The following is a 61,181-nucleotide window of genomic DNA, read 5'->3' on the forward strand; positions in this document are numbered from 1 at the left end:
TCCATGTAAACATTCAAGGAGCCAAAGCACCATGTAATCTAAACCCAGTTAGGGTTTGTAGCCCTGATATCCCAGTCTTTTGAGTTGTCAGACATGCAGATAGCCTCAAGAGTATTACATTATAACAAATGCAATTACAAGTGCTGGCCTTTCTCTTTGAAGTAATCTCTCTGTGTGTCTGTGAATGATGATTAGCTATTGTATTAGATTGCATGGGATTCTGTTTAATATAGGCCTAATTTCTCTGAATAGTTCTTCAGTGATCGTTCATCAATTCTAATTAAGCAATATCACATGAGCTAAGTGCAGTTGTATTGAATCAGCAATAGGGGGTCACATTTTTGTCTGCTAAAATCAGTCTCTGCTTTCTGAATTTCCGAACTGTCAAAAGCTAGAACTAGTTAAACATATACACACCTTTTGCATAACGCACTGCGCAAGTACATGACATGAGCAAACATTATCCAAAGTTAACATTTGAGTAGAATATACTCCTAACCCTAAACCTAACCCTGGTACAACAGGAATGGGAATGTGACGTCAAAGGTACTGCGGGGCCTATTTTTGGTGCATGAACATTCGCTGCATGGTGCATGCATGGCATAAAAATTCAGAACAAACACGCCGAATTCCGCAAGATCATGGCTTTACTGGTTGTTTAGATCAGTGTTACTATCAGAAATAATTAATAATTATTTCTTTAGTTATTAATTAATATTTAAATTAATTAATTGAATCTAACTCATTAAAACCTCATATGGGGCTCCAGTAAATGTAGTGCGCTACGTTTAGGAGCGGGTTTGGTTATTAGCAATAATTAATAATTATCAAAGATAATTATTAATTATTAAAATCAATAGAACATTGATGAGAATCAATGTTAGCTTTTTTAATCCTTTAAAACAATTATCAAAGATAATCGTTAATTGTTAACATCGATGAAACATTAATTAAAATTAACACTAGCTTATTGATCATTCAAATTCAACAATCATCAAAGATAATTATCAATTATCAAAAATCAATAGAATATTAATAAGGATTAACATTGACGGGGCACCACCCTGGAATCAGGGACTAATAACCAGATAGTATAACAGTCTCAATATTAGATTGTTTACTTAGGAAAATTGACATCCGAAGAATATCGATTTTCGGGAAAAAAAAAACAATGAATGAAGGCTTGAATCTGAGCACTGACATCCCGTCAGCATGACACAGGCATATGCAAAACAAACCAAAACACTTCTCTTTGTAATATAAACAAAGTTTATTTATGCAGTAATATCAATGAATAATTAATACAATGCAGTCAATAAACTTCCGACTTACAACTACAAACTAAACAGTGATATGATTAGATATGGAAATAAAAATAATCCTATAACACATGAGGGTGTGTGTGTGTGTGTGAGAGCGAGTGTGTGTGTGTGTGTGTAAGGAGGGACGCGCACAAAATGCGAGACTTCCGGCCAAAGAATATGGCCGCGAATGTGGGTGGAGAGAAACCAGTCAATGGCGTCTACCAGTTACTGCGTGTATCCACTTGTACGATAGCTTAGGGACAAAGCTGAGCTTTAGCACGAAGCTATCTATGAGCCAAAAATGTGTGCCAGAATGTTTGTGAGGGGTCGCGTGTGTGTGGTTAGTACGAGAAAGAGAGAGAGAGAGAGAGAATTAAGTGACGAAAGCCGATTTCACGATCGTGGGAGAGAAAGCAGCTGTTAGTTTATCACTCGGAGACGCGGTGGACGGCGCGTAAACAGTCCCGCGTTCTTTGATTCTTTAATGGATAAACTCAGTTTGCCGGTCTCACCCGCGATGGCGAAAATGCACAACAGTCCAATTTGGTTGGACCACAATACAGCAAATCAGATTCGTGATAATGAATACCCTGAGTATTAATAATGAGCGGACATGGCGGTCCGTAAACTGTACAAGGAAAAACCTTGAAACACAAGAATAACACACTATAATATTCTATCTCTGCCCAGACGTAAACCTCTTACTTGAATCGGATGAGGACAGAATGTGTGTTCATCCGTCCTTTAACTCAGACTCGGTTCTTCGAGGCTCGGGTGATAATGGGAGGCCGTTTCCTCGCTCTGTCGGCGGGCGTATGGCTGGTGGAGAAATCAGAAATGTCGACTTGATTGAAGATGGAAGAGAAATCTTTAATATGTTCTGCAGGCAAACGGATGAAGATGCGGATTGCTCGGCGGTCTCCTTCGGATCCGTTAGAGTGTTCGGTTGAACACATAGTAATCTCAACTTGTCCAGCGAGATGGAGATTGTATGGCCACAGTTTCAAGTCGGACGTTACTTCCTTGTGCCACGAGGTTGCACCTGAGAGCAGCGATGAGCTACGTCTATACACGGCAAACAAAGTTGCTGGAAGCAAATCCCGGAAGCATTTCAGAGGTATTTCTACTCCTGATGATGTCATGGTTGAGGTGCGTTCTGTCGTGTGCCTCATCCAATAGGAGTTGAGAGTTCGATCCTTTTGTGAGAAAGGCTTCATGGGATTTGTAGTCTGTTTTGGACTCCCTTTGTTTGATTTTGGCACGGTTTTTATCAGTAAGATTTACGACCTGGTATGTGGGGGGCCTGAGTTAGGTTTTACGACTGTGTTAGGCCTGCCTTTGTCTTCTATCTGAATACATGAGGCCCAACAATGGATTCGGCTGCAGGTCATCGCAGCTGTTTTAATAAGCAGTACAACAACTCGATTTTGAGTGTGACATTGCTTTTATACAACAGTTCTTTAAACTAGAATTTAAAGGATAGAAACTAACTGCTGTATAATGACATACAATAACAATGACTTACAGTAAATTCCATAAATTTCAGCCTTCACTATTAATAGTGTGATTTTCATTTCCATGACATATTTTCAGTCAACCTTTAGAAATTAAACTTAAGTGTGCATTGTTTGTGTGGGTGGTTGCTGATCCAAACCAGCCAAACCAGGAAATGTAAGTGAGGCCACACCGGCGGCACTAAACTGTCACATTCCATCTTACACATTCCTGTATTCAGAAAATGTTACAGCCACAAGACGTATACACTCTTATTTAGTAATGTGACAGAGTTTATTGAGAAGCCTGTTCCCTCAATAACAAATAACAGCTGAACTTCACTAAACAATAAAACACAAATCTGAAAAATTTGGCCATAAATGTAGTTATGCCGGGAGTGGGGAAAAGTAAGTAAAACTGTGTTTTATAAGCCTGCAAATAACCTTTCTAATCTATTAATCTATTTCTTTGTAATAATATTATGGGGAATAATAATAATAATATGGGGAAGGCAGTTGGCAATAAAAGGAATATTTGCTTGAAAGAGCTCTTCTTGCTATCAGCTTAGTGCTGCCATAGAAAAAATGGAGATGATCATTCCTCGGCTCTTTTTTGGAACACTTAAGAACTACAGGATGAGTCACAATGTGCTCACTGTGTAGCAAGCTCTGAGGCTCCTAAAGGAAATTACAGTTTCATAAAAAACCAGGGAAACATCTGACATAGTCTGGGAAAGTCTGACTTGCAGTCATATGGGTTTCTGTCTGCTCCCGATGGAGAGTTTCAATAGAACCCTTATTGGAATAAAGGTCGGATCACCCCCCACATCAATATATGCAGGTGTTAGTGGATGATTTTAAAAGGTTAGACCAGGGTTTTTTTTAAAACTTTATATACATAGGGACCCCCATCCAGACTTACATTTTATTTTTTATTCCATTTTATAAAAACTTTAATTAATAACATCAGCAAACATAACAACTCATTCATATACCACATTTAGAAAAAAATATTTAATAAAGAGAATATTTCTAAAGAAAAAACAACAAATTTTAAATATCTATCCAAACACATATTTTTGTATTTTTATATATCAGTTCTTCACAGATCCCAGGGAGTCTGCAAATCTCTAGTTGAAAATCCTGGGGTTAGACAACTAAGTTTGATATTTGGGCTATTACTAAACTGAATTAAATGTAGTTAACTGCTGCTACTGTCTGAATTTGTCTTTCACAATCAGATTATAATTTAATATAAGCGCAGGATGTCAGATTTATCACAGTATCCTTATCTTATGAAAATATATTTATGTATCAGATTAAAAAAATTATAATATATATATATATGATTCAAATTACAGTGAAATTATATATATATATATGTGTGTGTGTGTGTGTGTGTATGTGTGTGTAACAGTAATTTTGACTGTTGTGACTGTGACTATATAACAATCCCATGAAATGTGTTTAATTTTTTTAGTCAGTATGTTGAATTATTATTGTCTAACAAAAACATTCTCTTGTATATTCAAGAATTCAGTAAAAACAGGTTTGTATTAGGCTAGAGAAAATAAAAAATGTTGCCTGTTAGATCGATAAAATCAAACATAAAACATTTTTATACACCATCTTAAATTGCTTATATTTGCTGATGTCTTTAGGTGTTGATCACATTCTGAAAGCGGTCACAAAGGGCAATGAAAGCAAACGGAAGGAGGTCAAACTCAACAGTGTATCAGTAACTGCCCACAACATTTTTGTGAGAGAAGCCCTACTTCCGATCTTACTCCAAACAATGACTTATTTCCTACTCTAAAAGGGAAAATCTGCTTTGGATCCTGTGGGAATAAATGCCTAGTCTGTGAACACACAAATTTCACAATAAATGGAGGAAAAAATATTTAATTCTCAGCTACCATTCACTCATGACTCATAATAATCATTTTAATCATACTTTAGAACACTTAATCTACAATGACAGTATCTCATGCAATACTTCTATTTAACCACACAAGTTTTATAGATAAATGAACACTAAAAGGAAAAATATCCCAAACATAATTCATTGTGCTATTATCCTATCTGTGCTGTTATCATAACAACATCAATCCGCTATCAGAGTCATGAATCCTTTAGTCAAACATCTTTTACAGTGCTGACATACTTCATTTTCAGTATTCTGTGTGTGTGTGTACACTGTGAGTCAAAGTCTCTCACACATTCAGCAGAGCTATGCAGTCAGCGAGGTTATCGGCAGGGCCCTGTCTGGGAAGTCCCTCTACAATGTTTTTTCAGACTCGCCGGGTGAGTCGGGGTGCAAACTTCACACCTTTGCCTGTTTTTAATGGACCACGCGTGCAAGAAAGAGCCACGGGTGTCAGGGCTCTCACGGTACAAAAAAAAACAAAAAAAAAAACGGTGTAAGAGGTGGAATAAATGAGTATTTGAAGGGCCAGATCAAACAGGTATAAGGAGTTTTGGTGGAATTATTTATTAACTTATTAACAACAGAAGTGGAGATGAGGATGTTAAAAATGTTGTAGTAAAAATAGTATTAACACCGAATTTTGTGACAGAGAGATTTAAATTGTCGAGAGCGAAATGCTTCCTTGTTCCCTGGAAATATGTACGTGCTGAATAATCGACTTTTAAAATGTTGTATAAACACCCAAAAGTTTCATCTTTTTTTAAATATATTATTATGATACGTTATAAAATAAGTACTTTCATGTGTAGTTTATTGATTATAAAAGCATACACTGGTAAAACACATTTTAACAACAATGATTGACAGCGTCATCGTCTCTGCGTCTACCTGTTGCCAGCATCGTTACACCATATTAGAACATGAAACTTTATCATCAGATATATTTTTAGTAAAGTAATTTTAAACAACTTAAAGGGATAGTTCACCCAAAAATGAAAATTCTCTCATCATTTACTCACCCTCATGCCATCCCAGATTTGTATGACTTTCTTTCCTCTGCAGAACACAAACTAAGATTTTTAGAAGAATATCTCAGCTCTGTTGGTCCTCACAATGCAGGTGAATGGTGACTAAAACTTTGAAGGTCAAAAAAGTAAATAAAGGCAGCATAAAAGTAATCAATATGACTCCAGTGGTTAAATCCATATCTTCAAGAGCGATATAATAGGTGTGGTTGAGAAACAGATCAATATTTAAGTCCTTTTTTACTATAAACTCTCCTCTCTGCCCAATAGGTGGCAATATACACAAAGAATGCGAATTGCCAAAAGCAAAAGAAGAATGTGAAAGTAAAAGTGGAGATTTATAAGATATGGATTAAACTGCTGGAGTCGCATGGATTACTTTTATGCTGCCTTTATGTGCTTTTTGGACCTTCAAAGTTCTGGTCACCATTTACTTGCATTGTATGGACCTACAGAGCTGAAATATTCTTCTAAAAATCTTTGTTTGTGTTCAGAAGAAGAAAATAAGTCATACACATCTGGGATGGCATGAGGGTAAATGAGAGTAAATGATGAGAGAATTTTCATTTCACAGTCAGGCCTTGCAAATCTGCAGGTATTATAATATTGGATTGTAACAGTGCTGCTATCTCAGAATGTAAAACTATGCTTTATGCATATAAACTGTGCAATAGTGGAGACTGGGGCTGGTTGTCACACAGGGAAGTTGTCACAATGGCTATATCTCCATAACTACAAGCTTTAGTTCAATTTTGCAAATGTGTTTTATATGTTTCAAACACCTAAATTAAACATTTAAATTAAATGAAAATAGTTTTTGTTAAATCTGCCCGCTAAATAAAATTTTCATTATCATCATATTTTTGTTATACTGTAGCTCTTGGGTAAATAGAGGATCATAATCAAACCACACTGGCATAAATTAAGCCAAGAGTCAACTACAGTATATTATGAAGGCAGATTTTTACTGAAAGGTTTAAATGTGCTTAGGACAAAGGTATTTTTCATAGAAGTCAGGTCGGAGCATGCTGTCACATTTTTATTGGGGCAGGTTTCTCACACATTTTAAATGTCATAAATGTATACTTATATTTATCGATTACAATATTTGTTGGCCAAAACAATGTTTTTATTTATTTATTTATTTTATTTTTTTATGTTATCTTTTCCATTTTTGTTGTTTCTTGAATCACTTTGTGCCTCATAATTGTTTTACTTTTATGTTTTGCTGAAAAGCCTATAATAGGCTTTTTAGTTAAGACGTAGATTTAAAGTGAGGCGTATATTTTGTTTTGGTGGTTGTGATGGTGGGGACACGTACCCCGGTACCCCCAATGTTCACATGAAACCAACACCACTGGCTTAATGGCACGTTCCAATGTGACATCTTACTCAACATTGTGTGAAAAAATGCACCACTATTGGGGCAAGTTGTCACAAAAGGTCAACATGCTTTCAATTAGGAGTTTTATTTTTTCCTGAGCAATAGCGGTGAAAAGGTTCAATATCTTTTTTGTAGCCAAAAAAGGTATACTTCAAGGTACGTGGCTATGCAGAAATTGACTTTCAAACCTAAACCTACCCTGAGAAATATAAACTTGCCCCAGTTTCCCTTATGTATTGTACCATGATATAATTTTCAAAGCAGTGTTTGGATTTATTTTTCTAAGTTTGGTGCCTGTTTGAGGACATTAGGTGAGCTTGTTTGAATTTGTTAATCACAAGGAAGGAGCACTATCATGATTTAAACAAAGTAAAAAATTTGGAACTGGGTGAACTAGTTTTAAAAGTACATTTATAAAGCTTAATTTTAATTATGTTCTTGGCATACACTTCATACATCAAAGCAGCTTAAAAGAAAACTAAATAACAAGCCAAAAAAAATTTTTTAAACCACAGACTGTGACCTATCAATAAAAAAATCATTCTGTAAGATAAAACTGCAAATGTATTTTTAGTTTCAGTTTTTTGGATACAAAGTCACAGAACTGTTTATGTAGACAGAGCCCAGGTGAATAGGTGAATAAGCGAGCTCTGATGTTTCTGTATGGTGACTGGCCGTGTAACCACTGGACAAGAGACTGTGGCTATGTTAGTGTCTCCTCTCTGATGAGTATCTGTGCCTGCAGCTGCCTTTCCAGGCTGTAAACTCATTAAAGGCCCTCACATCAGTGCAGACGTGCATGCTGCAGGCATGTGCAGTGGCATGCGACAAACCCCCTTCGCAGCCTTGCCTAACAACAGACAGCTATGGGGCACAAACACACAGATGTTAAAATAACCTAGGACAATACGACATAGTCATGAAATGTATCTTCCCCTCTAAGCAAATGCTAACGTACGTCCAGCTCCTATCAGATGTACTGCTCAAGTGTGTCTGTACGTGTGCGTAAATGCACAGCACAGGTGTTCGTGCCACGTGGCTGAGGTCACGGAGTGTAACGCGAGAGTGCTCAGCTGTCCACGCGGATCAGTCACAGCAGAACCATCTGGGACAAAATCAAAATGATACTCTAATGGGTTGAGCTTTGGAGCACTACCACTCTTGTCCCAAAATCATCTTGTTTGTTTTTAGTAGCTCATTAAATCATTTGTAATTAGGTGAAGTATTTTTAATATGTACACAATAAAAAAACAAAAATGAAAAAAAAGCATAAACACTGTAATTTTGATTGTCTTTATGGGATAGTAATTCTGTCATCATTTACCTACCCTAATGTCTTCAAAACCTGTATGACTTTCTTCCATTGTACACACACACACAAAAAGGTATTTAGAGACGAATGCTCAAGCTGCTCTTTTCTATGCAGTGAAAGCAAATGGTGACCAAGGCTGTCAAGCAAGATTTTCAGTGAATAATGACTAACTTTCAGTCTGTTTTTCAAACAAAGCCATCTTATGGCTTCAGATGTCCTTTAATATAGTGCATGAGTCATAAATACTACTTTTATGGTGCTTTATTCTTTTTGGAGCTTAACCGCATCTACTTTTATTGTATGGACAATCATCTCCTTATGAGTTCCACAAAAAAAAAATAAATAAATAAGTCATGCAGGTTTAAAGGGGAGTAATGAGCGTGAGTAACTGAATTTTTATTTTTGGGTGAACTATCCCTTTCAAACCCTTCATCATATTAATAATGTGAATAAAACTTTACAATGAGGTTCTATGTGTTAGCATTATCATATACAATGAACAATATATTTTTACAGCATTAACTATGCATGTTCATTGTTTCTTTATGTTAGTTTATATTGCACTGACTAATGTGAACATATAAAATTCTTAATTTTAAAACTTTATTAGTACATGTTTAAATTAACATTAACAAAGATTAATAGGTGCTGAAAAAGTAAAGTGATAGTTCACCCAAAAATGAAACTTATCTCATCATTTAGACACCCTCATGCCATCCCAGATGTGTATGACTTTCTTTCTTCTGCAGAACACAATCAACATTTTTTATAAGAATATATCAGCTCTGTAGGTCCATACAATGCAAGTGAATGGTGACCAAAACTTTGACGCTCCAAAAAGCACATAAATGCAGCATAAAACTAATCCATAAGACTCCAGTGGTTAAATCCATGTGTTCTAAAAGCGATCCAATTGGTTTTGGGCGAGAACAGACCAACAATAAATCTTGACATCTGCAATCTCTTTGGCGATCATTATTTCAAGCTCGATTACACTTCCTATAGTGCCATCTAGCACTCTGCGCATGCGTCACGCTCTAGGAAGTGTAATTGAGCTAAAATCATGATGGTGCCTAGAGACTGCATTGTCAAGGTATATGGTGAAAAAGGGGCCTGGGTAGCTCAGTGAGTACTGACACTGACTACCACCCCTGGAGTCGCAAGTTCGAATCCAGGGTGTGCTGAGTGACTCCAGCCAGGACTCCTAAGCAACCAAATTGGCCCGGTTGCTAGGGAGGGATGAATCACGTGGTCCTCCACGTGGTCGCGATTAGTGGTCCTCACTCTCAATGGGGCGCGTGGTAAGTTGTGTGTGGATCGCGGAGAGTAGCATGAGCCTGCACATGCGGAGTCTCTGTGTTGTCATGCACAACGAGCCATGTGATAAAATGGGCAGATTGACTGTTTCAGAAGCAGAGGCAACTTAGACTTGTCCTCTGCCACCCAGATTGAGGTGAGTAACTGAGCCACCATGAGGACCTACTAAGTAGTGGGAATTGGGCATTCCACATTGGAAGAATTTTTTTTTTTAAATATATATGGTGAAAAAGGAGTTATATTTTGATCTGCTTTCACCCTAAACAAATTGAATCGCATCAGAAGACATGGATTAAACCACTGGAGTCTTATGGATTACCTTTATGCTGCCTTTATGTGCTTTTTGGAGCTTCAAAGTTTTATTCACCATTCACTTGCCTTGTATGGACCTGCAGAGCTGAGATATGGTTCTAAAAATCTTTGTTTTATTTTATGTTTTTTTTTCTTTTATGGATTGACATCAAAGCATATAAAATAAGAAACTTAAAATTCCACCTGAAAACATCTTTATTTCATTTACAGTAGTGTGTTTTGTTATTATACAGCAGTGTATTGCTCCATTTGACGTTAGTGCAAAAATCATTTTGACATTTGTTCTTAAATATAGTAAAACATAACCAGCACAATATAAATAAATGACACATACAACAACAGTACAATCCAAATAATAAAAAAAGAAAGAAAAGAAAGCCACAGTTACATTGACAATTGCACAGAGTTTCAATATATCTGGTTATATACATGGTTCCATTCTGTAGAGTGGATTGTGTGTTATTTACTGTACATACTGTCAACCACTACAGAAAATGTTCTGCAGTCCTCAGACACACAAATACACTCTCTGATTTTCCTGGACATAAACATTACACTGACCTGGAACGAGTGTCTTTAAATCAACAAAGTCCTTCAAAAAAAGGAAAATAAATTATTACTTCTCAGAAGTTTCGAAATTATATAACACTACGCTACATTTCTAAATCTAAGTTAAATGGCAGAAAGGAGGATTGACTTAACGAGCCTTGTCTTGTTTCAGGGTGAGCTGTGCTCTCAATAGCTAAACTCCAAACCGTTCACAAAATCCATTGTTCAGTAATCTGCCCCTCTGAGGTAAGATGCATTAGTAGTTGCTATTACCAATATCACAACACAGTAAACTATCTAGATCCAATTCAACTTTGTAAACCGACAACCCTGATAAGAAAGCAATGCTCATGAAATGCAATATATGGTATAATTTATGAAAAAATAATCCCATACTTCAATGTGATCAACCTGCTTGAGTAATGAATAAGATAAAATCCAGAAACAAACTAAAGACTTAGGCCAAAAAATAGGTAATACTGATAAATGTGACTTAAAACACTGAGAGCTTATAAAAGTTGAGTTACTCACATTGATACAAGGGCTTGATTTTGAAGTCTTAGTATTACTGATTACCCATTAGTTAATCAGAATTAGTTCTGAGCACTGATAACCCTTTTAAAACAATGAGAAATGACAAAGTGCAGCTTTTATGTCACAGCTAGTTTTAGGTATGGCTATTGTCTTTAGTCAAAAGACATTTCTCCTGGTTAGTGTCATATTAGTAGAGCTTGTACTCATATCGGCCTCAAAGGCTTTTAATTCATGACTATATAAAGACAAATGAACTCAACAGATATAACACTGAATACCTGATCCACTCCCTAAAATTACATTTCATACAAATATAACACCAGTGCTTCTCTGGTATGCAAAAATCATGTCCATTAAAACTATATAGTATCTCCCATCTTAAAGACTGAGGTGGTCCTTCAAACATCTCTGAAATAATGTCATATGCTTATATTACATTTGATAAATAAATAGGAAAATACATAAAACATATATTATGATTTGACGTAGTGTAGAGTCCAGCCACCCTTTTGTGAGATTTTCTGCTTCTGTATGTCCATGCGCGTCTGTGGTGAGACAGGGCAGCATTGCTCATTATTGCCACCTAGTGTGGCATAGCAGCACTACAACATTATTGTCTGCAAAAACAAAATTTCTGTAAACATGCTTGGCAAGAGCTACATTCCTACAGATGTTCATTATTTTTTAAATTTAATTTATTTATTATTTTAATATCTTAATATCTCCAAAAAGAATCATAAATCATATACATTTAAATACACATCATACACAAAGTGACCGCAAAATGGCAGAGCAGCATGAGTTTTCAGTTTCAAGCACTGGGGTTTACAAGGTGAGAGCTGTGGATGCCTGGAGTGTGTGAGTGTGTGTTTTCGTTTCAGCCTTTATTTACCCTCGTGATCTGTGGAACGCTGTAGTAATCCTCCAGGCAGAGGGAAGGCGCTGTGGCCTATGTGGCACTCGTTCACACTGAGCAGTTGCGCCTCTTGGCCACGCAGGGCGGGCCGCTGGAGCTAAGGCGGGTCTTTACCCTTTGTCAAAGACTGGTGGAGGAGACGGAAAGAGTGGGGGAGGACGGAGGAGGAAAGTTGAGGAGCTCCAGAACAGCAACTCCTACACTGCTACGGCGTGTGAACATACACGACGCCGCCACCCATTTGTTGCTCCGAGGGTTGTACTTTTCTATGGAGTTGAGACTAGAGCTGCCATCATTGCCTCCAACTGCATAGAGCCAGCCGTCCATGGCGACCAGGTCATGAGTGCTCCTGGAAATCAACAGAATAAGGGCCTGTTTACACCTGGTATCCATTCAGATTCTCTTTGGGTGATCTGATCACAATTAGTCAGGTGAGACACTTTGCCATTAGGGATCCACCAATGTATCAGCCGCCGATATTTATAGGCCAATTATTGACAAAATTAAAACCCATCGGCATTTCGGTTATAAGCATGAAAAAGCCAGCATAAAAACAAAAACAAAAAGAAACTATGGTTTATTTATAATTATCAACACACTTTGTAAAAACTCTGAATTCAAAAGCACAATCCAGAAAAAATGTTGAAGGATTGGTACTCCTAAAAACATTCTTTCTTGTTCTTACATTAATGAGGACAACCCGCCATTACAGATGTGACAGTTGTGAAAGCTGCACTCACCTACAGTACATGATAAGGGGATACAATCTAAAATGCTTTGACTCACTTTGACTTCTGAGACATTGGTATGATATCCATTAAGGCTCCACAACTGATTGAGATAAGATTAAAATCGCAATATGGTCTTGCACGATTATTAAACCTTAAAAGGCTGCACTTTAAAATATAGTATGCATTTCAGTGCTTCAGTCAGCACTGTGTACGCAAGCGGCGCCCTCTAGCGATCTGGACGGCAATATCCATAATTCAGTTCACCACGATAAAAGGGTTAGGTAAAAGGGCTTTTTGTTCCTTCGGTTAAAATGTTTTATTTTTTTATGATGTGGTTGACATTTCCATGGAATTGCCCAACATATGCATAATATGATTTTTTAATATTCTATCATACACAGTACATACAGTACATGTAAAATGTGAGTTCTGTTGTTTTAAACTGCAAAAGCAAAGGTGCAAAAATGTTCTAGAAATTACAAAATCATCATGCCATGATATTTATCTATTTTTTAAATCTTTTAACCTCTATTTATATTTAATTGTGGATGGCTCTCTATACAATTTTGGCCTGTCATGTATTCAATAGATCCAATCCATGTTCAATGGGAATTATTTATTCTTAAAACATCAAAAAAGCTTTTGTACCTCTTTGTACATTTTTAAAGCATAATTCCTGAGCAAAACAGTGATCTGATGACAAACTAAGGTAAGTAGCAAAATACTGGTATCGGCATATAGTGTTTTGTTAAAATCACTATTGCCCAAAAAACGTTATATCCCCAATTGCCATTTACCCCCAAAAGAGATAACAATGTGGCTCTATGGCTCAGTCAAAACATTGCTTTGTTTGTTTGAGCATCCTGAGCAGCCAGACCAAACTGGCTCAACCAATGGCGTGAGTTTAGGTGGGACTATCTAGTTATCTAATCAATGGAAGACAATTTTCATTGTCACTAGTGGTGCAAAAACACTGCAAAATTTATCGACTCATCGTTTTGGCAAGTGATACCTGATGAAAGTCTTTGACCGTTATTAAATAATAATTTAGAAGCTATAGGTCAGTACTTTTTCTATTTTTTCCATTGTATTGACTGTGTCCTATACATGTCTGCGACCAACAGGTGTGCGTGAGGTGTTTATTCCAAGCATATTGACTCAAAATTTCTCAACAGCCTTTGAAGGCCACTATCATACCTGCGGATGTTCATTGGGGCCACTCCCTCCCAGGTGTTGGTTTTTGGATTATATCTTTCCACTGAATTTAGGCAGCTGGTTCCATCATTGCCCCCAGCAACATAAAGCATGCCCTCCAGTACTGCCACCCCTGCACTGCTTCTCCTGCTAAGCATGTTGGCAATGGCAGTCCAGGTATTACTCTGAAAACAAGGGAGATGAAGAAATATTGTATTTAGTCATTTATTAATCCATGGAGATAAAACTAAAAACACAAACATGCCATGGGTTGCTTTCAACATGTGTCACCTACCTGCGGTTCATACTTTTCTACTGTGGCTAAGTGCGAGGAGCTGTCGTACCCACCAACCGCATACAGACTGCCATCTGATAGAACAAACACATGAGTGAAAAAAATAAGAAATTATATTTGCTCTTTAAAAAGCCTAATTTTCTGACTATTTTTTTATTTTTTTTTGCATTCTGACATCATTTTATTGAAAATTAAGCACATGGTAAAATCAAAATACTAAAAAAAATGGTAGTATTTACTGTACTAGAAAAAAAAGAGAGTATAACATATAGGCTCATTTATTTATCTTACCAACGTTTCAGTAATTAGCCTTTTTCAAGTTGGTAAGATAAATAAATTAGCCTATATTCTGAGTTGTGCTGTTATACCCTCTTTTTTTCTCAAATACTTTTTCCCTAACTTGCACCTCTGAATCTAAGGTGTGCATTTACTTAATTGTCACTTCCAAAGTATTAACTGTACTGCCTATAATTTAATTACAGAATTATTTTTTATTTTTTTTAACTGATTGCATTAAAGTGTGGTCTGGATGCATTACAGTAATAAGTATTTGGAGGGGAAATGTGCTTAATTGTCAGTTCCTTATTTAAAATGTATAATATATTTATTTCTCTTTTTCTGGGAATAAAACATAACTGGGCATGTTTTCGAGATATTCACCCTGCAAGTGCTTGAAGTTGGTTGCTTGTGCTCAGGACAACTCCTTGCAATTATTACATATTAACCTTTTATAATGAATAAGACAATTTACTGTATATTTTTGAGGCATAACTAACCTAAATTAGCCACTCTGACATATCTCCTCCTGGTGCTCATGGCAGCGATGGAGGTCCAGGTACTGGTCAGAGGGTCATACCTCTCCGCACTGGAGAAAGAAAAATAAAGACAAAAATCATAGAGACAGAGATCAGCTTATATGACAACTAGATAATGTACACTTACAAAAACTAAACAACATCCCTGTAAAAGACATTTTTAGTGATTTATTGCTTTGTTGGTTTACAGTTTATTGCTTTGTTGGTTTACAGCTGTGCTGGATCACTGACAGGTGGCAGACTAAGACACTCCTGCTTTCAAATCACAAAAAAACCTGATTATTATCAATCAGCTAGTCGTCACTTGCTTCCTAAAACAACTTACAGTATGATGTGGATTCTGGTGATAGTTCCAGATAATGATGTCTATTCACTCTGCTTTGGAAAAATATGTATTGTGAAAAGTGATTTACAAATAAACTGAAATGAATGGAATCTAATCTATTCCACTGGATAATTTCACATACATTGCCAGGGATTTACTTTAGAGTGATTTTCGGTTAACATTTAATGCTGTATTATTATTTGTAAGTAAAATTACTTTCAGTGGGATTATGGTTATTTCTGCTTGATGATTTCACATTGTTGGTACACTGGCCTGTTTTAAGGTAATGAAAGAGGCTTCACGAATTATTCATCAAAAAATACAGACATATCAATAGACTGCTGTCTGTTTAAAAAGATAGAAAGGCTTTTTTATGGCTGGGTAATCGTTTCATATGTACAGACTCTGTTACCATTCACTTTCATTATATGGAAAGTTCACAGTATTTGGTGTAACATCTCATTTTGTGTTCCATGAAGAAGAAAGCTACTAGTGGTGCACCGATCAGGAAATTTGAGGCCGATACCAATCTCCGATTTTTTAACACTAAGATTGGCCGATACAGATTTCTTCTTAAAGTGCCCTTTGCCACACTTTTGCAAGTTATATGCTGCAGATATATGTTTATGCCCCACACAGTAAAATGATGGTAACACTTTACAAAAAGGTTCCAGTTGTTAACATTATTTAACAACATTACTGTAGTTAACATGAACTAATGAACATATACTAATACATTTTTTAATGCACATTAATGCACTATGAACTCACAATGAACAATTGTATTTTTATTAACTAACATTATGATTAATAAATGCTGTAAAAATATATTGTTCATTGTTTGTTCATGATACCTAATGCTTTAACTAATGTTAAAGCAATTAAACCTTTTTATTAAGTGCTACCAAAATTACATTAATTGTGAATTGCTAACATTTATTTGTATTGAAAACTGTTATTAATAGTTATTTTGTTAATATCAAAAGGTCATTGTGACATACTGGCAACCAAAAACCATGAGAGCATCACACACAGCAGAGATACTTTCAAAAATAAGAAAAATATATTAATTACAAGCTCTAAAACAGCTCCATTGAGAAATCATTCATATCTATGATTGTTTACTGTCTTTGGCTTCTTGCTGTAACACAAATCACTAATTATTAAGCAGTGCGTGAAGATGCGGTGCCGTTATTGAAGGTTAAACAGTTACATCTGTTATTAGTATTATTGTGACCAACATTAATCTGATTTAAATTGGGATCCTCACTGAATTGCATTGAGATGAGTGACTGATGATGAGATATTGAGATCACCTGGAGAGCGTGCATGTTTGATTGACACCGCGAGTGAGCATATTGAAGGGAGTGAAGCTAAAAGCGCTCATGATTGCTCAAACAGTCTCTATCGCTCAACATAACGTCTGATTGTCACGACTTGCGTTACATCACGTGTACTCGTATTTGCATGCATGCGTACATATGTGTATTTGCATGTTTATTTGTTATTTAATTTTTTTTTATACCCGTTAGCAGCCTCTTTATCCTCTTCCTGCGCACTGTGCAATGAGTCAGAATAACTACCGTAATGACTCTAGAAAATGGGCAACTCTTAATATTAAAAAAAATGGCATATTCATGTGAATTACATATTCATGTGAATTACATAATGTCTGAAAGTATATATATTTGTTAATGTTTAGAATTGCCAACAACCTCCAAGGGCCACTCTGTCATGCTTCAAGGCACTGACGTGCACAGAATGGGGGCAGCAGGGGCGCAAGCCCGATCTGCTACAGCACATCATGGGCGGATTCCAATAGCAAGTGATCCTCCCTATGCCCTATACTCACTCTGAACTGCAGAGCCCTTGAAGTGGGTACTCTAAAGGAAACATGGCATTACTATTTGAATGTACCCTTCGCTAACAGTCTTGTGGAAGGGCCCTCTGAGAAAAGATTCATTTTCTCACTTTTGTTCTGAATGAGCTTTCAAGTGGCATCCCCTCCTGCAGGAGTGCCCTTCAAGGAAGCAAAAAATGCAGTTTTGAATTCGCCTGGAACATCGAAATGCTGTTACCTCAGACGAGTAACAGGTCAGATAAAAAGTCCACTCCATGTATTGTGTTGTAAGTTCATCAAAAAAATAATACTTGATTGCTACCACATTTCCGACATCGCGTACCTCTAGTGTCGACAGATTTATTAATTATAATGGGAGCGGTCGCATCACTTTCAGTGATATAAATTACATTTGTCTTTTATAGAATATTGACATAAACTGAAGGAGCTGTCAGGTTCAGCCAAAGCCAGTTTGGTTTTGTTGAAAATAATAAGCCATTAGACTAATCACTTTCAGAAAAATACCATTAGGCTACCGCAGTACCGCCGCTCCCTATACGCGTATTACACAGTCTGCGTAGGGCATCAACTCCCTAGGGTGGCACCATCATACACTAGGGGGGCCACCAGAAACTACACTGGCTGCCATTACTCGCATGTTATATGTTACTCAAGGACCCTGTAGCATTCGCGGAACACAGTCGTTCGCCTCGCGCTTGCACATTCTCATCATGCACCACATTACCAGGGTATGCCATGGTACTGAATGATTGATCATGTTCATATTTCATGATACTGTCATGGTACTCCAAGGTACTTTAAAAAATACCATGGTTTTACTATGACATGTCATAAGCATGGGGTTATCACAGACCATGTCTGAAAAGAAAGAAATAAACAAGTGTATTACCATGGTGCTTTTTGTGAGAAATATAACAGAAAAGGTTATTATTTGTGATAAAGGAAAAATGGGGAAAAAAAATGATGTACAGTATATACTGTATATACAAGAAAATGGTTAAATACTCAAAAAGCAAAGAAATTAGTTAAGTATTTATAATTACTACTCATTCAAAAAGAAAAAAAATCAGTGCCCTTTTTTATTCTTCCGCCCCTGTCCCTGCTAAGGTTTGTGCACACCACTGCTTCAAGGCTGAGCAAGCACTCATTCATCAGAGGAACAGTGTATGTGTGCTTCCCTGCGTGTTGCAAAAAAGACTGGCCCTGATTCTAGGCACGATCAGCCGATCACGGATTTAAGACGAATATTGGCCGATTTCGATCGGTGCACCCCTAAAAGCTATATGTGTTTGAAATGACATGAGGGTGAGTAAACCACAACAGAATTTTAATTTTTGGGTAAAATATCCCTTTAAGAATCATTCACCTGTTGAGACAGGAAGCACCATCATATCCTCCTGCAGCATATAGCAGCCCATGCAGTACCGCCACACCTAAACAGCTCCTCCTCGTTCCCATGGAGACCTCAGGCTGCCACGCATTGGTTACTGGATCATACGACTCTACAGTGGCCAAATCAGAGGTGCCATCATACCTGATTTGTGAAAAGGAGTGTGAAACTAATGATCTTCCAGCACAAGTAATGACAAGTCATGTTTGAACAGTCATTATTCACAGAAATTAAATTATTTATCAACACCTGACACATTTCCTAACTAGTCTTGGTAACTCTTGAATATCTCAGCAGTGGAGTACCTGTGGGATACAGGCTTGTGATCGATGACGAGTTCATAACTACAGTATATCCCAACAGACTGCAGTATGAAGCCTGAAAATGACTTACTAATAAACAGGCCTACATGGAATCTGTACCCACAGAACTCCAGAGAAAGCACAGAAGATTTTAGCAGAATTTGAACACCTGTTATTCAAAGAGTTTTACACATTCCCACCTCTACGGTGTTTGTTTACCAATAAACTACCAATAAAAATGTAGCACTCTGAGCTCTGTTTAATTGTACTCTTAGCATGTTCAAACCAATTCCACAGATTTCTGATGATTTCCCTAAAAATTAGCAGAGAAAATGCAAACGTTAATAGGCTAGTTGGAAAATGGGTTTGGAAAACGAACTGAGAAACCCAGACTCATTCCTCAAAACTCTGCACTCTTCCACCTTAATTTGGCACTATATTACAAAAAAAGCAATTGTATTTTCTGATACAGCTTTGACCAATGGCGCTTTACAGGTTGCATACCCGCCCACAGCGTAGAGCTTATTTCCAATAGCAGACACACCGACTCGTGCCCGCCGTGTTGACATGGAAGCCACCATGTGCCAGCGGTCTGTCCTGGTGTCATAGGCCTCGCAGTCTCCATGAATAGCAAAAAGACTGCCTCCACCTGAGAAATGCACAGAAACACAGTTTAAAGCAGGGATGGCAACTGGCGGCCCGCACTGTCGTTGAATACGGCCCATCGGACAAGACTGAGGATCAATTGTTAACTGGAAAGGGATTATGTAAAGATTGCATTCAGGCTATAATGTTATTAGAACTATCCACCAGAGAGGTCGCTTGTTCTTAGCAGACCTGCTAAGTCTAGCTAAGTGCGTACTAACATTTATGTACCCAGGGTAAACCCATGCCTTTTGTGTGCCTGGACACAAAATCTGTCATTAAAGATTTCAATTTGATTCGCCATTACAACACTGATCAACTGATCAAAGAGACGTAGAGTATGAGAGATACGTACACCAGTGCTGCCAGAGCTGCTCTCCTCACAGATGTAATGGTAAAATATATCAGCATCAAAACTTTTTACAAAATCTGTGACAGCACACGGATCACCAAAGACATCTTACTCTGTTTCGCTTGTACTTGAGTAAAACGAAAAAGTCGTTATCAGAGGGAGAAACTTTAAAGTTTTGCTATTTCACTATTGAGATTCCTGTCTGATTACTGAAAAGTCTTGCGAATAGTGAGAATGTTTCTCTGACACACAGGACTGTTCGCTCCTTGCTTGTTGCGGGGCTGGTGTGGTGCTGAAATGTTTTGTATTAATGCACTGAAATGTTATGTTCTTGTATCCAATATTGGTATTGATGATAATATCTGGATTTTGGCGATAATATTTAGATTAATACGCATAAGCTGTTTTATGAGGTGGGGTTGAAAATGTTGAAAATACGATTCTTGTCTGTTTTCATTTGTGTGTTGCAAATGTACAGACAATGCAAATGAGATTAATGTTCTTGAAAATTTCAGTTTGAAATCTGTTACTTGTCAATTGAACATGAATTGGTACATTTGAACTGCATGCTTTAGTAAATATGCAAGTTATACAAAAATAATTATGTTTTTATAAATATTTTAAATAAAAAACATAATATAGTTAACAAAATCTTTAAAAGCACATTGCATTAGTCGTGCATAGATTACCCACAATGAGGAAATTGAGTAAGGGAGTGAATATTGTGAGTGCATATTTGTAATCCGGCCCCTTGGTAGAAAGGAGAAAAAATGCTGGCCCTCGCCACCTTCAAAGTCGCCCATCCCTGGTTTAAAGCAACTGGCATGAACAAACTGTTCCGATGACCAAAGTTCCCTTTAATATTTGTTCTTGCTGAGGAAAACCTAATTATATAAACCTGATATATACTGAATTTAAATTTAAAATATACATTAAATACATTAAATAATTTACAGTTGAAGTCAGAAGTTTACATACACCTTAACCATACACAGTTTTTCACAATTCCTGACATTTAATCATAGAAAACATTCCCTGTCTTAGGTCAGTTAGGATCACTACTTTATTTTAAAAATGTGAAATGTCAGAATAGTAGAGAGAATTATTTATTTCAGCTTTTATTCTTTCATCACATTCCCAGTGGGTAATAAGTTTACATACACTTTGTTAGTATTTGGTAGCATTGCCTTTAAATTGTTTAACTTGGGTCAAAATTTAGGGTAGCCTTCCACAAGCTTCTCACAATAACTTGCTGGAATTTTGGCCCATTCCTCCAGACAGAACTGGTGTAATTGAGTCAGGTTTGTAGGCCTCCTTGCTCGCACATGCTTTTTCAGTTCTGCCCACAAATTTTCTGTCGGACTGAGGTCAGGGCTTTGTGATCGCCACTCCAAAACCTTGACTTTGTTGTCCTTAAGCCATTTTGCTTGGGGTCATTGTCCATTTGGAAGACCAATTTGCGACCGAGCTTTAAGGCTGATGTCTTGAGATGTTTCTTCAATATATCCACATCATTTTCCTTCCTCATGATGCCATCTATTTTGTGAAGTGCACCAGTCCCTCTTGCAGCAAAGCACCTCTACAACATGATGCAGCCATCCCCATGCTTCAGGATTGCAAGCCTTTTTCCTCGAAACATAATGATGGTCATTATGGCCAAACAGTTACATTTTTGTTTCATTAGACCAGAGGACATTTCTCCAAAAAGTAAGATCTTTGTCTCCATGTGCACTTGCAAACTGTAGTCTGGCTTTTTTATGCTGGTTTTGGAGAAGTGGCTTCTTCCTTGCTGAGCAGACTTCCAGGTTATAAAGGACTCGTTTTACTTTAGTTAAGATACTTGTCTACCTGTTTCCTCCAACATCTTCACAAGGTCCTTTGCTGTTGTTCTGGGATTGATTTGCACTTTTCGCACCAAACTACATTCATCTCTAATAGACAGAATGCGTCTCCCTCCTGTGCAGTATGATTGGTCCCATGGTGTTTTTAAACTCAGCAAAAAAAGAAACGTCCTCTCACTTTCAACTGCTTTTATTTTCAGCCAACTTAACATGTGTAAATACTTGTATGAACATAAAAAGATTCAACAACTAAGACACAAACTGAACAAGCTTCACAGACATGTGACTAACAGAAATGGAATAATGTGCCACTGAACAAAGTAATAGTCAGTATCTGGTGTGGCCACCAGCTGCATTAAGTACTGCAGTGCATCTCCTCCTCATGGACTGCACCAGATTTGGCAGTTCTTGCTGTGAGACGTTACTCCTCTCTTCCACCAAGGCACTTGCAAGTTCCTGGACATTTCTGGGGGGAATGGCCCTAGCCCTCACCCTCCTATCGAACAGGTCCCAGACGTGCACAATGGGACTGAAATCCGGGCTCTTCACTGGCCATGGCAGAACACTGGCATTCCTGTCTTGAAGGAAATCACGTACAGAATGAGCAGTATGGCTGGTGGCATTGTCATGCTGGATGGTCATGTCAGGATGAGCCTGCAGGAAGGGTACCACATGAGGGAGGAGGATATCTTCCCTTTAATGCACTGCGTTGAGATTGCCTGCAATGACAACAAGCTCAATCCGATGATGCTGTGACACACCGCCCCAGACCATGACGGACCCTACACCTCCAAATCGATCCCGCTCCAGAGTACAGGCCTCGGTGTAATGCTCATTCCTTCGACGATAAATGTGAGTCCGACCATCACCCCTGGTGAGACAAAACAATGACTCGTCAGTGAAGAGCACTTTTTGCCAGTCCTGTCTGGTCCAGTGAAGGTGGGTTTGTGCCCATAGGCGACCTTTTTGCCGGTGATGTCTGGTAAGGACCTGCCTTACAACAGGCCTACAAGCCCTCAGTCCAGCCTCTCTCAGCCTATTGCAGACAGTCTGAGCACTGATGGAGGGATTGTGCGTTCCTGGTGTAATACGGGCAGTTGTTGTTGCCATCCTGTACCTGTTCCGCAGGTGTGAAATTCAGATGTACCGATCCTGTGCAGGTGTTGTTACACGTGGTCTGCCACTGCGAAGACAATACGCTGTAGGCGTATCACAGTACGGACATTGCAATTTATTTCCTTGACCACATCTGCAGTCCTCATGCCTCCATGCAGCATGCCTAAGGCATGTTCACGCAGATGAGCAGGGACCCTGGGCATCTTTCTTTTGGTGTTTTTCCAGAGTCAGTAGAAAGGTCTCTTTAGTGTCCTAAGTTTTTATAACTGTGACCTTAATTGCCTACCGTCTGTAAGCTGTTAGTGTCTTAACGACTGTTCCACAGGTGCATGTTCATTAATTGTTTATGGTTCATTGAACAAGCATGGAAAACATTGTTTAAACCCTTTACAATAAAGATCTGTAAAGTTATTTGGATTTTTACTTGCGTACTATTGTTTGTACAGATGAACGTGGTACCTTCAGGCGTTTGGAAATTGCTCCCAAGGATGAACCAGACTTGTGGAGCTCCACAATTTGTTTTTCTGAGGTCTTGGGTGATTTCTTTTGATTTTCCCATGATATCAAGCAAAAAGGCACTGAATTTGAAGGTAGGCCTTAAAATACATCCACAGGTACACCTCCAATTCAGTACACCTCCTATCAGAAGTTAATTGGCTAATCGTCTAAAGGCTTGACATAATTTTCTGGAATTTTCCAAGCTGCTTAAAGGCAAACTTCTGACCCACTGGAATTGTGATATAGTCATTTAAAAGTGAAACAATCTGTCTGAAAACAATTGTTGGAAAAATGACTTGTGTCATGCACAAACTAGATGTCCTAAACAACTTGCCAAAACTATAGTTTGCTAATATTAAATATGTGGAGTGGTTACAAAATTAGTTTTAATGACTTCAATCTAAGTGTATGTAAACTTCTGACTTCAACTGTATTTATAATATAATTTACTTCAATAATATATATATATATATATATATATATATATATATATATATATATATATATATATATATATATGATTAAATTACATTACATTGATTTGTATTATACAACATTAGTTGTCTGCCATGTGTTCTAAAAAAACAATTCTTGTTTCGTCAAGATAATGAAAAAACAAGATGCAAGACCTCTGTGGGCTTTCCTATGTGTCGCAATTAATTTGAAATACACTGTTTTTGGATGTTCTTAACTTCCAAAAAATCTGAGCTGCGTATTTCCACACAAGATTTCTCACAGCTTTAGTTCAGCTCAGGGGTGGTTCTAGGGTCAGTGGATTATCGTGGCTTAGCCCAGATCTCTGTGGATACATATGAGGCCATTTCTAGCTGTATGCGGTATAAGCGGCCACTTAGGGCCCACGAGCCACCAGGGGGCTCTACAAACTAAAGTCGGATTTTAATTTTTTATTAAAATATTTTGTTGATAGTTATTTATTGTTATTTATAGTAATTTATTGTTAATTTGTATAGTTATTTATTGGTAATTTTTTGTTAATTTATTGTAATTTTTTTTGCATTTTGTGTAATTAATATATTCCAGTTTTAAGTTAATATATTCAAATTTGTTGAAGACTCTATTGTGGTGTCATTCTTCAGTGGGCCTGGATCCGGGAGACGGGGGGCCTCCAAGTAAAAAATTATATTGGGGCCCCCATCTGCTCAGAAACAGCCCTGCTTGAGGCAGTCATTTGATGAAATAGCGAACAGAATAAACGGTAACACTTTACAATACGTTTCCATTTGTTAACATTAGTTAACATGAACTAACAATGAACAATGCTTTTACTGAATTTATTAATCTTAGTTCATGTTAATTTCAAAATATAGTAATACATTTTTAAAATCACAAGCTGTATATGTTAAAGAGGTCATGACATGACAAATAAAATTTTCCTTGATCTTTTGATATATATGGTCATTGTACTAGAAAAACATACTGTAAGTTTCAGAACTGAAAACTTCCTCAACAGAAAAGAGCATTTATTTAAACCAAGCTGAAAAAATGGCTCGTTTGGAATTTGTGTAACTTGTGACGTCACAAGAATACAGTCCTGTGTGTAAACAAACTGGGAAAATGTGAGATGTGAAGACCAGCGTCTCTGCTTTGGCCTGTTGAAGCACCCAACATCACCGTGCATTGTATTACGTGAACCGCTTGTGAAACAGTCACAATATGATTCAAGCTTTGCAAAGGAACTATTATTGAAAGATGGGGCAGTTAAAATTGGACTATTGGACAAAAAACTGTAAGTAAACAATTTCATTTATGAATATTTCATATGTCATGACTGTTTGATAGTTTATGCTGTGCTTGAGTGAACAGTTTGCTACATTCAGATGAAATGTGTTGGGTATGTTATATGTTAACTCTGAAATGTAGTTTTAATGTTGTGTGGAGTTTGTTCATTTTCTTTTAATTGAGTTTCAAATATGGCTGTATTGGAAGGGCTGCACGATGTTAGCCAATCACAACAGTGGCCGTTTACACTGAAGTCTTAAAGGGTCAGGCAGCTTAAAACATTTCAGACAAAGGGCCAGAGACAAGGTGGAAAAATATTTTATATGAATAAATTATGACTGGTGCAAAAAAAAAAAAATAAAAAAAAATGTACTAACTTTCTAAGTGGACCTCAGGGAAGATAATAAAATTATTTGAAAAAAGAATATGTCATGACCCATTTAACATTAGTTAATGCACAATGAACTAACAAAGAACAATTGTATTTTTATTAACTAACATTAACAAAGATGAATAAATGCAGTAAAAAAAAAATATTGTTCATTGTTAGTTCATGATATCTAATGCATTAACTTCTAATGCATTAATCCAACTAACGAATGGAACCTTACTGTAAAGTGTTACCGAATTCACTTTATAGGTGGCATTTATTTAATAAATCTTTAAATATTAACATGCCTTTAACATGTACTGTACTTTAAAACGTGATTTAAAAACATTATTTTGTCCCTTTTGGCTTCTGTAGTTCAATGCACATTAGCCTATGTTCTAAGTTAGTTTAGAAGATAGCAGGCTGTAAATAGGCTATAACAGGTGCTTACAAGAAACATTTTTGATTTGCCAAAATTTGCGAGGTTAATGGCATTGTGTCTTAATAAAACATTTTTGCAAAAAACATGAGTGTCCTGGCTCGTGACTTAAAGTTTGCAAATTCCACTGACACATCTGTAAATATTACACTTTGTTTTCAGGGTTATCTAAATGTCTGGTTCTTGCTGCATCTTAATGGACCACATTAACACAGTTTTAATGTCTCAACAAGACACAAGGCATTTCGACCATTCACACACTTGAAAGCAGCCACCAACAAGCAGCGCGTGGGTACTGAATTGAGTCGGTATTTGGTATTATCGATACAGTACAAAGACTGGTATCATTAATTTATATAAATATTACTAGTATCGACTTGATACAGATGCACTGGTTCTTTTGACATCACTACAAGATGATAAAAACATTCTGGGCTTTACTGAAAACAGTGGTAGCCCACCTCTAGCGCCACATTTGGTTCAGCTTCAGTGGACTAAAAATGAAACACTATCCATTTATATAAGTCCGATTTTAGAAATCTCTAGCTTTTTCCCCACATATTTTTGAGTCAAAATTCTGCACAGAATTTTTATCTTTCTGCATGGGACAAACATGCGTTTGTGTGCAGCTTACAGGGATTTGCTCATGATCACTACCCTAGAGCAGTGGTTCTCAAAATGTGGTCCCCGGACCCCTGGGGGTCAGCAACCCATAGCCAGGGGGTCCGCGAAATAATTAGCTATAAATTATACAATTGTGATGTATTATTAAAAAGTGCATATTTACAGATGGGGACCATTTACGCCAATAAAACAAGCATATTGTGTCCATTACTCCCACCCACGTTAGATTTGGGCCAATAGAAATTCTGATATGATTGTAACATATCACGTCAATCTGTCATGAATCACTTACTTCACTCAGAAAAAAAAAAAAAACTCTCTTCACTCAAGGCACAACAAACCATTCCTGCTGCTGCTTACCTTGGCTTATTACCTAGCTAACAGGCGAACATGGAGAAATATTTGAGTAAGTCCACATCGTCAAGTGATGCTAAGCCCAAACTAGCTAAATTGTGAAAATATAGCGACAATTATATCGAGGTTGGTTTTATTGAGAACAGCGACGGGAGACCAAAATGCGTCATGTGTCTTCAGGTGCTAGCGAACAAAGCCATGAAGCCTGCCAAGCCAATGCGGCATCTGATTACAAAGCACCCAGAAAATAAGGGCAAAACAAAATCATTTTTCCGTTGAAAGAGCGAGGAATACATCCAATACAATACAAAACAGGTGGTGAACCTGGCCACAACTTCAGAGAATGCACAGAAGGCTTCTTATTTGGTGGCTCAACAGATTGCTAAAATAAGAAGCCACACAAAATTGCACAAGAACTCATACTTCCAGCAGCGTTTGAAATGTGTGAAGTTATGCTTGGTACAGAGGCAGCTAATAAACTGAAAGCTATACCTCTCTCAAATGACACCATGAGGAGGAGGGCTCGTTTGCATGTGGAGAATGATCTTAGAGTCTGCCTGTCATCCATCACTCCAAGAATAATCATAATGTGTTGTGAGAGTGAGGCTCACCCATCTCATTAGTTTAGGTGAGCTCATCAAGTGAGTAATTGTGAATTGTGAGATAAGAATTTGAAATTTCTGAATAGGCTTAATTACTATGATGTGTTCTGTAACAGTGTTATGATAACTTTTGTTATGATTTGTTCATGATTCATGTTTATGATTTGTTGTTTGTTCTGCCTATGATTTGAAGGAGCAATAAGTTATTATTTTAAAGTTGAAGCACATACTGAAAGTAACCTTAAACTAGTAATTTTAAATGTTTGGGTTTATTATGACTATGCCAGTCTTGCTACTGTTGATTTCATGAAAGATTTTAAGATCAATTACTTGAAAAGTATAAATTTGAATAAAATGACCCTGTGTTTGAAAATATATAAGTGGTATTAACATGATTCAAACTGAAATGTGTTTCTGTTTATCACTATGAAACAGGTCTTAAGTATTTAGGATGAAATGTTTTAGAATACAAATAGTTCCAATGGCATCTAAGAGTACAAATGGTAGTAAGCAATGCTTAATAAGTGTTACGATTATGAGGGGGGTCCTTGGAAAATGTTCTCCCCTCTAAGGGGTCCCTGGCCCAAAAAAGTTTGAGAACCCCTGCCCTAGAGAACCGATATGAATCGTAAAATGAATAGCCCTGATTTACAGACCTACGGCAAAGAGAACCGGGCTGGCACCCTCGCAACGCCTTGGACGGGTACGGCTGTTACTGAGCACGCCTCTCTGCTCAGGCATCAGGTGATACTTCAGAGCCTCGATCAGCAGGTCTTTGCACTCAGAGTGGTGTCGCACCAGCAGCTCTGTATCCACATTACTCATGAGAAAGTCTCGTGTCAGCAGGGGTAGCCGCACACACTTCATCAGCTGAAGAGAGATGGATGAAAAGAGTGAGAGGTGAGACTGGTGTGTGTGTGTGTGTGCTTTAAGAAAGCTGAAAGGATCTGACAATACAAAGGGAGGGGATAGAAAATGTGCATAATCCTTTATAAGCATTACTCCTATGATTTACTCTGCTAATGTTAAAGGGATAGTTCTCCCAAAAATTTTAAGTCTCTCATCATTTACTCACCCTCATGCCATCCCAGACATGAATGACTTTCTTCTGCAGAACACAAACAAAGATTTATAGAAAAATATCTTAGCTCTGTGTAGGTGCATTCACTGCAAGTGAATGGTGGTCAGAACTTTAAAGGTCCATATTACTTGAATGGTTTAATCCATGTCTTCTGAAGCTATATGATAGGTGTGGGTAAGAATCAGATAAATATTTAAGTCCTTTTCTTACTATAAATGTCCACTTTCGCATTCTTTTTCTTTTGTTTTTGGCAATTCGCATTCTTCGTGCATATTACCACCTACTGAGCAGGGAGGAGAATTTATGGTAAAAAAGGAATTAAATATTGATTTGTTTATCACCCACACCTATCATATCTTCAGAAGACATGGATTAAACCACTGGAGACGACTTTATGTGATTTTTGGAGCGTTAAAGGTCTGGTCAATATTCACTTGCATTGAAAGGACCAACAGAGCTGAGACATTCTTCTAAAAATCTTCAGCAGAGGAAAGTTGTACACATCTGGGATGGCATGAAGGTGAGTAAATTACGAGAGAATTTTCAGTTTTGGGTGAACTATCCCTTTAAAAGCAGAGTAGGACAGGTGGAATCACACTCACACGGGGCACTTGTTGTCTCCGCCCATCAACGTCATGCTTGACCCAGCTCAGCACAGCCCTGTACACCTCCTCCTCAGATGGGACGTTCAGGTTGTCACTGGAGATCAGATCCAGCACCTGCAGAAATCACAAGAAACCAACATGATGTCACAGTGACTATTTACTTTTTTAATGGTTTAGTTCCCTCAAAAATGAAAATTCTTTCATCATCTATTCACCCTTATGTTGTTCCAAACCCATATGACTTTCTATCTTCCATGGTACACAAAAGGAGATTATACACAAATGTTAGCCTCAATCACCATTCACTTTAATTGCATTTTTTTTCTTTCTTCACAAAATGAAAGTGTTGACAGAATTTAATAGATGTTCCTGGTTTTATTGTGAATGATTCATCAGTGGATGTTATTACAAAGGAAAAAATCTTTGGAATAATACTGTTTAAAATTATTTATTTATTTTTTTAAACCACCTGTCTTTTAGAGAGTACATTTCATAATCCACCTTTTTTCTTTGAATATCCAGTTTTTCTTGCAAAATACTGTATATCACATTGCGGAAGTCAAATAGTTTGCAAATGCAATTTCATGTTAACTTGAAACCTCTAGGATCTCTACAATACAAGTCAAATGTGACGGTTTTTGATTTTAAAATACTTTCTTTTCTTCTATCCTAGTTTAATGTGCAGGGAGACAACTGTAAGCCATTCATAAGTTTATTTGGCAAAGTGTGTAATACTGCGGTGCTTTCAAAAACATTGCTCTGTTTGTTGGAGCAGTCTGACAAGTCAACTGTGGCGCAATAATTATGTGAGTTTGGGTCAGGACTATCTGTTTGTACTTTATTATTTCTGTGCATTGAACTACGGAAAGCCAAAAGAGAGAAAATAATGTCTTTAAATCACGTTTTAAAGTACAGTACATGTTAAAGGCACTCAACTTCTGATCTTTGAGCATATCTGAGGTTGAGGTTAGTGGGACTTCTATTATTATTTAAGAATTACAATGTCAGAATTAAACCAAATTACCAGCTCCACAGCTGCGGCAATCAGTGTAATACCATCACACCACCAGCTGTAATCCACAAACACAACTCTCTGCCTGCCTTGCACACTGCACAACAGTCTTTACACCATCCCCATCACTGATTGTTTGTTTATTTGTGGCAGAGGGCATAGTTGCCATGGACACAAGCAAACATTTGTCTCCCAGGTCATCAAGCTTGGAGCTGCCTTCAAAACCCAGAGGGCATAGACACAAATAGGAGCCACCAACAAGCAACAGCTGTTGAGAGAGAGAGAAAATCACAGGCAGAGGGAGAGAACAGCGGTCATCAGTCTCCCCTCTTGCTAATGGTTGTCTCCAATCAGTCTCTAAACAGCAGGGGTATTTCACAGAATCAAGCAACCTTTCAAAGCAGAGAGACACTAACAGCACCGGCATTCAGATTATTCAAAAGAACTTGCTTCTGTGACAAGAGCCGATTAGAGCTGATGAAAGCTGATGAGCTGATGTCGTATGAGAGCAGGGGCTGGTTTCTGTTGATTAGCTGTCTAAACTCCTCACTGACAGGCTGTTGCTACTGCGTATTCAAGCGGATGATTGAAACTGTACTGTAGAAAACTCCAGTGGCACTGACTGACGCAAGGTGCTGATGCAATGAGTTTATTTCAGTGTCACAGCAGTGCAACAAGTTCAGACATATTAGCTCTGACGAGTCAGAGAAGAGCCGTTCATGTTCTTGAATATCGTGAGGCTTGTTTAACCCTGTCTTCGGTCATTTTTGACCGATTTGATTTTTTTTTACAAAAATAGTTTCCTTCATCGGAACAGTACAAGGCTTGATGACTTTTCCTACATTTGCCATCTGAACACACACAAAAAAAATTCTGAATTGATTCTATGAATCTAGGTGCTAACTCCAAGTCTTCTCTTTGAAACACCATGGTCAAGTTTGACTGCATACAAAAAAAAAAGGATGCTAAAAATTCACAAATAGTAATCTTTGAAAATATCTAAATATATACATACTGAATATATAACTTTGTTACAACATTGGTCTACAGTGACCAGGCAGCATGTGTGGATAACGTCCTGGTTACTTGCGTAACCTCTGTTCCCTGATGGAGGGAACGAGACGGTGTGTTGATGTAGTGACACTAGGGAGCCTGAGACACCTCTGGTCTTTGATAAAAGGCCAATGAAAATTGGCGAGTGGTATTTGCATGCCACTCCCCCGGACATACGGGTATAAAATAAGCTGGCATGCAATCACTCATTCAGGTTTTATGCTGAGGAGCCGAGACAAGGTCCGGCCACTTCAGCGGGTAGTTCAGCGTTGTGGCAGGAGGGACACAACGTCTCGTTCCCTCCATTAGGGAACTGAGGTTATGAAAGTAACCAGGACATTCCCTATCTGTCACTCACTTGATGTTGTGTCGATCTGGTGACACTAGGGGTCCCTATACAAAATGCCGCAACTGGCTGAACTGTTACGTGAACGGTGTGTGACGGGCAGACCACTGTGTGCCTCGTAGCCAGTGCACCAGGCCGACACGTAACCTCCCCCAACACTGTTATGAGTGTTGAACGGCTCTTTGGGACAAGTTGACTACCCAAAAGATAGAGACAGGCTAGCCCAGTCGTGGCCTCTTTTCCCCTTCTTTTTTTCCACTCCCTAAAAAAAAGGGGGATTATCCGACTGGGCCGACCAGGTCTAGTCGGGGGGTGTCCCTCCCAAGGGGAGGACACCACGGAGACCACACCTCGCCCAGAGAGAGGGGGGGTATTTAAGTGGAAATACATCACATGGTTTTGCTGAGCTATGTCGGAAGTATGTCATGTGGAGAAGTCTCATGGTAGGTCCTACCCAAAGGGGGAGGAGTTACTACAAACATGGAGACTGGGGCAGAGGGGCCTCTGCCCAAGGAAGACACAGTTTGCCACCAGGGAAACAAATTAGCAGAAGATATACATCGCATGGGGTTACCTACGGGGAACCGCCACATGCGGAGCACCTACCCCAGTACAGGGCTTTAGTTAGCACGTGTACTGGGCCGGCAGTGAGTCTCTCCGAAAACTCGACTGCCGCAGGGCTCGGAGGAAGTCAACCAGGGAACACAGTTTGTGAACACTACTGGGAGTTAATGGCACACGTCTTCAGCTCAGGTTAGGTGAAAGGCGCTATGTGCAAGTGATACACCCAGCCGGCTGTCCCAGACTTACCTGCTTGTATTGCATGCCACTACACGGGACGAAGCCGGTTCCACCCGGAGGTTGTAGAACCTCGCAAAGGTGTTGGGTGTTTCCCAGCCCGCTGCTCTGCAAATGTCTGTTAGAGAGGCACCCCTGGCCAGGGCCCAGGAGGCCGCTACACCCCTGGTAGAATGGGCTCGTAGCCCTACCGGGGGCGGCACGTCCTGGGTGTGATATGCCATAGTTATGGCGTCAATGAGCCAGTGGGCGATCCTCTGCTTGGAGACAGCGCTTCCTTTCCGCTGTCCGCCAAAGCAGACGAAGAGCTGCTCAGAGATTCTAAAGCTCTGCGTGCGATCCAAATAGATGCGTAAAGTGCGCACCGGACACAGCAACGTGAGGGCTGGGTCTGCCTCCTCCTAGGGCAGCGCTCGCAGGTTCATCACCTGGTCCCTAAAAGGGGTCGTGGGAACCTTGGGCACATAGCCCGGTCAGGGTCTCAGGATCACGTGAGAGTAGCCCAGATCGAACTCCAGGCACGTTTCGCTGACAAAGAACGCTTGCAGTTCTCCTACCCTCTTGATGGAAGTGAGCACAGTCAGGAGGGCAGTCTTCAAGGAGAGTGCCTTAAGCTCAGCTGACTACAAAGGCTCAAAGGGGGCTCTCTGTAGACCCTAAAGTACTACAGAGAGGTCCCATGAGGGAACAAGGTGTGGTCTGGAGGGGTTCAGCCTCCTGGCACCTCTCAGGAACCTGATGATCAGGTCGTGCTTCCCTAAGGACTTACCGTCCACTGTGTCGTGGTGTGCTGCTATAGCGGCTACATACACCTTCAAGGTGGAAGGGGACAGCCGCCCTTCCAACCTCTCCTGCAGGAAGAAAAGAACTGATTCGACTGTGCATCTCTGGGGGTACACCACTTAGCGAACAGACACCACTTAAAGGCATACAGGCGCCTCGTAGATGGGGCCCTAGCCTGAGTGATCGTGTCTACCACCGCGGGTGGTAGACCACTTAGGTCTTACACGTCCCGTCCAGGGGCCAGACATGGAGATTCCAGAGGTCTGGTCATGGGTGCCAGCTGGTGCCCCGTCCCTGAGAAAGAAGGTCCTTCCTCAGGGGAATTCGCCAGGGTGGGGTTGTTGCGAGGAGGGTGAGGTCCAAAAACCACGTCTGGGTGGGCCAGTAGGGTGCTACCAGGACGACATGCTCCTCGTCCTCCCTGACCTTGCACAGGGTCTGTGCAAGCAGGCTCACTGGGGGAAACGCATATTTGCGCATCTATGAAATATATATATATGACTGAGGTGCCTCGGTCAGGGCGTACCAGAGCGGGCAGTGGGAGAATTCTTGGGAGGCAAACAGGTCTACCTGTGCCTGTCCGAATCGACTCCAGATCAGAGACCAGATGGAGTCTCCACTCTCCCCTGAGGGTAACCTGCCGTGACAGCGCGTCCGCTGCAGTATTGAGGTTGCCCGGGATGTGAGTGGACTGCAGCAACTTGAGGTGCTGCTGACTCCAGAGGAGGAGACGGCGGGCGTGTTGTGACATACAAAGGGAGCGCAGACCGCCTTGACGGTTGACATATGCTGCCATTGCCGTGTTGTCTGTCCGAACTAACACGTGCTTGCCCTGGATCAATGGCCGGAACATCTGCAGGGCGAGCAGAATTGCCAGCAACTCGAGGCAGTTGATGTGCCAACGCAGCCGTGGGCCCATCCACAAGCCGGCAGCTGTGTGCTCGTTGCAATCTGTCGTGACCACGACGCGCCTGGAGACCTGCTCTAGGGGAATGGCTGCCCGTAGAAACGCGAGGTCGGTCCAAGGGCTGAGGAGGTGGTGACAGACCGGTGTGATGACCACGCGATGTGTTCCGCAGCGCCATGCCCATCTCGGGACTCGAGTCCTAAGCCAGTGCTGAAGCGGTCTCATATGCATCAACCCGAGCGGAGTGGCCACCGCTGAGGATGTCATATTGGGGTCCCCAAATTGCCCCCAGTGCTAGCCGCGTTGTCCTCAAACCCGTAGGTAGAAGGACCGAGGCGGGGAGCCGCTGGAGTTGCTTGCTTTCTTACGAAAGCAAGCCGCGACTGCAACGTTGCCATGGTCATGTTCTCGCAGTGAGTACATGATCCATCCTTGAACGCTGTCTCCGTGTGGGTCGCTCCCAGACACGAAAGACAGCGATCGTGACCGTCTGAAGTTGAGAGGTAACGACCACAACCAGGAATAACACACAAACGGAAAGGCATCTTTAAAAAGATGCGTCTTTAAAAAGACGTTCCGTGTGTGCCACTCTTTTAGAGAAATATACTCTTTTAGAAAAATATACTCTCTTTTTTCTGCCGAAGCACCCAGGGGCGTTCTCTGCAGTGCACCAGTGCAGAGGAGGGAGAAGCTGCTGAAATGCGCCGTCAGATCCAGCAGAGGTGAATGAACAGTCAGCTCAGTAAACATCGACCGTTCGGCTCCGAAGAGAAAATCTGAATGAGTGGTTGCACGCCAGCTCCTTTTATACCCGTATGTCCGGTGGAGTGGCATGCAAATACCACTCTCCAATTTTCATTGGCCTTTTATCAAAGACCAGAGGTGTCTCGGGCTCCCAACAGTGACCCCTAGTGTCACTACATCGACACAACGTCGAGTGAGTGACAGATAGGGAACTGCAGCCATCTACTGGTTATAATTGTCATTTCATGTAAATGTTTTTTTTTTCCAGCAGATAGCAAGCAGATGCTCCAAAATGCATGATACATCTTGATATTTTCTTATTTTTTCATATGAATGAAGTGTATGCTTTTAATTAACTGAAAGTAATATAAAATTTGTTTATTTTATATGAAAACTAATAGTTTAATGTAGTCATTTAGAGGTAAATTAGGTCTAAATACCATAGAATTCCAAAATAAATGGATAAATTTACTGTTATTACTTAAGTGGTTAGTTTTATTACATTTCGTTAAAAAAATTAAATACATGATTACTGTATGTGGTCAAATTTGACCAGGAATACTAAGAGTGTCGGCCTGTAACGAAGACTAGAAGGGTTTAAAGAGAACTCCCCAGAACATGTCCAACAATCCAGCTCATTCTCAACCTAAGCACAAGCGCCATTCTTTACCACAATGTTAACCCCAAAAAGTCCAGCATAACAGAATATTAAACATTAACAAATCTCCTCCTATTCTAATCTTGCTCTAAAATGCATTTTCAACATTTGTTGTTCTCCCTATCCAGTCCCATGGAAAGAATGCTGGGAAATGGAAATCCCCTGCCCAGTTTCATCAATGCTACATTAACACCACAAAACGTATTCATGTAGTCCCAACTCAAATCGATTAAGTAAACTTCCATTTTACAAATTTAAACAGATATATTGCAGTGAAATCAAGTTGTGACAAAATGTTCTAGAATTGTGTTGCTTTATTTTATTTTAATTAAGTAACTTGAAGAAGCAGCAAAATCCTTTTTTGAGTGTTGTTTCAATATTGACTTGGTACCAAAGTACCAGTACTTTTGACATTTCTAGTTGGTACCGGTCATTTTATTCCAGGGATTGTTAAAACACCAAGGTTTCCCAGATGATAGATCAGCTCGATCACAAGAAGGCTGATAGGGCGGATCTAAAGATTCTGTTTTTAAAATGCTCAAAGCCAATGTGAAAGGAAGTAGTGTCAGTAGCATATATAATTAGACATCCGCAGCCAAAACCATTTTCCTCCAAGGATTGTTATGGCTCTTATCTATATCCTCAATAAATCTATTCTTGAATAATCCTCTGGAACATATTTTAATTCATAATAATTTTAACTTAAATGTACTATGACCTAGGGCATTTAAAGAGAGAGTTCACCCAAAAATGAAAATTCTGTCCTCATTTACTCATCCTGTTGTCCAAGCCCATATGATATAGAACACAAAAGGTCATTTTTTTTCATATAATGAAAGTGAATTGGGTCTGTCAAGCTCCAAAAAGCACCATAAATAACAACTTAATTTCTGTCTGTACCTCAAACCAAGCTGACATACGGCTTCAAAAGGCATATTGTTTTTGTGTGTGTGTGTGTGTGTGTGTGTGTTTGCAGGTGGGAAAGCTACAGTCCTAATTCACTTTCACTATAAGGAAAAGAGTAGACAGGATATATTTAAAAAATACCCCAGTTTGCATTCCACGGAAGAAAGTTATAACGGTTTGAAATAAAACAATAAATAATAATACCAGAATTCTAATTTTTGGGTAAACTATTCCCCTTTACCTCCTTACTCTCAGAAAGTTTCACCTCACCTGTTTCAAAGGTAGCAGCATAAACTCCTCAGTCTTCGACACCTCCACAAAGTGCTGCAGGACATACTTATGGGCCGACTTGAGCAGGTCACTGCAGGAGTGAGTGTCTGCAAAGCCACGGATGCCCAGGCAGTTGGAGGGGTCCAGCTGGCTGAGGAGGAATTTACAGCAGGCATCTCTCACTCCATTGAGTTGTAGGAGACTAGCTGCAGGCAGAAGGGTCTGTTTGGTGTTTACACACAAGATGAAGCCAGAGTCACTCATATATACTGTACAGCAAGAGTGACATTTTATATATGCATCATATACACTCACCGACCACTTTACTAGCTACACCTGTACACCTACTTATTCCTGCGATTATATAAACATCCAATCGTGTGGCAGCAGTGCAATGCATAAAATCATTCAGATATGGGTCAAGATCTTCAGTTAATGTTCACATTAACCATCAGAATGGGGAAAAAATGTGAACTCAGGGATTTCGACCGTGGCATGATTGTTAGTGCCAGACGGGCTGGTTTGAGTAGTTCTGTAACTGCTGATCTCCTGGGATTTTCATACACAACAGTCTCTAGAGTTTGCTCAGAATGGTGCCAAAAACAAAATCATCCAGTGAGCGGCAGTTCTGGGGATGGAAACGTCTTGTTGATGAGAGATGTCAAGGGAGAATGGCCAGACTGGTTTGAGCAAGGCTACGGTAATGCAGATAACCACTATGTACAATTGTAGTGTGCAGAATAGCATCTCAGAATGCACAACACGTCAAAGCTTGAGGCGGATGGGCTACACCAGCAGAAGACCATGACGGGTTCGACTTCTGTCAACCAAGAACATAAAGCAGAGGCTGCAGTGGGCCTACAATCTGTGTACCTCAGCAGACATCGAGATTCATCAGACCAGGCTATGTTTTCCCAGTCTTTAACTGTCCAGCTGTGGTGAGCCTGTGCCTACTGCAGCCTCAGCTTTCTGTTCTTTGCTGACGGAAGTAGAACCTGACGTGGTCTTCTGCTGTCGTAGCCCATCCGCCTCAAGGTTCGACGTGTTGTGCATTCTTAGATGCTATTCTGCTCACTACAATTGTACAGAGTGGTTATCTGAATTACTGTAGCCTTTCTGTCAGCTCAAACATGTCTGGCCATTCTCCGTTGACCTCTCATCAACAAGGTATTTCTGTTCACAGAACTGCTGCTCAGTGGATGCTTTTTTGTTTTTGGCACCATTCTAAGTAAACTCTAGAGACTGTTGTCAGTGAAAATCCCAGGAGATCAGCAGTTACAGAAATACTCAAACCAGCCCATCTGCCATAAAAAAAATCTCACCACAGTCGAAATCACTGAGATTCAATTTTAAATTTGAAAGATTACATTTGCCCATTCTGATGGTTGATGTGAACATTCACTGAAGCTCCTGACCTGTATCTGCACTGCTGCCACATGATTGGCTGATTAGATAATTGCATGAATATACAGGTGTTTCTAAAAAGTGCTCAGTGAGTGTATATTGGTTGACCAATACTGTTGTTGAGCAGTCATTTTGACTGAACAAAGATAAGAATAAGGTAAGTGGTCGGTGAGTGTATACTTATACTATATATAATATATACTACAAGAGAAAAATTAAGTAAAAATATAGGGAAGTACAGCTGAATTTAGGGAAAATCATTAAGGCTTACTTTGTTTAATCAGATCAAATGGAGTGAAATTCTTGTAAACTAGCTGCCAGTTTTTGGTTTTGATCACACATACACATCTGCCTTTTGTAACAGCACAGGTCTCAGAAGACTGCATAAATTTGCAAAGATGCAAATTCTTAGTTTGCACAAACCATTTGAAAATACCATTTTACTTAATGCCTCACTGAGCAAACATGATAACAACCTGATACAGATGCAGTGTCATTGTGAATATACAGGCCTGAAAATAAAGGATGCTCTTCAAAAGTCACTGAAGGTGACGTACCTGCACGTTTCCTTCACCTACTACAATCTCGGCAGTGTAAGCGTACTGCACCAGCTGCTCTAGGGCCTGAGGGTCAATATCATGCAGGGTCACGTGGGTCTGACGGCTCTCTGACATCTCATCTGCACATTCACAACACAAACACACACACAAACACACACACACACAGGAACCAGGACATTTCAAACAGCACTGTACTACAGATGCTTTATAGGAGCATCTGATATATTTAGGCAGGTGGTTGAGGGTTTGATTATATTGTAATCACTGGTGAGACCTACAATAACTTGATGAAGATAATCTAGATAGGTAAAGTTTGTCATGACAAACTATAATCTTGGACTTGATTTAACAGTTTAAAATACTTTCAAAAGCTTGAAGTCTGAGGGTTTTATAGGCTCAACAGTCAGACAAAATAATGTAAGACAGACAGACAGACAAACCTACTTATTTCAAAGCTTTAACTAGCTATTATTTCTCATCATAGGTGGCAGAAATTTAGAGAAATATGATAAAATAATTTTTGTTTTAATTCTCTTTCGGAAAAATGCAGCACACTCACTGTCAGTACAAACTAGTCCAGATGTGGTGTTTATGATAGCAAAGCAACTTAAGTTTTGACATTTATAATGAGTTTAAGGTTGAAGCACTGAAAGAAGATCTAGTGTATGGTAAGTTCAGAATAGTCATGGCTTTGATTAGCCCACACTGTCCTGACACATACCATCACACTCTAGTCTGAGGTGCAGCAGGATTGATGCACAATAGGAAAAACCAGACACCTGCTGAACTGAGACCAGGACAAGGAAGAGAATAAAGCATGGGAGAAACAACAGGACATGACAAAAGGCAGGAATTAAATGCTTTTAATTGAGGTAATGTACACATCGGAAATAACACTGAGGTACTGTCACAATTCCAGTGAGTTCATCAGTTTGTTTTGTTATTTCTCTCCCTCGTGTGTCTCAGGCGCTGCCGGCATATATGGTCAGTGTTTCCATGGGAACACTGATTGTTCCCACTAATTAGCGTGCTAGCAGCACCTGGTTCTCTGCTGATTCACAGCCTACTTAATCCCTTCGTTGTGTCAGTATCTTTGCTAAATTGTTGTTTGTTGTGAAATAACTTACCTCGCTCTCTCTGCCTAGTTGGTCCTGTCTCGTGTATCTGTTTGGTTGCCCGTCTCTGCCCGCGTGTCGGGAGTGCAGTTACCTTCCAGTTTGCTGTACGCTTATTCTCTGCGCTGACGACTTTTCAACAGAGAATTCCTCGTCTCTGCCTGCGTGTCGGGAGTGTGGCTACCTTCCAGTCTGCTGTGCGCTTGTTCTCTGCACCCACAACTTTTCAATGGAGGATTCCTCACGGATCTGCTCCTGACTAACATGACGCATACACTTGCCTACGAACACACTCTTCACGGAGGATTCCTCATGGATCTGCTCACACATCTGCAGCCAGTGCTGGGTTCTCCAATCTTCGCCAGCCCAGTTGAAGTTACAATTTATTGTTAATAAATCCTTTGAACTGTTCCTCTGCTCTTGGGTTTCTTTGTCTCACTTTCTGACAGAACAATCTAGCCAGTATGGGCCCAGTGGAGGAATCTACTCTTCGCTCTGCCCTGTCTCAGCAGGGAGCTTTACTGGGACGTCAGCAGGATCAAAGCTCTGGATATGATGGCGTTGCAGCTCAATGAGCTCACCTTTGTCGCTCAACAACTCTGCCAACCTCCCGATGCTGGTCTCACTCAGAAAGCGCCCTCACTGGCTCCGGTGATTCCCCACGTTTCTGGATGCTGAGAGGCTCATATCCATCCTCCAACTCGTTCTCAGGTGAGGTTTTATCCTGCAGCACTTTCCTTTCACAATGTTCCTTGTTTTTCACTTTACAACCCTCTGCTTTCCCGTCGGAGACAATGAAGGTGGTTTGCGTTATCACACTCCTCACTGGAAGGGCCGGTGAATGAGGGACCGCCATGTGGGACAACAGACATCCCTGTTGCGCTTCATTTCACGCCGTCTCCAAAGAGCTTCCGCACCCTGGCTGCTTCTTATGAGTGGAACGATCGTGCCAAGAGGCACCGGTTTCTGCCTGGGCTTCCGACAACATCCAGGACGAAATCTATCCCTTGGATCTGCCTCCACGCTTCGTCAATTTGGTGGACCTGGCCATCTGAGTGGATCAACGTGTGGCCCTATGCCGTCGCTGCTCTCCACCTACCCGGGCGGCTGGCCATCCTATCCAGTCCACAGCTTCGGCCAGGTCACCGGAATCATGACCCGACACAGAGCCCATGCAGGTCGGGAGAACTCGAATCTCTCATAAGGAGAAACAGCGATGCCTCGTTCAAGGGTTAATGCTTTCATTGTGCCCAGTCTGGTCATTTCTCAGTTTCCTGTCCAGTAAAAGACACCGCTTGTTGGTAGGCAGGGGGTTACTGGCGAGCGCAACACCCTTGGAAAAAGCCCCCGGATTATGCACACTTCTCCCGGCCCGGCTGCAGTATGGATCAACCAGTCACACAGTCTCCGCATTGGTGGATTCTGGAGCCAAAGGGAACTTTATGGACATCGACTTGGCTTCCGAATGGTGGGTTCCTATAGTCCAGTTGGATGTACCTATCACCGCCCACACCCTCAGTGGCAGTCCCTTGACTGTCATCACCCAGTCCACCAAGCCAGTCACCTTCATCTCTGGAAATCATACAGAGCAGTTGTCCTTTTACCTGATCCAATCTCCATCGGCACCAGTAGTGTTGGGGCATCCTTGGTTGGTATTGCACAACCCACACATAGACTGGTCAACCAACACTTTTATTGCTTGGAGTCCTTACTGTCTGTCACACTGTCTTAACACTGCTGTCTACCCTGTCCGGTCTTGTTTCATTGCAGGATGAATCAGTGGATTTATCCAGAGTACCGTTGACATACCATGACTTGAGGCCGGTGTTCAGCCGGTCCAGCGCCATAACCCTTCCTCCTCATCGCCCGTATGACTGTGCTACTGAATTGCTTCCTGGCACTTCCTTGGGGATGGCTGTATTCACTCTCGGCTCCCAAGAGGGAGACCATGAACAGGTATATCAATGATTCTCTGGCAGCCAGTCTCATCTGCCCTTCCTCATCACCGGTAGGGGTGGGGTTCTTCTTCGTGGAGAAGGATAGCTCACTTAGACCCTGTTTAAATTATCGGGGGCTGAATGATATCACAGTAAAGAATCGTTATCCTTTGCCGTTGATGTCCTCAGCTTTCAAACTCTTGCAGGCAGTGTCCGTCTTTACAAAGTTGGACCTACGCAATGCTTATCACCTTGTTCAGATCAGGAAGGGGGATGAGTGGAAGACCGATTTAACACCCATAGGGGGCACTTTGAATATTTGGTCATGCCTTTCGGATTGATCAACGCCCCCGCCGTCTTCCAGGGGCTTGTGAATGACATGCTCACAGACATGGTTGACCATTTTGTGTTTGTTTAACTATATAATATTCTGATCTTCTCCCAGAATATCCAGGATCATGTTCAGCACGTCAGGCAGGTGCTTCAGCGACTTCTAGAGAATTGGCTGTTTGTCAGTGCGGAGAAGTGTGCTTTTCATGCACAGTCAGTTCCGTTCCAGTTTCATTTCGTCCGAGGGAGTGCGCATGGATTCTGCCATGGTCAACTCCAGATTCCCGCAAGGCTTTGCAGAGGTTTCTGGGGTTCGCTAATTTCTATAGTAGGTTTATTCGGAATTACAGCCTGCTCGCTGCACCTCTGATGGATCTCACCTCCACCCACACTGATTTTTGCGCTCTTCCTCGGATGGAAAGATGCATCCGTGTGCCTTTTTTTGCACCACTTAACACCAGCAGAATGGAACTACAATGTCAGTAACAGAGAATTGCTGGCTGTCCGGCTGGCTTTGGGTGAGTGGCGTCATTGGTTAGAGGGTTCGGGGGTACCTTTCGTGGTCTGGACTGATCATAAGAACCTAGAGTACATTCGTAACGCCAAACATCTTAACTCTAGACAGGCTCGCTGGGCACTATTTTTTACCCGCTTTAATTTCATCCTCTCATATCGCCCAGGCTCTTAAAACATCAAGCCTGACTCATTGTCTCGATGTTTCGAGGTTGGGACCTCTACCATCCCACCGGATACCATTCTACCCGCCACTCGAGTGGTGGGCAAGATATTCTGGGAGGTGGAGGCTAAAGTCCATGCTGCACTATGAAACACAGCGTTTCCCGCTACATGCCCAGCGGGTCGGTTGTTTGTTCCCTGATCAGTTCGGACGCACATCCAACAATGGTGTCACTCATCCAATGTCGCTTGTCATCCAGAGGCGACTCGCACCCAGATGCTCATTAGACAGCGATTCTGGTGGCTGGTTCATAGCCTCTTGCCCTGTTTGTGCAACTAATAAGACCTCCTGTAACCCCCCCAGCCAGGCTCCTCCAACCGCTGTCTGTCCCTTCTAGACCCTAGTCGCACATTGCCATGGATTTTGTAACTGGTCTTTTGACAGTTGTGGACCAGTTTTTGAAGGCGGCTCACTTCATTCCCCTCCCTAAATTACCCAAAGCGAGGGAGACAGCAGTGGCAGTCATAAACTACATCTTCCGTATTCATGGCCTCCCGGTCAATGTGGTTCCTGATAGAGGCCCACAATTTGTGTCTCATTTTTGGGCAGAATTCTGCCAACAGCTGGGGGCTATGGCAGGCAGAGCGGGCAAATCAGGAACTTGAAAATACCCTGCGCTTTGTGGCCTCCCGTAATCCGTCTTCTTGGAGTAATCATTTAGTCTGGGTCGAGTATGCCCACAACTCCTTGCAGTCATCTACGGGGTTATCACCCTTCCAGAGTAGCCTTGGTTACAGGCTGTTTCCTATCTTCAAGGTCATTAGTCCGGTGGTGGTCCGTCTTAAGTTACCTCCTTACCTCAAATGCATTCACCCTGTTTTTCATGTCTCCAAAATTAAACCGGTTTTACATTCCAATTTACAACCCACCACACCAGTCCCACCTCCTCCACGTATAATTGAGGGCTCTCCGGTGTATAAATAAACACTGATTGTTCCCAGGGGAACACTTATCATGCCACTAATTAGCGTGCTAGCAGCACCTGGTTCTCTGCTGATTCACTGCCTACTTAATCCCTTCGTTGTGCCAGTATCTTTGCTAGATTGTTGTTTGGTGTGAAGTAACTTACCTCATTCTCTCTTCCTAGTTGGTCCTGTCGCGTGTATCTGTTTGGTTGCCCGTCTCTGCCCGTGTGTCAGTAGTGTGGTTATCTTCCAGTTTGCTGTACGCTTATTCTCTGCACTCTTGACTTTTCAACTGAGAATTCCTCATCTCTGCCCGCATGTCAGGAGTGTGGTTACCTTCCAGTTTGCTGTGCGCTTGTTCTCTGCACCCACAACTCTTCGACTGAGGATTCCTCACGGATCTGCTCACTGCGCGGCCATGGCGTGCACGCATCAACGATCACCTATCTCCTGCTTACTGCAGCCGGTGCTGGGTTCTCCTCTCTTTGCCAGCCCAGTTGAAGTTACAATTTATTGTTAATAAATTCTTTGAACTGTTCCTCTGCTCTTGGGTATCTTTGTCTCGCTTTCTGACAGGTATACAATATACTTTAAGGTTTATGAATCAACGAACAACTAAAAGATGGCAGAAAAAAATATTTGATTATTTGAATAAAAATAAAGGGATAATAATGTAAAGTCATTATCACAAAATAAACCCATGCTATGTGATCAGGATCATCTTGTATCTTGCTAAAGGGTCTTATTTTGCAATAATGAACTGCTGACTATAAATTATCCCACTTATTACATAGCTAATTATCAAATAAATAAATAAATGGACTTGGAATATTGTTTTGAGTTGAAATTATGTTATTGTATGAGGAGAAAGAGAAAACAGAAAGCCACGAGACATTCAAGCGCAATGTTTAAGATTGGTTGCCTGGGACAACGGTCAAATATACAATTAGCGGTCATCAAATAAAATGTTTGACTACAATATTGCAATTGACCAGTCAGAATAAAGTATTCCAGAGGACTGTGTAACAATTATTTTTTTTAGTTATACCCTTAAATACGAAGTGCTGGAAAAATGAGATAATATTTTCACTTTATGGTAATATGTGATCATTGCAGGCATGAGTACAGCCGAAAAATAAAATACAGAAAATTCATAGATAGGACAGAAAGATGGAGATGCAAGAATGATAGCAAATCTGAGAGATCAGAGAAATGTATTTTCCAAAAATATGATTAGTCAACACATTAGAAGGCCATACAGTACATCTTAAAAAACAAGAGCAAATAAAATCTGGCTGGAACACAGCGCTCTCATTCCTTACACTGAGCAATGTAGACTATGACCTACTTGTAAACATGGCGTGGAAGTATGGACTGCAGGAGGCCAGCACCACCTTGTGTGCCTTGATCTCCTTGTTGGCCACATGGAGCACGATGTCGCAGAGCAGGCCGCGCTGTCGCATGCGGTTCATGGACACGAAGGAGTCGTGGTAGTGGCGCTTGGAGTTGTGCGAGATGCTGTGGCCATCTCGATTCAGCAGCTGCATACCCCCCTCCATCATGCCAGTGCTCTCCAAGGCCTGCTGGTGCCAGGGCCTCACTCTCGGAAACTGCAGACAGAAAGCCACACATTCGCCCAGGGTGAGAAGTGCTGAAACAGAGATGTGGTTGATTCTTTCCCTGATAGCACATGCACATCACCCAGACATCTATTTGACGTGTGTGTTTACATCTGGATGACATGTGTTTTTTTTTTTTTTTTTTACGTTTTTTGCCTATCTGAAATACATCTATAAGACGTATGTCAAAAAGTATGGCTCTTGGATGTCAATAAGACATTCAGCAGATGTATTTGAGACGTTTATGATTTAGAATGTTTATAAATCTAGACCCGTATTCACAAAAAATTATACGGCTAAAAGTAGCTCCTAACGTGGAAATTTAGGAGCGACTTAAAAATTAGGGCTGTGTCACTCCTAATTTTAGGACATTCTCATCTTCATTTAACATTTTCATCTAAGAGTAATTCATGAAGCATCTTAATGCTAAAAGTAGCTCCTAAGCCCACAACAGCTTTATAAGTCCTCCTGAATCACAATGTAATCGATGTATTTTAATTACATAATATTATAAATATTATAATGTTGACATTGACTTTTAAAAAGGTAGTGCCTGAATCGTGAAGGTGTTTTCATTATTGAAAACTTACATGCAGTTTCCTCGCCTACAAACCCAAACAACCCAATTACACTAGAAATTAAGGTTTTGACAACTCTGCTTTCCCTGGCCACAGGCAAAATGAAACTGTGTAGCATGGATGAATTGGGAATTTCTGTCATCCATCAGCAGAATCATCTATCAAACTATATTTGCCCTCTTCAGAACACATACCACTCGACAATTCATAGTGTATGTTTTCCTGTGCATGCGTGCTCGCTGCATCAATCTATTTAACTCTAAACAGTAGCCTATATCATTGTCTGTAGTGGTTTCCTCTCTACCAATCAGGTGCTTTAAAAGAGTGTGCTAATAAAACATGACATCATCCATAGCAACGAAAAGTTGCTCTTAGCTGTTTTGTGAATGGGTTTTTAAGCGAAAATTCCAAGCTAGGAACTCTTTGGAGAACTCCTAGTGGTAAGATAAAAATCTTTGTGAATACGGGTCCTGGTCTTTGTAAGACGTTTAGCGGATGTTAATTACATTGTAGGGATGCACCGATATGAACATTTTTGGCCAATACCAATTTTAACAAAAAACCTATAGGACGATAACGATATGGATATTTTGCCACTTAGCTTATTTTGTCATCAGATCACTGTTTTACTAAGGAATGCTTAAAAAAATTATAAAAAGGTACAAAAGCTTTTTTACTGTTCTAAAAATAAATCATTTCCAATATATCTCATTTGCAATATACAGGTGCTGGTCATTTAATTAGAATATCATCAAAAAGTTGATTTATTTCACTAATTCCATTCAAAAAGTGAAACTTGTATATTATATTCATTCATTACACACAGACTGATATATTTCAAATGTTTATTTCTTTTAATTTTGATGATTATAACTGACAACTAAGGAAAATCCCAAATTCAGTATCTCAGAAAATTCAATATTGAAGACACCTGGTGCCACACTCTAATCAGCTAATTAACTCAAATCACCTGCAAAGGCCTTTAAATGGTCTCTCAGTCTAGTTCTGTACGCTACACAATCATGGGGAAGACTGCTGACTTGACAGTTGTCCAAAAGACGACCATTGACACGTTGCACAAGGAGGGCAAGACACAAAAGGTCATTGCAAAAGAGGCTGGCTGTTCACAGAGCTCTGTGTCCAAGCACATTAATAGAGAGGCGAAGGGAAGGAAAAGATGTGGTAGAAAAAAGTGTACAAGCAATAGGGATAACCGCACCCTGGAGAGGATTGTGAAACAAAACCCATTCAAAAATGTGGGGGAGATTCACAAAGAGTGGACTGCAGCTGGAGTCAGTGCTTCAAGAACCACTACGCACAGACGTATGCAAGACATGGGTTTCAGCTGTCGCATTCCTTGTGTCAAGCCACTCTTGAACAACAGACAGCGTCAGAAGCGTCTCGCCTGGGCTAAAGACAAAAAGGACTGGACTGCTGATGAGTGGTCCAAAGTTATGTTCTCTGATGAAAGTAAATTTTGCATTTCCTTTGGAAATCAGGGTCCCAGAGTCTGGAGGAAGAGAGGAGAGGCACACAATCCACATTGCTTGAGGTCCAGTGTAAAGTTTCCACGGTCAGTGATGGTTTGGGGTGCCATGTCATCTGCTGGTGTTGGTCCACTGTGTTTTCTGAGGTCCAAGGTCAACGCAGCCGTATACCAGGAAGTTTTAGAGCACTTCATGCTTCCTGCTGCTGACTAACTTTATGGAGATGCAGATTTTATTTTCCAACAGGACTTGGCACCTGCACACAGTGCCAAAGCAACCAGTATCTGGTTTAAGGACCATGGTATCCCTGTTCTTAATTGGCCAGCAAACTCGCCTGACCTTAACCCCATAGAAAATCTATGGGGTATTGTGAAGAGGAAGATGCGATATGCCAGACCCAACAATGCAGAAGAGCTGAAGGCCACTATCAGAGCAACCTGGGCTCTCATAACACCTGAGCAGTGCCACAGACTGATCGACTCCATGCCACGCCGCATTGCTGCAGTAATTCAGGCAAAAGGAGCCCCAACTAAGTATTGAGTGCTGTACATGCTCATACTTTTCATGTTCATACTTTTCAGTTGGCCAAGACTTCTAAAAATCCTTTCTTTGTATTGGTCTTAAGTAATATTCTAATTTTCTGAGATACTGAATTTGGGATTTTCCTTAGTTGTCAGTTATAATCATCAAAATTAAAAGAAATAAACATCTGAAATATATCAGTCTGTGTGTAATGAATGAATATAATATATAAGTTTCACTTTTTGAATAAATCAACTTTTTGATGATATTCTAATTATATGACCAGCACCTGTATATAATTTCCAATGTCTCAGAAGTCAGCGTCTGCTGGTTTCAAAGTGTATTGGATGATTTCCCTCATCATGTAGCCGATAAGTGCCACATTCACAACTGTCACATCAGTTTATGGTGTTTTTTTCTGCATTAACGTGAGAACTACAAAAAACTAAATCACGCACCACATGTTTTTAGGAGTGCCAAAACTTCTACGTATTGATTTTATTATTTCTGGATCGTGCATTTAAATTTAAAAGAGTTTTTACAAAGTGCATTACTAATTAATTATAAATCAACCAACAGTTTTCATATCAGTTTTTTCATGCTTATAACCGATATCCCAATGGTTTTAATTTGGTAAATAGTTGCCCGTTAAATATCGGCAGCTGATACATCAGTGCATCCCTATTAAATTGTGATGCTTTCCAGATGAAAAGATCTAAAACAGACCTCTTGAAGATCTATATATGCTATCTGGGTTAATACCCCATGAAATTAAAAGTTTTATAGCTTTTAGACTGTGTCTGTAATCCTGGAGGCAATCTATATGCTATATGCAAGTTGACAAAAGTATCTTTTAGCAGATATATGCATTTAAAATGTACACTCTTTTCTTCTTGCAAAATGGACTAAAACTATTAATGACTTATCTCACATTAATGACTTATCTCACACTCAATGGTGTATAGATGAAATTATGTGAAGTCACACAACAAGCAACCGCTCTTCCAGGTTCTTCAGAGCAGCAGCATTTAACGGTGGATATGAGTAGCATTGCAGTTTTAATCATCTTTAAAACATTATATAATGTAATGTTTGTTAATGTTAATAATAGTTATTATAAATAGATATTGATGGTTTAGAGTAAAGAAATATATCTAGGATATGTTGGATCATTGGATATATTGGTGATATAAAGTCATCTTTAGATCATATTTAACCTCCTATCTGTCACAGCGATTCCACTTTGGGAATTCAAAAAAAGGTGATCAGTAAAATATCATAAATTATGGAAAATCATGAGTTTTTCCTGATCCAACTATCCTGATGGAAATGTAAGAAGCCCAAATCTCCAATAATCTGACAGAAACGGGGTGTTTCAACCCCATAAACAGCACTACTGTTTTTAAGCATTTTCCTATATTTAAGCAAAGTTCCCATTAAAAACTGTTCCTTTCTGCTGTGTCAAAAGAATACGGAAGTGCTGAAGTCGAGCATTTGTTTGTAAACATTGACTTAAATCTTTGTCCAATAAAAAGCTCTTTAGAATGAGAATGCCCTCCCCTTATACTGCCTGCTTCTGACAAGAAGCAAATCATAGTTCATGGCTGTGACGTAAACTAAAGACTATTGGCTATTAAAAATAAATAAATCCTGTTTTAAAAGGAAATACATCAACACAAGAAAGTAAACTGAACTCGTCAACCGATTTCATGGGGTCTTTAAAAACTCACATCCTAGCTACTATTATTTTATTAATCAGCCTGACTGTGAGACAGATTACCATCTGTGCATTACCGTTACCAGTCTTTGAGTCATTTGCCAGGCTGTAAATCAATCGCTTTCTTATGTTTTACCACTTCCATTCAGCCTGCAAAGTCATAATGGTGGCTTTCAACTACGCTGACTGGCATTTCGATAAAAGAGTACAGAATCTTAATGGGGGAAGCCAGCCTGACCGAAGCTCTCAAGCATCAAATATCATGAAAAAAAATCACTTTACAAATTAAGAAATTTCCATTCGTTTTTAGCAGTTCAGCTTGTGGCAGCACAGTAGTTTAGTTACAGCAAAGATTTTTCTGCTCAATAGTCAGTGGCCTTTCCTGATCAGCCCGAGGCCTCAAAAGCTTTTTAAATTTGATCCTGCGTGTACATAAAGACTAAGGCGCAAATAAATAGCAACCCATTGCATAAATAAATGGGCTGGTTGGTTATAAGAATGAAACTCTGTTCCAGTTGAACAAACAAATGATATGACAAGGCCTGGGTCGTCAGCCAACCAGCTACACCCATTCAATCCTCCATCAACAGCATCACTATAGAAACCACGGTGCCCACGGAAACATGTGCTGGTATCTGTCATACACTTCGGTCTGAGTGGGAAGATTGGATGGAGCTATGAGAGACGTTTAAAGGAGTGTGATAAATAGCAGTCTGTCTTACAGTTTACATACATGCAATTACACAACAAAATGGCACCTCTTCTCCAGGATAATCGTGGCCCAAAATAAGTGTTGCTGTGGATACGCAATTCAGTTTAAAATCAACAGAATCAAATAACAATCAAATAAAATGTTCAGCAATGGGATGTTCTGGTAAATAAAGCGATTACTAGACGCTGTTTTCCAACAATGCCGCTTCGGTTCCCCAAGTAGTACTCATGTTACTTCAAATAACAGACAACAGGTGAAAGAGCATGAGAAGTGCATGAAGTGATGGGCTCAGTATTACCACCAGCAGCCATGTGGCTGCCCACAAAATGGCTGTTGGGTTTCAGATGTATAAATCCTGTAGACATACAAAGCAAATACTGTGGTCTGAAACCCTAGGACACTAATGAATTGTTTAAAACGTGCAAAAGAGGTGTAACTGTTGACATTAGTCATTTGTAGTTTGGTGAGTGCAGAAGATTTGGTTTCTACTGTTTGTTCCTTCAAAACAGTAACAAGCTTAGACACTTCAACTTTACTGATGAGAAAAAGTTGTATTATGAAATACGTTAGTTGATTCATTTCAGATAATGATGCTTTACTCAAGAGATACTGATTTATTTATTTTTTTCCAGATCTATTCAGTTATTCAAAAATACATTAAAAATGCAATTTACACAAAACAATTACTTGAATACACCTCTGCTACGATTATTTTTTAATTTCTGAGTTCAGATGGTGTAACTGTAAGGAGACAGTAAAAAATTAAAATCTCATTAAAAAACAGAAATGGTTTGGAATAGTTAAATAGTTTGAAATAATAGAAAATAGATTGGAATAATATTATTATTATTATTCTTAAAAACTAGTCCTTGGGTCATTTTTGACCCACGTATATATATTCCAGGGTTAAACAAAATGTAAAGGATTAAAGGGGGGGGGGGGGGGGGGGGGGGGATTTTTCACCTTTTTCTCCCAATTTGGAATGCCCAATTCCCAATGCGCTCTAAGTCCTCGTGGTCGCATAGTGATTCGCCTCAGTCCGGGTGGCGGAGGACGAATCCTAGTTGCGTCCGCGTCTGAGACGGTCAACCCGCGCATCTTATCACGTGGCTTGTTGAGCGCGTTGCCACGGAGACATAGCGCGTGCAGAGGCTTCACGCCATCCACCGCGGCAACCACGCTCAATTCACCATGCGCCCCACCGAGAACAAACCACATTATAGCGACCACGAGGAGGTTACCCCATGTGACTCTACCCTCCCTAGCAACCGGGCCAATTTGGTTGCTTAGGAGACCTGGCTGGAGTCACTCAGCACGCCCTGGGATTCAAACTAGTGAACTAGCGAACTCCAGGGGTGGTAGCCAGCGTATTTTACCACTGAGCTACCCAGGCCCCAGGATTTCTCATTTTTATCATATTTAAGGCATCTTTACACAGCCGAGTTAATCATTCTTGGTGCCTGTTCAAAATTCTGTGTAATGATGCAATGGTGCATAAAAGCCAGACAAAATTTTGCCTGCTCTGACCCACCTCAGCCCTTAGTATCAAAGGCTGATGCTGCTTTGGTTCTGTGTAAATGAAATGCAGCATCAGAACAGCCTTAAACTTTTGTTGTCGTGATAGAGCATATACTGTATTTCATAATTTAGTTTCATGGTTTTTAAATGTGCCTAATTTTGTTTTAAAGGTCTCATACAATAGATTTACATGCATCCAAGGTCAAAAAACACTTTAATTTGCTCATAATTTAAATTGCAGCATTACCTTTTTTCCCAGTGTCAAAAACGATTTGTTCAATGATCCGTTCTAAAAGATTCATTCTAAACTCCTCCTTTCAGAGAGCCTACTCTGCTCTGATTGGTCAGATGTCCCAGTCTGTTGTGATTGGTCTACCGCATAGTGTAGTGTTTGAGGCTGGGTCAAAGCTGTTCGCGAGCAGCCAATGAAGACCAGAGGCGGGTTTTTTGTTACCAAATTACATAGGTTAGTACAGGAAGTACATCTGGAATTACTAACGACTCGTTTCAGGTGTTCAGAATCGGTTCTTTCTTTTGGGAGTCAATAACTCCATTTGTCATGCACTTTGATTTTTGAAACTTTGCAGATTTTTTACATTCGCAAACAGCTATATAACACACTATGTGAAAGGTAATATTTGAAAAACCATAATAGGTGCTGTTTAACAATATAACTTTATAGTTTCATTCATTTCATATTTCTATGTTTAGAATTTTATATTTAAAACATTAATCTCATAACATTATTTATGCATTTGTAATTGCTGTGTAAATGCATTTATGCGTGCTCTGAGCAATATTTAAAGGAATATTCCAGGTTCAATACAAGTTCAATCGACACCATTTGTGGCATAATGTTGAATACCACAAAAATGTATTTTGACTTGCCCATTGAGGCTTTTACAATAGAAGTGAATGGAGCCAATCCGTAAACATTAAAATACTGACTATTTCAGAAGTATAGTCACAAGACATAAACAATTTGTGTGTTAAAATGATTTTAGTGTGATAAAAATAATCGCTAAATAACCTTTTCTGTGTAAAGTTATAGCCAATTTTACAACTTCGTTTCCATGACGATGTTATGTCAACAAACCCAAAACGGGGGGCCTGGGTAGCTCAGTGGTAAAGACGCTGGCTACCACCCCTGGAGTTTGCTAATTCAAATCCCAGGGCGTGCTGAGTGACTTCAGCCAGGTCTCCTAAGCAACCAAACTGGCCCGGTTGCTAGGGAGGGTAGAGTCACATGGGGTAACCTCCTCGTGGTCGCTATAATGTGGTTCGTTCTCGGTGGGGTGCATGGTGAGTTGAGCGCGGATGCCGCGGTGGGTGGTGTGAAGCCTCCACACGCGCTGTGTCTCCATGGCAACGCGCTCAACAAGCCACGTGATAAGATGCATGGGTTGATGTTCTCAGACGCAGAGGCAACTGGGATTCATCCTCCACCACCCAGATTGAGGCAAATCACTACACGACCACGAGGACTTAAAAAACAAAAAAACAAAACAAAATGACCGTAAAAAAATGACGATTTAAACAAGTTTACAGCTGAAGTATTGAGTTTTAACAGATGAATTAATTTAAGAGCTTTTATAAAATTATAACTTTCACATTTCTGCTTTTAAACCCTTCAAAAATTGGCCCCATTCACTTCCATTGTAAGTGCCTCACTGTAACCTCCATTTTTGCTTTTTTAAAGAAAAGGAGGGACGAGAAGAAATTATTGTTTTTTGGTAATCAACATTGTCACAAATGCTGTCGATTGTTGAGCTTGTGTAACGAGTAGTTGCTGAGATGAGATGGGAGACGCTGGATCTAACTGCAGGCTTTTAATGAAGATGATGAAATTGAAACAATTAAACGTGAACTCAAATCGCAACAAACAAGAACTGACAAAGAGGGAACAAATCTAGAGGGTATTTATACAAGCAGGAATAAATGAGGGAATGGAGAACAGGTGAGGATGATGGGGAACAGATGGCTGTGGGGAGGGCAGTGAACTGTGGGAAATGTAGTTCAGGAGGTGAAGATAGTGGTGGAGCGGGCTGAACCGTAGGAGGTGGAGTTTCAGGGGGTGAGGGCGGAGCCATGGAAGATTTGAGGCCGGAGCTGAGAGAGGCTCGACGAAGGCAGACGGAGCCGGGAGAGGCTCGAGGGGCGGAGCCATGGAAGTCAGAGCCAGGAGAGGCCCAAGGGGTGGAGCCGTGGAAGACTCTGAGGGCGGAGCCGTTAGCGACTGGGAACTGACCTCCATGGTCGAGAGCACTGGCAGCCACTGGGGAACGACCTCCGTGGTCATGAGCACTGGCAGCCACGTGAACGCTGGCTCTGGGATGGACGAGGCTGGCAACGCTGGCTCTGGGATGGCCGTGGCAGGCGCAGGTGCTGGCTCGTTGGCCGTGGCAGGCGTGGGCTTGGAGCAAGGAGCCGTGGATGCAGGTTTTGGCCCAGGGTTCCCGCCATAATCCACTGTGTAAGGGGAACCGCAAAGTTCCAGAGCCTTCTCCACATATTCACAGAGTGTCCAGCGAGGATCAGCCGGAGGCACCAGTTCCTTCAGTGCACTATTCAGACTGGTCCAGAAGAAAACCACCAGAGAGTGGTCAGGATAGTGCACTAAATTCACTAGTTCTAAAAAAATCATGGAAATGATCCTCCATTGGACAGTCCCCTTGTCTGAGGAGGAGAATTTGGACAGCCGCTAGATCCATATTTGGTCAGTACTTCTGTAACGAGTAGTTGCTGAGATGAGATGGGAGACGCTGGATCTAATTGCAGTCTTTTAATGAAGATGAAAGTGAAGTGAAACAAACAAACGTGAACTCAAATAGCAACAAACAAGAACTGACAAAGAGGGAACAAATCTAGAGGGTAGTAATACAAATAGGAATAAATGAGGGAATGGAGAACAGGTGAGGATGATGGGGAACAGATGGCTGTGATGAGGGCAGTGCACTGTGGGAAATGTAGTTCATGGAAAACAGAATCAGAATCAGATTTATTGCCAAGTATGCTTACACATACAATTTAACTGTTCATGAGATGGATAGCCTGAGGGAAAAAACTGTTACTGTGTGACGGTTATGGTGCTCAGAGCTCTGAAGCGTCGGCCAGAAGGCAACAGTTCAAAAAGGTAGTGGGCAGGGTGAGTGGGGTCCAGAGTGATTTTTCCAGCCTTTTTCCTCACTCTGGAAGTGTATAGTTCTTGAAGGGGGGGTAGGGGGCAACCAATAATCCTCTCAGCAGTCCGAACTGTCCTTTGTAGTCTTCTGATGTCTGATTTCGTAGCTGAACCAAACCAGACAGTTATTGAAGTGCAGAGGCCAGACTCAATGACTGCTGAGTAAAACTGTATCAGCAGCACCTGTGGCAGGTTGAATTTCCTCAGCTGGCGAATTTTTTATCATGATGGAGCTGCGGATGGCTGCCTCGGTGTGGAGCTCCTCAGTTCTTTTGTTGTTTTTGTTTGTTTGGTAATCTTTTTCCAGTCAGTTTTAACAGAGACGAACTGCTGAACATTCGACAGCATGTATCAGACAATCTTTTCCCGGTTTTCGAATATTCAGACGTTTTGCTAGACATTTTAGTTGGAGGTGCAGCTCTGCTGTTCAAGAGACGCAGGCGAGGGAGACGAGCCGGTGTGCTGGTCAAACTCCGTCGGCATGGATTTAAACAGTGCTGCCGAGTATTCACTTAGCGAATCTTCGCTCTCTTCCTAACAAGACGGACGAACTACATCTCCTCACCCGCACAAACAAGGACTTTTCAAACCTGGCTGAGTGAAGCCATTCCGCAGATTTAACGGGGAAAACGAGAGACGGTGGAACATGCTTTTATATCAATGAAAGTTGGTGTACAGATCTAACAACGTTAAAGAGGATGTGCTGTCCTAATTTGGAAGTGCTCTTTATTAACTGTAAGCCTTTCTACTTGCCGCGGGAGTTTTCCTCGTTTATTCTGGTGAGTGTGTATATCGCACCAAACGCGTGTTTGAACACAGCGCTGCAACAGCTGGCTGATCAAATCACAGACACAGAACAACAATACCTGGACTCAGTTATTATTATTCTTGGGAATTTTAACAAAGCAAACTTCACACATGAACTGCCCAAATAAAAACAGCACATTACATGCCCAACCAGAGACAGAAATATACTGGATCACTGCTACACAACAATAAAGGATGCATACTGTTCTGTTCCTAGAGCAGCTTTGGGACTCTCTGATCACTGTCTGGTTCATCTTCTTCCAACCTACAGACAGAAATTAAAATCTGCTAAGCCTGTATTAAGGACTGTAAAGAGATGGACCAACGAAGCAGAGCTGGAACTACAAGCCTGCTTTGACTGCACTGATTGGAGTGTTTTTGAGGCTGCAGCCACAGACCTTGACAAGCTCACAGATACTGTTACATCATATATCAGTTTCTGTGAGGATATGTGCATTCCTACTAGGACTTATTTAAAGTTCAACAATGACAAACAAGTGGTTTACAGCAGAGCTCAGGCAGCTTCATCAGGCCAAAGAGGATGCTTACAGGGGTGGGGATAAAGTCTTGTACAATCAGGCCAGGAACACACTGAACAGGGAAATCAGAGTGGCTAAAAGATGATACTCTGAGAAGCTGAAAAACAAGTTTTCAGCTAACGACCCTGCATCAGTGTGGAGTGGCATGAAACAACTCACAAATTACAGGACTCCTACCCCCAACCCTGTAGGGAACCAACAACTGGCTAATGACCTGAATGTGTTCTACTGCAGATTTGAAAGGCCCAATCTCACACCCCACACCCACTCTGACCTTCACTTCACACAAACACCAACACCTCCTGCAACCCCCCTCCTCCTACTCAACCTGCACTTAAGATCTGTGAAGATGATGTGAGCCGTGCCTTTCGGAAACAAAAGACGAGGAAGGCTTCAGGCCCAGATGGCTCACCAGCATGTCTTCGATCCTGTGCTAACCAGCTGGCCCCCATCTTCACACAGATCTTCAATAGATCACTGGAGCAGTGTGAAGTCCCATGCTGCTTCAAATGCTCAATCATTATTCCTGTCCCAAAGAAACCAAAAATCACAGGACTTAATGACTACAGACCTGTCGCCCTGGCGTCTGTGGTCATGAAATCATTTGAGAGACCGGTGTTGGCCCACCTGAAGAACATCACTGGACCCTGTCTAGATCCCCTTCAATTTGCTTATCGAGCAAACAGGTCTGTGGACGATGCAGTCAACATAGGACTGCATCAAATCCTGCAACATCTGGACAGACCAGGGACATATGCAAGGATCCTTTTTGTGGACTTCCGTTCAGCTTTCAACACCATCATCCCAGCTATACTCCAGAATAAATTACACCAACTCTCTGTTCCCATGTCTATCTGTCAGTGGATTACCAGCTTTCTGACGGACAGGCAGCAACTTGTGAGACAGGGGAAACTCACTTCCAGCACCTGTACAATCAGCACTGGTGCCCCCCAGGGATGTGTGCTCTCCCCACTACTCTTCTCCCTCTACACCAATGACTGCATCACCAAGGATCCCTCTGTCAAGCTCCTGAAGTTTGCAGACGACACCACTGTCATCGGCCTCATCCGAGATGATGATGAGTCTGCATACAGAAGGGAGGTTGAACAGCTGGCTGTCTGGTGCAGTCAAAACAACCTTGAGCTGAACATGCTCAAAATGGTGGAGATCATTGTGGACTTTAGGAGAAACACCCCAACACTGACCCCCCTCACCATTCTAAACAGCACTGTGGCAGCAGTGGAGTCATTGAGGTTCCTGGGCACTACCATCTCACAGGACCTGAAGTGGGAGACCCACATTGACTCCATTGTGAAAAAGGCCCAGCAGAGGTTGTTTTTCAGCTTCTCATAGCATCTTCTTTTAGCCACTCTGATTTCCCTCTTCAGTGTGTTCCTGGCCTGATTGTACAAGACTTCAAGCAGAGGGCAGAAGACAAAAATTATATCAAAATAAGAGTCCGTGGAAACATAACGGAGAAATACTGTGACAGCTTGACTTGTATTGAACCTGGAATATTCCTTTAAGTAGTCTGTATAAATACACCTAAATTCCACTTCAGATGCAGCTTCTGTGCCACCTTTGCAGTGAAAAGATGGCTTTAGACAAACGTATTAGTCAATGACCCGACTGTATTTACTGTATGAGTCAAGAAACCACAACACTTCTCACAAAAAATAACTATTGTAAGCATAGTTTCCCCCAAAATATCATAATTACTACAGTTATTGTTACTATAATAAAACTGTGGTAACATGATAGTTACCAATGCAATAAAATAAATGCATTGAACAAAATAATAGAAGCTTCTTACACTATGTGAAGGATATCCTATATTAATTTATTTTAAAAGAAGTCAAAATAACTTTAGTAATTATAGTAAGCTATTTTGACAGAAATTATGGTACATTTTGTACAGTGTGTACTGGATCAATTGATCATATGGTGCCCATATTTTCCTCAAAAACTGGACATAATCCAGTGTTAAGTGTACAGCTAATGACGATCCCTACAGACAACACCAGCAGCATTAAATCTGACTCAGCACACAGTGTGCCATCCAGAGCATCTCGTACTCTTCCCCACATACCCACCCTTTCTATTTTGCATACAAGTCACCCACGACAGTCCCATAACCACCACTACCTGCACTTATGGATGCTTTCCCTTTTAGTCGCGTTACTCTGCTCTATTTCTTTAAAGGGTGTCTTTGATTTGTTCCTGGAGTCCAGCTGAACATCGCAGTCCATACAAAGAAATGCATAAAGCCTCAGTTTGTGGGTTTTGTATGTTGTTGACGTAATTGAAAGCCGCATGAGCGATGGAAGCTGACGTCACTTCTTAAGGTCGCTCCGGGTGTTTATTCTCGTAATTATTTTTCTCTTAAGCGATGCGTTGTTGAAATTGTTTATATCACCACTGAACTGAACATGGCATCATCGAGCATTTCGGTATGACTGACATTATACTGTTTAAAAGCGACATCACAATTCTCAAATCACATCACCTTAACAACCTCTCCTTGTACATATCCAGGAAATTTGTCTGCTGTTCAAGCACACAATAACAACGGTAAAAAATAAAATAAAAATGCATTAAAAAGTCACCGGTTGCCTCATCTAAAACCACAATTGAAACCCCTTAGTGTTTCATTTCGTCCCATATTTCCAATATAACTGTCTTTGTACTGGGCTGGTTTTATGATGCAGACATAAAGAAACCAGCTGCACTAACAGCTCTCACATGAAGAACATTCAGCCATCACAACACATTAAACTACAACGTCAAATACCTGGGAAATGCTCGATGATCTTCTTACACACGCTTGAAGACTCGTGAATTGATAAATTGATGTCTGTCTGAACAAAGACCAGAACAGTGCGATAAACACTGCAGCTTTGAGGCAGCTGTGAACATCTGTTAGCAAATCGTATATATTTATGAGGCCAAACGATAAACAGGTAAATAAATGAATGTCGCTTTCAATATTAGCTGATTGAATTGGTACCGATTTTGCTATTTGGTCCGGATGAGATCAGAAAACGAACTCACCGGCCTCCGTCTGTGTCTGATTGACAAGACTCGTTTCTTTCTGTGTAGAGCTCTCTCCAGTTTTATCAACGTCTGGTTATTAATTTGAATCCATACTGTGATTAATTCAGTCGTGTGTGGTAGGTTGACATGCTACATCACATGTCGCATCAAAACCGACGTCTGTCTACGAGCAGTGATCGGCGTTTGTAAAAAAAAAAAAAAAAAGAAAAAAAGAGAAAAGTATATTCTGTTTAACATATCACGCCCAACTCAAATATTTTGTCTTTTGTACAACCTCAGAGTAAAGGTGCACACAATTTATTTTATTTTATTTTTTTTTCAAGTTTTACACCTAAAGAAATGAATTGTGATTTTGTATAAAGTCATGAGTTACCTCCTCCCATCCCCCTGGAATCTACGCCCCTGAGGACACCAGTCATATTAGTAACCTTATAAAAGCTATTTTATTCTACATGGAGAGGGTCCCCCTCATGGGGGATGCCATGTTTAGAATCACATGACCACAGTCAAATACTACTCGATTGGACTTACACTGACACCTAGGGGCATGAATGCAGCATCATTCATCAAGTATTATTTGGCTGGTCATGTGATCATAACATGGCAGACCCCAAGAGGGAGCAATAGAGCTGTTTAAATTGTACTCCACAAATCCTCTTAGGTCTAGTTCACCAGGGGATATTTCAAGTTATACTACAGGGGTGAAATTCACGTTTGAGGTATGAAACAGTGTAATTTATGTTGTAGAACAAAATGTCCACGAATCGTCAATTAATGTTTTCCACATATCTTATTTTACTCATAAATTCAAAAACCCCCTTATAAAAACCCAAATGAAAACCCATGGCGAATTAGACTTTTGGGTTCGACTACAAATTGACGTCACGGCTGAACAGCTCTATTAAACAGCTTTTATGGCCCTGTCCCAAATGGCACCCTAAGCCCTTGCGGTCCTCTGAGTCCAGACTTTGTTGACTGATGGCAGACCGATAGGGTGCTAGTTAGCAAGTCCATGAGGGTGCATGAGTTATAAAAGTGTGTATTTGGGACATAATTCAAGACTTCAGTAAGATAACGGCATTGTCATACATTACATTTTTCATATACATGCAGTTTTACAAATTATCATTTGAAAAGTCATGACATTGATTGAGAGGGTAAAAGAACACACTTTAACTCTTGGACAGGGATGGAAAGAGTACTGAAAAATCATACTCCAGTAAAAGTACTGTTACTTCCCAAAAAATGTAGTGTGAGTAGAGTAAAAGTACCTGTCCTAAAAAATTACTCAAGTAAGAGTACAAGAGTAGCTCATTTATAATTACTCATGAGTAGTGAGTATTGAATTCTGAGTTGCGAAAGCTATGCCCCCCTTATAATTAACACTGTATGCTGCAATTTCAAAATGTTGCAAACATACTGTAATTTACATTCCCTTTTATGGCTGTTTGTCAGAAAGAATGAAAAATATTGGTATCCTCTGGCAAATTTATTTTAAAACTGACAACTTTTAAAATACATCACTTATCTGCATGTATCTGATTACAAAAAAATAACAGGGAGACATGAATCACACTTTTAGAATTGAGCTGTTGGATTAGCAAAGCCCCCTTTCCCCAAAACCCCACACTGCAAAGATACCAAATGAGCTTTATGTGACTGTCATGAGCATAAACGGTTGTCATAAACAACAGCAGCAAAATAGCGCCCTCAACTGACAACTGTTATGA

General features: G+C 40.4%; 1 protein-coding gene and 1 long non-coding RNA gene across 5 annotated transcripts; one reads left to right on the top strand and one right to left on the bottom strand.

Annotated features, from left to right (window-relative positions):
- Positions 1-10,257: 10,257 nt before the first annotated feature.
- klhl17 (kelch-like family member 17) lies at positions 10,258-59,620 on the bottom strand. Of its 4 annotated transcripts, XR_007893710.1 has the most exons (13): positions 59,449-59,620; positions 45,066-45,327; positions 38,692-38,813; positions 36,731-36,952; positions 29,251-29,367; positions 28,224-28,437; positions 19,491-19,635; positions 18,661-18,828; positions 15,070-15,158; positions 14,294-14,367; positions 14,002-14,183; positions 12,050-12,422; positions 10,258-11,774 (listed from the first exon to the last, which is right to left on the bottom strand). XR_007893710.1 is itself a non-coding variant. In XM_051661310.1 (12 exons), the coding sequence occupies exons 2-12, from the start codon at positions 45,277-45,279 to the stop codon at positions 12,194-12,196; spliced, it is 1,776 nt and encodes a 591-aa protein (XP_051517270.1). In that variant the 5' UTR covers positions 45,280-45,327; positions 59,449-59,620; the 3' UTR covers positions 10,258-12,193. The 4 variants fall into 4 exon arrangements, 3 of the variants coding, with proteins under 3 accessions (XP_051517270.1, XP_051517272.1, XP_051517271.1); XM_051661310.1 differs by having other exon boundaries at positions 10,258-12,422; XM_051661312.1 differs by lacking the exon at positions 59,449-59,620 and adding an exon at positions 59,189-59,356 and having other exon boundaries at positions 10,258-12,422.
- On the top strand, positions 18,727-19,229 carry LOC127419696 (uncharacterized). Its single transcript, XR_007893711.1, has 2 exons — positions 18,727-18,873; positions 18,979-19,229. It is a non-coding gene; the product is annotated as an uncharacterized LOC127419696 (long non-coding RNA).
- Positions 59,621-61,181: the final 1,561 nt, after the last annotated feature.

Source organism: Myxocyprinus asiaticus, chromosome 29 (assembly GCF_019703515.2).
Source record: "Myxocyprinus asiaticus isolate MX2 ecotype Aquarium Trade chromosome 29, UBuf_Myxa_2, whole genome shotgun sequence".
In the NCBI taxonomy this organism is placed as follows: Eukaryota; Metazoa; Chordata; class Actinopteri; order Cypriniformes; family Catostomidae; genus Myxocyprinus; species Myxocyprinus asiaticus.

Excerpts from the sequence above, each read along its gene's own strand:
- klhl17 (XM_051661310.1), bottom strand. The coding sequence starts at position 45,279 with ATGATGGAGGGGGGTATGCAGCTGCTGAATCGAGATGGCCACAGCATC. Across the intron at positions 36,953-38,691 it reads TAGGTGAAGGAAACGTGCAG|ACCCTTCTGCCTGCAGCTAG; the intron begins GTACGTCACCTT and ends AACACCAAACAG. Across the intron at positions 28,438-29,250 it reads GGAGACAACAAGTGCCCCGT|CTGATGAAGTGTGTGCGGCT; the intron begins GTGAGTGTGATT and ends ATCTCTCTTCAG.